Below are 72,089 nucleotides of genomic sequence, written 5' to 3'. Positions count from 1 at the left end.
TTTTTATTCTCTTTTAGAATTTAGCATTTTATAGTCTCTTATATATAGATAAGAAATTAAGCTGAATTCTTGAGATGTATTATGCTTTTTATTTTATAAGTATTTAATTGATTCAAATATCATCAATTTGTGAACCAAACTCAGATTTATCTCAGCCTGAAGCCTATGAAAGGAAAGGCAAGATTGCCTATGACACCACTTTAGGACAGAAGTTTCCAATTTGGGGGTGAAGACAAGTGTAGCCGCCTTGCCTTTCTTTGAATGAGCTTGCTGCTTATCACTGCTGATGGAACAGAGCTGCGGACGGGGATGAAGACGGTTGAGGGGAAAGGACTATGCGCAGGTTGCAGCATAGAGGAGACACTTCTCTGAATACGTTATTAATGTGCACACAGCACTCTACTCATGGAGATGCGAGTTAATATTTCTATTTAATAATCTAATCTAGCCAAATTTTGCTCATGTTCTCTCCTAAACTGTTTCCATCACCTACTGTCACACTGCTGGCTGGCATCCTGAGAAAATTATCATTTCCCAAGATTCTGAAATTTGCATGAATATCTGACTTTGCGTAAGTCCCCCAGTGACTAAGAAAGCCACAGCTACTGATAAGAAGAAAAGGGTTATGTGTGGATGAGGGGGTAGAATAATCTTTTATTTGTTGACTTTCTGCAAGAACTAATAGATTCTTTATTTAAACTTTTTGTTTTGTATTGGAGGATAGCCAATTAAAAATGTTGTGATGGCTTCAGGTGGACAGCAAAGATATACATGTATCCATTATCCCTCAGTGATATCCCTCAGGATAAGTGAATGTATCCATTCTCCTCAAGTCTTTGCTGATAGCTCAGCTGGTAAAGAATCCACCTGCAATGCAGGAGACCCCAGTTCAATTCCTGGGTTGGGAAGAGCAGCTGGAGAAGGGATAGGCTATCCACTCCAGTTTTTTGGCCTGGAGAAATCCATGGGGTTTCAAAGAGTCATACACAACTGACTTTCACTTTCATTCTCCCTCAAACTTTCCTCCCATCCAGGCTGCCAGATAACATCGAGCAGAGTGCCATGTGCTGTACAGTATTACAAGGACTTGCTGTACAGCACTGTCCATTTTAAATATAACAACGTATACATGTCTATCCCAAACTTCCTATCCATCCCTTCTCTTCATCCTTTCCCCTGGCAATCATAAGTTTGAAGTACAACTACTTGATTCTGTATCAACAGAGAATATAATTATTCAAAAGTATTTTATCAAAGGTAGTTAGTTTTTCCAGAATTGTTTAAGATCCTGGAGTTACAAAAGTATATATGTTAGAGAGGTTAGCCTCAAAGAGATCACAATCAGTGGAAGATAATGCAATAAATTTAGAATAGCAAAATGAAGATTTAGGAAAGCACAGAGGAGGGTGATGGAGAGGTGGTAGACAGGAAAAAAAAAATTCTTACTGGAGCTGATTTCTGTGCTAGATGTTAAAGTGTGAGTTGGATGATCCAGGAGATGATAATGAGAAGATAAAAGCTTTGTTGTTCAATCACTGAGTCATGTCTGACTCTTTGCAAACCCATGATGTGCAGCACGCCAGGTTTCTCTGTCCTTCACTATCTCCCTGAGCTTGCTCAAACTCATGTCCTTTGAGTTAGTGATGCCATCCAACCATCTCATCCTCTGTTGCCCCCTTCTCCTCTTGCCCTCACTCTTTTCCAGCATCAGGGTCTTTTCCAATGAGTCAGCTCTTCGCATCAGGTAGCCAGACCATTGGAGCCAAAGTTTGAAGATAAAAGCATTCTAGGCAGAAAATACTAGTACGGATGTACAAGTACAGAAATAGGAAAAAGCATGACACATTCCATGACACATTCCATGAGATAGAATGAGACAGTGGGTCCTGGGTCTCTTAGCCTGAGTGTTAACCGGCTGCCTCTCCTCTGAGCCCCCAGCCCTACTGAATCAGAATATCCATTTTGTCACAATCCCCAAGAGATTTGTATTCACATTAAATTTGTAAACAAATGAAACTTATTTAGCAAGATCACCTCATAGGCACTGTGTAATTTAGTCAGGAGGTGTGTCCTTTCTGTTTATTTTTAGAAACTACTGATTCCATGAATTTGTTAGATTTAAATACAGACAATAACTATTCCCATTTATTATGTTAAGAATAAGTTGGGTCTCTAGCATTCCCACCATATTTAGTATTATTACATATATATAACATCCCAGGTGGTGGTAGTGGAAGAGAACCCTGCATGCAGGAGACGTAAGAAATGCAAGTTGGATCCCTGGTCGGGAAGATCCTCTGGAGAAGGAAATGGCAACCCACTCCAGTGGGTCTGGAGAATCCCATGGATGGAGAAGCCTGGCAGGCTACAGTCTCTAGGGTTGTAAAGAGTCAGACACAACTGAAGCGACTTAACACACACACACACACACACACACACACACACACACACACATATATATATATATAGAGGTAAATATTTTATGTATTTTGATCCATTGCCCTTGTTTCTTTATTGATGCTCAATTTGAAATATGTTTGATAAAGGGAGCATCTTCAAGATGGTTTCTGAATCCTTCTGACATGAAGAGAGTGGTCTTTTTGAATATCCTTGCTTTCTCTTATGTCAAGATATGTTGTATATTTCATACTATATACTTCCTGCCTAGATATGCAATCAACCATTTCTCTAAAGGACTTTGGTCCTTTTTGAAAGCAAATTGGATCCTTTTATTTTTTTCCCTAACTCAGAGCAGGGTTCCAGACAAGTCTTATTTAAACATTTTATTTGTTAGGTTACTTCATTATACAAATTCTTTCCATGATTTTTTTCCTTAATCCATAGGACAGTCCAAACTCCTTAGCTTAACATCCACAGTATTATTGTTATCTGCATTTAATTTACATTTCCATTTTTTCCTGGTTAACATATTCAGAAAACATGCTCTAGCTAAACAAATCTATTAGTTATTCTTTGAATCTTCCTAGCTCATCACTATTTCAAAGCTTATATTTTAATAGTCATCTGGGATAAAAAGAACACATTCCTCTTTATTTATTTAAATTTTGTTGGATTAGTTAGGGGTTTAATGCAAATCCGATCAGCTCTTAAAAGTTTTTACTGTCCAACCGTATCACAATATTTTCTTCCTCCTCTTCTAACAATATTGCAAGCCTCCTTAAGGTGAGGGGCCTTCCTGTATTTTTTTTTTTTTTCTCTTTTATTGAATCCTTTGTCCAATGTATGTGTGTTAGTTGCTCAGCCATGTCTGACTCTGTGATCCCATGGACTGTAGCCCACCAGGCTACTCTGTCCTTGGAGTTTTCCAGACAAGAATGCTGGAGTGGGTTGCTATTTCCTTCTCCATTGACCCATACATAGAATGAACTTTACAACAGTTGCAAATTTACTATTTTATTCTCAAAATATTTTTTCCTAAAAAAATTGTAAACCCTATTTTTATTCTCTTTACACATTACTAATTATTATACATGTCAATCAATATTTGAGTGGTAAGAACAACCTGTTTTGAGTGGAAATTCTGAAATAATTTATTTTCAAGTTCTGGATGATGTAGAATTTTAAAGAAGAATAACAATAAAAATAATTAGACCAAATAGCATAAATGAATGGAATGTTGAGTCATGGATACCAGATTCTTAAAAGCACTCCATATAAGTACTATTTCTGAATTTTTCATTTTAAAACTATACTACCACATTTTAATCTTTGGTCCTGATCTGTTTGCAAACTTGAAAATGGTAGAAGATTGAAGTGAATTTCTGCAAATGCAAAGAAGATGATATTAATTATAAGAGGATGGTATGAAAGAAAAGAATGGGAAAATGAGAAATAAAGAGTGTAAACATAGAGGAAAAAGCTAAATTTAGAAAGATTTTGTAAACAAAATATTGAAGCAGTTAGTTTCCTCATTTGCAAAATGGGGAATAACAAACTCATAATGTTGTACACAGAATACTAAGAGAGAGTTTGTAAAATCCCAAGTTTAATGTCTGGAAATTGCTAGTATTCAATAAATGATAATTATTGTTGATATCACAGATGGATATAGAATTTTAATATACCACAGTATATTAATACATTGCAAATACTGCACATTCTTATAAATATGTGTATGAGTACGTGCACACAGATGTATTTACATACACACATCTATTGTTCAGATGCTAAGTCATGTCCCACTCTTTTTGACCCCATGGGCCTTTCTCCCTTGTCAATACATGCACACATATGTCCAGTCTGTATATCTCCATAAATGTGTGGCCATGTATGTGCATATATAATACACACACACACACACACACACACACATGATTTTCCCACCAAGGGAAAAGTTCCTAAACTTCTGGAACTATAGAAGTTAGATGTTATTATGCACTGATTTGCTAACTAGTATATTTATTAAGCTGAGATTCTTTGAGATAACTCTCAAATAGTTATTCCCAAAGAACTTTTATTTTCCTTAAGTGTGAAAGGAGCATAAATGTCCTTTTCTAAAACATTTGTGGTAGTGGTATCTGAAAATCACTGGTGCTCAATCGTGTCTGACTCCATGTGACCCCATGGATTGTAGCTCGCCAGGCTCCTCTGTCCATGAGATTTTCCAGGCAAGACTACTGGAGTGGTTGCCACTTCCTAATCCAGGTGATATTCCTGACTCTGGGATTGAACCCACATCTCTTGTGTCTCCTGCATTGGCAGGCAGATTCTTTACCACTAGCACCATCTGGGAAGCCCTGGAATCGAGCCTAAATCCAGCAGTTGAAGTGAAAGAACCTGATCAGGAAATCACAAGGCTATTCATTTTAGTTTAACAATCGCAAAGAAAGAGACCAAATAGCTCTCGGGTCTCCAGGACCCTAGCCATGTTAACTATGAGTTACCCTCGTGCCTATTACAAATCTAGATTACTCAGGACCAATCTGCCTTTATTGTTGTTGTTAGTGATGCTCTTTTTTGGCTTTGATGGCTCTCTTTAGGTAGACACCCATCCTTAGTGGCAAAGATAAAGGGAAGAAAGGAAATGAGAGATGAGGAGCTTTCTGGAATCAAACTCACAGTTAGAAAGCAAACTCATTGAAACCACCAGAGCAGATAAATACCATGAAGGTAATTAATAATGTTAACCCACTGAACTTGGTGAAAGCCTGTGTCACAAAACAGAGTACTACACAGAGGAGGTAATTAGTCAAACATACAATTGGCTGAGTGACATTGATGACATATATGATCTGGGTACCTCAATATATGGAAACTTAAATCAACCTGGAGACACTTGAGGATAGAAGATCATTTTTGATGTCATTTTAACTTTTCCTTCATAATTGTCTTTGTTGAGCACTTACTATATAACAATGGCCCTAGACACTATGTGGGATAAGTATATGGGTAAATCTTTTAGGCAGATGCCATATCTTTGTATCTTTTTATTGAAAACATCCAGCATATGGTATAGCTCATAATTCATTCTCAAAAACTGTTTGTTATATTCACATAAAATGTAAACTAGAGTTACTGCCTACTGAGCAGGCAATCAGATGGCAGAACGAAACATGTGTAAGAAGTAGTAAACAAAGTAATATTTATAAAAGGTGAAGACAATAAATGCTAGTGTTGGGATACTCATCTGAACTTGAAGGTAAGAGAGATTATAAAGGTAACCAGATTGAGGAGGGAGGAAGAACAGATGTTCAAAGGAAAGAGCGTGTGATTTGTGTTTAACAGATAGTTCAAGAGATTAGCTGGGGGCTTCCCTGGTGACTCAGTGGTAAAGAATCTGCCTGCCAATGAGGGAGACATGGGTTCAATTACTGGTCCAGGAAGATCCTACTTGCTGTGGAGCAGCTAAGTCTGTGCACCACAACTGTTGAACCTGTGTTTTAGAGCCCAGAAGCCACAACTGCTGAGTCCATATGATGCAACTACTGAAGCCTGAGATCCCTAGAATCCATGCTCTGCAACAAAAGAAGCTACCACAATGGAAAGCCTGTGCACTGCTATTAGAAATTAACCCCTCTTCTCCTTAACTAGAGAAAAATCCACACAGCAACAAAGACCCAGCATAGCCAAAAATAAATAAATAAATATATATGTATATATTTTAAGAGCGATCACGTGGGTGTGAGATGGTAGTAGCAAGACATGGAAGATAAAATTAATTAGCTGCATTGGGACTGATTTGGAATTTTGGATTTTATTTTTGGGAACCAGGAACATTTAAATTTGGAAAGAGAAAAAGGTTGAAATATAATATTAGTGGCAAATAGGTTCTTCAGCAATTTTGCAATCCGTAACAATTAGGGCTACTTGATGTGATATCTATGAAACAGGAGGGGAGTGGGCAGGTCATAACCACTAAAAGACTGACACAGCCATTGAGAATAGGATATATACTGGTTGACCAACAAGGCCCAAGATGGTGGAAGATTCCACATCCAGAAGACCTCAAACCTCATTACATGCGCATTGGAATACGTTAGCTAAATGACATACCCATAGGCACCATGACAGTTCTGAGGCCACCATAGAAGACAAAAATGTGGGTTGTAGCCCAATTCCTAGAAATCCCCACCTCTTCCCCAAAATAGTTGTAATACTCCCTCCACTTGTTAGCCAAAGAAATTACCTAAACCGTGAAAAGTAACAACCTCTTACCCTGGGGCCTCTCACCTCCTGATGGCCCACACTCTGTCTCTGGAGTGTGTATCTCCCTAAATAAATCTGCTTCCACTTTACTGTGGCTCTGTCTGGAATTCTTTTCTGTGTAAAACACTTCTGTTGAGTTTAATGATGAAGAAATCTGCTCATACAACAAAATACCTTCTTCCTTCAGCCCTGTAAAGCAGATAAAGTGGGTGATTTCTTCCGGCTGTTTAATGTTGCTGCTGCTAAGTCACTTCAGTCGTGTCTGACTCTGTGCAACCCCGTAGACGGCAGCCCACCAGGCTCCCCTGTCCCTGGGATTCTCCAGGCAAGAACACTGGAGTGGGTTGCCATTTCCTTCTCCAATGCATAAAAGTGAAAACTGAAAGTGAAGTCGCTCAGTCGTGTCCAACTCTTTGCAACCCCACGGACTGCAGCCTACCAGGCTCCTCCATCCATGGGATTTTCCAAGCAAGAGTACTAGAGTAGGTTATCATTGCCTTCTCCATCAGGCTACTTAATAGGCTTCTATAAATTCTCAGTGGAACTGAAGAGTCAAGTTCAAGGTGTACTTGACTATGATTCCAACAGGGTCATAACAAGGCTGAGATCCATACCACTCCAAGCCTGCTCCTATCTTAGGACTTTTTTCACTTTGTTCTCTTCTATTTTCCATGAATCTGTCTTCCAGGAATTTCCCATCATTTGGCTGCATGTTGGATTCATGACCAAACATGGGGGACAAGGTGCTATCAGAACATTTGCTCCAGCTTGAGTTCCACTGTACATCTAAATTTGGCTGAAAATTTGTCATATTGGCCTCAGCTGTGAGGTCCTCTCTAAGCTCAGGGATCTCAACAAATGCTTTGGAATCATCAACTTTGTTCACAGTTTAAAACTTATCTAAAACATGAATTTTCCATAAATTCTTGTTGCCTTTTCTAATGCTCCATTACCTCTCATCATAAAATTGTGAATTAGGACAATCAGAAGAATTTCTTTAGAAGAATCATCACTATGTTTCCTTCAAAACATATACAACTTAATAGAGTTAAAGTGAAACTTTGCTTTAAAATATTAACTGATTCATCATGTAATTCACTATTTAATAGGCAAAAGTAACAGACATAGAAATCTTTATTATAGGCATAATATTGCCAAGTTTTGTACTCAAGAAAATTGAGAAATTTCACGCCACATATTGGCAGTATTTCAAAATGTTCGAGAATGAAGTTTCTGGAATCAAATCTAGCACTGCCATTTATGAACTGTGTGGTCTTGGACAACTTTTCTAAAGTCTGTGAGTCCTCTCCCTTATCTATAAAATATGCATAATTGTAGAACCTACCTCATTGGATATTTGTGATTTTTAAGTGAATTAATGCGAGTAAAGACCTTAAAAGTGTCTGTTCTAAGGCAGTTATTGAGTATACCCTTAATAAATGCTAATTATTCTTGTTTCTGCACTGTTTCTTTCTATAGCTTTGTTTCTAGAATCTAGCTCTCTTATATTTTCTTATTTAACATCACCACTTGCCCTATCCAAATTTCCTGCCTCCTCCTATGGAATACCCTCTATCTGAGCTCCTATTTTTTTCATTTTTTAAAATTAATTTTTATTGGGGTATAATTGCTTTACAATATTATGTTAGTTTCTGCTGTACAGCAAAGTGAATCAGATTTATGTGTGTGTATATATATATATATATATATATATAGGCGAAGGCAATGGCAGCCCCCTCCAGTACTCTTGCCTGGAAAATCCCATGGATGAAGGAGCCTGGAAGGCTGCAGTCCATGGGGTCGCTGAGGGTTGGACACGACTCAGCGACTTCACTTTCAGTTTTCACTTTTATGCATTGGAAAAGGAAATGGCAACCCACTCCAGTGTTCTTGCCTGGAGAATCCCAGGGATGGAGGAGCCTGGTGGGCTGCTGTCTATGGGGTCGCATAGAGTTGGACATGACTGAAGCGACTTAGCATAGTGTATATGTGTGTATATATATATATATATTCATGTCACCACATGCATTAAGTAGAGTTCCTTGACCTATAGTATCTTCTCATTGTTTAACCTATTTTATATATAGTATCAATAGTGTATGTATGTCAATATCAATTCTATTTGCAAAGCAGAAATTGAGACACAGATATAGAGAACAAATGTATGGATACCAAGGGGGAAAGATAAGGTGAGGGGTTGGTGGGAGAAATTGGAAGATAGTTCTGAACTTACATGTCTTATCTATTGCTTATATTTCCAAGAAATTCTTTCCCCTGGAGACTAGCCTCAGGGTAGAATTTACCACATCTGTTTCTACCCAAATAGCAAGCTACATTAAAGAATTATTAATCAAAGAAGTTGCTGGCATCTGGGGTTCCTACCTGCAGTAATGGCTGACCCAACAGTTAGAAAGGATGTACTTGTGAGTATCTAAGATGAACATTCATCATTCTCAGCTGGAAGTCAATGGCAGGAAAGTCTGAAAACAGTAGGCAAGATGGCCTCAGGTAATGCACTGAGGCTCAGCATCAGGACTTCAGGTTCTGCCTGGGGAGAAATCCACAGGAATAAACCATTCTCTTCATTTGGAAAGATTAATGGGAACTGGAATGCAATCAGTTGTAGAACCAAGGAAGCTTGCCTTTCATAAAACTAGCTATGAGGCAGAAACAGAGAGAGGCTGAATTCTCATTTACTGAAAGGTGATTCATGAGGTTGTCCTGATTTAGTGAGAAATCTACCATCTACATAGGCGTCTAGGTTTGGTAGGAATAAGACAGAAGAATTGGATTGCTTGTAAAACCCAGAAGGAGAGGCTGAGTAAGGGAGGTATAGGCTGCCTGAGGATGGATCAATGTGCCTGGCTAAAAAGGCTTCAGTTCAATTCAGTTGGTCGCTGAGTCATGGCCGACTCTTTGCAATCCCATGAATCCCAGAACACAGGCCTCCCAGTCCATCACCAAATCCCTGAGTTCACACAAACTCATGTCCATTGAGCCTGTGATGCCATCCAGGCATTTTATGCTCTGTCATGCCCTTCTCCTCCTGCCCCCAATCCCTTCCAGCATCAGGGTCTTTTCCAGTGAGTCAACTCTTCACATCAGGTGGCCAAAGAATTGGAGTTTCCGCTTTAGCATCAGTCCTTCCAATGAACACCCAAAACTGATCTCCTTCAGAATGGACTGGTTGGATCTCCTTGCAGTCCAAGGGACTCTCAAGAATCTTCTCCAACACCACAGTTCAAAAGCATCAATTTTTTGGTACTCAGCCTTCTTCACAGTCCAACTCTCACATCCATACATGACCACAGGAAAAACCATAGCCTTGACTAGTTGGACCTTTGTTGACAAAGTAATGTCTCTGCTTTTGAATATGCTATCTAGGTTGGTCATAACTTTTATTCCAAGGAGTAAGCGTCTTTTAATTTCATGGCTGCAGTCACCATCTGCAGTGATTTTGGAGCCCCCCCCCCAAAATAAAGTCTGACACTGTTTTCACTGTTTCCCCATCTATTTCCCATGAAGTGATGGGACCAGATGCCATGATCTTCGTTTTCTAAATGTTGAGCTTTAAGCCAACGTTTTCACTCTCCTCTTTCACCTTCATCAAGAGGCTTTTTAGTTCCTCTTCACTTTCTGCCATAAGGGTGGTGTCATCTGCATATCTGAGGTTATTGATATTTCTCCTGAAAATCTTGATTCCAGCTTGTGCTTCTTCCAGTCCAGAGTTTCTCATGATGTACTCTGCGTATAAGTTAAATAAACAGGGTGACAATATGCAGCCTTGACATACTCCTTTTCCTATTTGGAACCAGTCTGTTGTTCCACATCCAGTTCTAACTGTTGCTTCCTGACCTGCATACAGATTCTCAAGAGGCCAGTCAGGTGGTCTGATATTCCCGTATCTTACAAAATTTTCCACAGTTTATTGCGATCCACACAGTCAAAGGCTTTGGTATAGTCAATAAAGCAGAAACAGATGTTTTTCTGGAACTCTCTTGCTTTTTTGATGATCCAGCAGATGTTGCCAATTTGATCTCTGGTTCCTCTGCCTTTTCTAAAACCAGCTTGAACATCTGGAAGTTCATGGTTCACGTATTGCTGAAGCCCGGCTTGGAGAATTTTGAGCACTACTTTACTAGCGTGTGAGATGAGTGGAATTATGTGGTAGTTTAAGAATTCTTTGGCATTGCATATCTTTGGGATTGGAATGAAAACTGACCTTTTCCAGTCCTGTGGCCACTGCTGAGTTTTCCAGGTTTGCTGGCGTATTGAGTGCAGCACTTTCACAGCATCATCTCTTAGGATTTTAAATAGCTCAACTGAAATTCCATCACCTCCACTAGCTTTGTTCATAGTGATGCTTTCTAGGGCCCACTGACTTCACATTCCAGGATGTCTGGTTCTAGGTGAGTGATCACATCATGGTGATTAGGCAATGATAAATTTAGCGTCTGAATTTGAAGAGCATTAAGGGGGCAGTTAAGGGCTTAATGTTTCCTTTATTGGGAGGAAGAAAGCCATTAAAAACTTGAGCAGAGGGCAGGCAAGAGTTTAGGAATGTTAACTGCTTGAGTATGTAACATATGTTAAAGGTACAAAGGACTGTGATATCAATTAAGAAATAATTATTTTAAAATGAGAAAAAATTCTGTTTTGGGTAGTTGATGTGAAAATGAACTGTGCTGAAGATGCACTTAGATTTTAGCTTATATTCAGGATTTATTTACATACAAACTTGCCTCTACTAGTTTTTATCAATAAAGAAGTCCTTGAAGTGAAGTGAAGTGAAGTTGCTCAGTCATGTCTGACTCTTTGCGACCTCATGGACTGTAGCCTACTATGCTCCTCCATCCATGGATTTTCCAGGCAAGAGTACTTCTCCAGAGGATCTTCCTGACCCAGGGACTGAACCCAGGTCTCCCGCACTATAGGCAGACACTTTACCATCTGAGCCACCAGAAGTCCTTTAGAAGTATATAAATTCCATTCTTCTGAGATTTTTTAAGTTCTCAAATAACTCATTGTAAAATATATAGCATGAATGGACCTGGAGATTATCATTATAAGTGAAGCAAGTCAGAGACAGATATCATATGATATCACTTATATGTGGAATCTAAAAATGATACAAATGAACTTATTTACAAAACAGAAACAGATTGACAGACTTAGAAAAGGAACTGTTGGTTATCAGCAGGAAAGGTCACGGGGGAGGGTAGTTAGGGAGTTCCGGATGGACATGAACACACACTATATTTAAAATAGATAACCAACAAGGACCTATTGTATAGCACAGAGAACTCTGCTGAATACTCCATAATAAATGGGAAAAGAATTTGAAAACAAATAGATACATATTTATAGGACTGTAGCACTCTGCTGTACACTTGAAACTATCACAATATTGTTAATCAACTATACTCCAGTATAAAATAAAAATTAAAAAAATAACAAAACATAAAACTTTGTGTAATGATTAAACAGGCAATAAGGGTAAACAGAAAATGGAAAAGTTAAGATATGCTAAATTACAATTACTATGATATACTATGAGGCATTAAAAAAACTAAGACAATGGGAGTGAGCTATCTTTTGCATCTGTTAGTGACCCACAAATGAATGGTTAATGGATAATGTGACTATCCATTCCTATAACTCCAGCCTGACAAATAAAGGAATCTTGATTTTTGTAACTGTTCTATTCTCTGTGCTCTAAACCCTCTAAAATGAGATTTTCCCCTTCATTTTGGTATTTGTCAAAAGTAAACCTGATAATCTCAAATACCTTGAAAAATATTTATTACTTTCAGCAGAAACTTTTAAAATACAGTATAATAATAAGACACTGGATCTTCCCTGGTGACTCAGATGGTAAAGTGTCTGCCTACAATGCGGGAGACCTGGGTTTAATCCCTGGGTCAGGAAGATCTCCTGGAGACGGGAATGGCAACCCACTCCAGTATTCTTGCCTGAAAATCCCGTGGACAGAGGAACCTGGTTAGGCTACAGTCCATGGGGTCGCAAAGAGTCGGACACGACTTCATTCACTCACTCATGTATTGGATGGGCTTCTCTAGCGGCTCAGTTGGTAAAGAATCCATGTGCAACGCAGGAGGCCTGGGTTCGATCCCTGGGTTGGGAAGATTTCCTGGAGGAGGGCAGTGCAACCCACTCCAGTATTCATGCCTGGAGAATGCCCATGGACAGAAGAGCCTGGCGGGCTACAGTGCATGGGGTTGTAGAGTCAGACAGGACAGAGCAACTAAGCACAACACGTGTGTTAGATAAGAGTGGGTCTCCATTTTATAGAATGTCAGGTTCTCTCTCAACATTCCCTTTGAGAAAACTATTCTTGGCCTTCAGGGAAAGCAAAATATTGAGAAATCAGGTACAGGCTTTAAGAAGTAAGTGATCCGTTTGCCTTTAGGCAGTTGGGCAAGTTTTAGATTGGCCACTGTCATTACCATGATAATGAGCTTCAGCAGCACACATGGAGGAAACCAGTATTTCCATTCTGAAATCATGCAATAATAGAAGAGGCCAGGACACTGTTTTACAAAATGGACATACTGATGACCTCAGAGAGTTTCTTAAAATGGATTAGACCCTCTGGGGTTGGCATCTGCATTTTAATAAGATCCCAAAATGATTTGAATCTGTGCTTAAATTTGGAAACTATTAGCATATTGTTTTCTTACATATATCTCCCTTTTCTCCTAGGACTCATTAACAGTGATGTTTTCTTCCCCAACTATAAATAATGAGTGGAAGCTCCATCTGAGACATTCATAATGATAGATGTCAAATTATTAATATATGTTTGTGTGCAGATGTGTGCACATTATGTGTATGGAACAGACCTTGCTAAATATTACACTGTGCCTTGCTAAAAACTGTTGAGCTGTATTGTGCCACTCTTTAGGTAATGTTTTAAGTGTTCATAAATGTATAAGACAAATAGGGACTACATTTCCCAGCCTGTCTTGCAGGAAACTGAGACCTTGCAAGTAGGTTCTGGGCCAGTGGAACAGAACGGGTGTTAATGTGCACCATGTCTAACACTGGTTCATGAAATAGCTTTAGAACTTTGCCTCTGGCTTTCAGAAACTATCAGTAGAGGGCGCCAATACAGAGGATCTTCACAATCTGTTTCTTTTTATTTTCTTAGGTTCGTGAAATTGACTTAAATTTAAAAAGAAATTTTATCATTATTTTTGTAGGAGTAGAGTTCATGTACAATATTACATAAATTATAGATGTATCATGTAATGATTCACCTTTTTCAAATGTTACACTGCTTTTATAATTATTATAAAATATTGGCTATATTTCCTGTTGTACGTTATATCCATGTAGCTTATTTTATATCTAACAGTTTGTACCTCTTAATGCCCTATCCTTGTCTTGTCCTTCCCTCTCTTCCCTCTCCTCTCTTGTAACCATTAGTTTGTTTTCTATATCTATGAATCTGCTTTTCTTTCTTTCAACATCACTTTTTTTTCAAGTCTTTGAAGTTCTTAGGTATTCCTAGAATACAAAGAAACTTAACTTTTCCATATAAAACATTATTCTCTGACTCTTTCTTTCCATCAATGCCACCTTCCTTGTTCAGAGTGTAATTAACATGGTTAAATTTGTCCCTGTCTTTCTTTATCAAGGTAAAGGCTAACTAGTCTGATAAGCCTAATGGGCAACGAGAGGTAATGGCTTAATTATCTCTCATTATTTAATTAATATGTCAATTAATTAAATAATAAGTGGATTTAAACTTAACTCTATAACCCGGTTCTCTTTGGTTTCCTCTTTAGCCCTATCTCCCATTAATGCTCTAGGCACACCTTTTATTCCAACCAAATGAATGAGTCTTCTCTGTCCATCTTACCCACATTGTCTGTTAACCTCACTAGGATTTCTTCTTGCTGGCTTGATTGCTCACTAAAACTGTTCCCCAAATATAATTACTTCTCAGACTTCATGGTCCACCTCCATTCTTTGAATATTCCTTGGTCATCCCTGATCAGTTATTTCTCTCTCTTGCTACATGGTGGCTCTAGTAATCTTTATTCAACAAATATAATCTGTATGTATAAAATGTGACAGATAACAGGGATACAAAAATAATTTAATTGAATCCCCATCTTCCAGAAATAAGGTGTCATGATATTGGTATAAATAAATGACTATAATGAAAAAGAAGATAGTAATTATGAGAGTTCAGTGAAGTACAATCTCTACTAATCAATGAACATGTAAGATATATATATGACTTTGTTATGCTAATATCTGTTATGCATGATTATTTTGTTTAGAGTGGCTATGTGTAAAGACTATAGGTTGCACATTATTAGATATGCCTAGAAATCTGTTATGAAGCTGATGAGAACCAGGAAAGAAAATAGGAAATGTCTCAAGACCAAAGAATATTAAGAGTAAGGATTAGGAAAGAAGGAGCTACTGTGGGGAAGAGATATTGTGCCAGCTATGAGCTTAGAATTCAAGGGACTTTGTCCATTTCCATCAACCCTTTAGGAAGTGCCTCCATCATGTGAACAAGCCCAAACTAGCCTGCTGGATAATGATATAGGGGGCTCAGTAATCACTGTCATCCCGCATGAGAGCCTGTCTTCAGATCCTCTGTCAGCTAATAGAGGATACAAGAGCAAACCCAGCTTAAATCAGGGAAGCCTGGCCATATAGCCACAGAACTACCCAGCTGACACATGGGCTTATAAATAATAGCAAATCATTTTTGATTTAAGCCATTAAGTATTGAAGTGTTATATTATTTAGCAAACAGCAAATACTAACATAGTATACACTTGATTAGTATTTAAAAGGGCTTAAAGTGGCAAGGGATAGTGTAACAATTATTAATATTATTTATTTATTCATGTATTTATTTTTGCCACACTGCACGACTTGTGAGATCTTAGTTCCTCAACCAGGGATTGAACCCAGGCCCTTGTCTGTAAGAGCACGGAATCTTAACCACTGGACAGCTGAGGATTTCACTGTAATAATTATTAACAATAGCTCATATCTGATAGCTCAGTTGGTAAATAATCCGTCTGCAATGCAGGAGACCTGGGTTCGATCCTTGGGTTGGGAAGATCCCCTGGAGAAGGGAAAGGCTACCCACTCCAGTATTCTGGCCTGGAGAATTCCATGGACTGGCTAGTCCATGGGATCACAAAGAGTTGGACATGACTTTCACTTTCACATTTCACTGAGAACTTACTATGTTTGAGTTACTGTAGATGTATGTACTGAATGGGCTTCCCAGGTGGCACTAGTGGTAAAGAAGAAGCCTGCCAGTGCAGGAGACATAAGAGACATGGGTTTGATCTCTGGGTCGAGAAGATCCCTTGGAGAAGGGCATGGAAACCCACTCTCGTATTCTTGCCTGGAGAATCCCATGGACAGAGTAGCCTGGCAGGCTACAGTCCTTAGAGTCAGACATGACTGAAGTAACTTATCAGGCAGGCATGTGCTGAATGCTACCATGTATGTGTGTGTGTCCTCTAAAAATCACCCTGAATTATAAATATTTTTATCCTTTTTACAGATGAGAAAATTGAGACCTGAAGCAGTTAAGGAATCTGACTAACATGGCAGAGCTCTAAGGGACAGGGTCAGCACTCCTTAATTATGTCTGTATCACTTCTAACTTATATTGCTTTTCAGTGAGAGGAACATATCAGAACCAGGACAGATATGTATTAGAATGTTCCTTTAATGTGCATCTTATGGAATGTCTCATTAATTCTTATGGCTTCCTAATGAGGCTTGTTAGCCATGATATCATTCATCAAAATTCCCATCCCAGTTTCTTGTTCTAGTATCTTAATCCAAAAGAGAGATACTGATAAAGGTCTCATGCCCAGTGCCCAACCATGGGAGAAGAGTTTGACCAGGTTGGACTTGATGCTCTTGAATACATGGTCATACAGGTGAACAATTTTGCCTCTGCCCAGGTAGCCCTTTGTGTCCATTACGGTAGTTCTGGACTTCTGAGACAGCCAAGTAATAAGTGACATTTCTCACAAGTAGAAACTAGTATATCATATGGGTCAGGCAGATCCCTTAGAGAAAGGAATGGCAACTCACTTCAGTATTCTTGCCTGGAGAATTCCATGGACAGAGGAGCCTGGCAGGCTACAGTCCATGGGGTTGCAAAGAGCTGGACACAACTGAGCAACTAACACACACACACACACACACACACACACACGGGTCATCCCAACTCTCAAAAATTAATGTTCCATTTACTTTTCAATGAGTAACCATTTTACTGGGCTGACAGTTGATATCTGTTCAAAGGAGTTTTCCATGGGCATCCTTTGATTATATTAGTCTGTTTTTTTTTTTTTTTTTCTGAAATGTGACCTTTCTGAGGCACAATTTTATATAGATGTATAGTTCCACATATTTGATACATGTTTATAGTTGTAAAACCACCAGCACAATATAAGATACAAAATATTTTTATCAGCTCTAAATTTCCTAAATGTGTTTTTGTAGCCTAGACCCTACCCTAATCCCAGCCACTGGCCACCATTGATCTGATTTCTGTCCCTATAGTCCCATAAACAGAATCATACAGTAGTTGCTTCCCTGTCTGCCTTTTTTTTTTTTCACTTAGCACAGTGATTCTGAAATACACTCACGTCATTAGATAAATCAATAGTATGCTGTTTTCATCGCTGATTTGTATTTTATTTTATGGTGGTATCACAAATAGTTCATCTCTTTCCCAGCTGGAAAAATTTTGGGTTGTTCTCATTATAAAACTGCTATAAACACTTGTGTAAATCTATGTAGGGACATAAATTTTCTTTTCTTTGCACATACGTTTTGTCATGAGATTGTTGTGTTGCGTAGTATTATGAATTGAATGTTTGTATTCTCTTAAAATTTATATTAAAACCCTAATCCCCAGTGTGATGGTATTATGAGTTGAGCCTTTTGGAGGTGAATTAAGTTTGAATGACGGTTAAATATGTATGATAAAATCACTGCTCTTATTGGAAGGAGAAAAGACATCAGAGCCTTTTCTCTCTTCCTTGTGAGGATACAACCAGAGGCTGGCCATTTGAAAGTTACGAAGAAGACCCTCACCAAGAATTGAATCTGTCAGCAGCTTGATCTAGAACTTTCCAGCCTCTAAAACTGTCAGAAATGGATGTCTGTTATTTAAGTCACCCAGTCTATGGTATTTTGTTATAGCATCCCAAGCTGACTAAGACATATATCAACATATATCAACACATATCAAATATGTATTTCATTTAGATTTTTGACATATTTACCTTTCAATGTATATTCATTGGAAGGAGTGATGGTGAAGCTGAAACTTCAATGCTTTGGACACCTCTTGCAAAGAGCCAATTAATTGGAAAAGACCCTGATGTTGGGAAAGATTGAAGGTAGGAGGAGAAGGGAGCAGTTGAGGGTGAGATGGTTATATAGCATTACCAACTCAATGGACATGAATTTGAGCAAACTCCAGGAGATAGTGGAGGACAGAGGAGCCTGGCATGCTGACATCCATAGGGTTGCAGAGTCAGATACGACTTAGCGACTCAATGACAACAACATTTCAGTGTTTCTGTGGAACTCTAATTCTTTTATTTTTGTCAGTTATGTTTTATTCGTACCTTAAATTTTAAATCTTTTGAAAATTAAGCTAACTGTACTTTTGATATATTTTAATTTCCTTCCTTGCTTTGTTAATGCTCAAAACAATTCCTTTAAACTTAAATATCTGTTCTTCCCCATAGAAATATGTGACAGATTCTGTTTTTCAAGAAACAATAATAAAATGCTTTATTTTCCCTCAAATATTTAATTTATAAATGGAAACACATGTTTTATGCCCTGAAACCAAAGTAAACATCTTATGAAAGAGAGTGGCAGACAGAATTAGTGGATGAAGAAACTTAAATAAATTGAAAATTCATTCAGCTCGTCCTCATGAGGGCCTAATTTGATCAATGCACCTGCACTTGATTGCTACCTTTTACTGTGTATATCATCCATCACATAGAGAGGGTCGAGGAGGCACTCACTGTTGCATTTTGAAATAGGAATAACGAGATAAAAATAAGAAAGAAAAAAAAAAGGAAGGGGTTAGAAGTTGGGTTACAGCATTTTGCAGGAAGCTTGCCAGACAGGCTTTAAATATATTTTAGATCTATTGAATTAAACCATGAATGAGTCATTGTCTGGGAAATAATTTATATTAAAGTATCAATCTGTACCTTGTTGGCATGAGAATCAACTATATAATGCATCTATGCACCAAGCTGGCTTTCCTGGTGGCTCAGCAGTAACAGTAAAGAATGAAAAAGTAATGGGAAAAAAAAAAAAAAAGTAAAGCAGACACAGTAAAGAATCCACCTGTCAATGCAGGAGATGCAGGAGACAAAGGTTCAATCCCTGGGTCACTAAGATGCCCTTAAGTAGGAAATGGCAACTTACTCTGGTATTCTTGCCTGGGAAATCCCATAGGACTGGCCAGCTTCAGTCCATGGGTCACAAAGAGTCAGACACAACTGAATGACTGAGCACACACACACACAGATAGCACTAAGAACAGAAAATTTTTGGAAGACATTTATATTCTGTAAAGGGATGTAGGGAGCATTTTTGAAGGGAAGAATAATGGATGGATATCATCGGAATACCTTTCGCAGATTTAAAACTGCTTTAAACAATACTAGTAAATGTATCAGCTAAGAGACAGTCGATAATTAATTTGCCCTGAAATAAGAGGAAACCCAAATTGATCAACTGAAATCATATTTAAAATACACATTATATGTGTGTGTGTGTGTGTGTGTGTGTGTGTTGGTGGTGCTGTGCTGTTAGCTCAGAAGAACTGCCTAAGAACATTGTCATATTGTGTTGTCTTGTTTAGCTTTGGGGACCACAGGAGATATTGAACCTCTGCATCCCTCCATCCCAGGCAGGACAGAGAGCCAGGATGATGGCTGGCATTGTTATAGCCAGGGCCCCGAGTCCCTGACTTATTTCTAAAGTGACGTCTGCTGACGCTAGATCTATATAGCTAACTTCTAAATGCTGGTCTCAGTAGATTCCCATGAACATCTTTACAAGATAATTAGGCATATTCTAGACAGTGACATTAGTTTTTCCTTGACATAAACTTGCTCTCCTAGCTGTGTGAATGCAATCAGAGACTCCATATTAAATTTTATGACACTAGTAACAAAAACCACTAGCGTCTTCTTCTCACTACCTTTTTTGAGCAAACGCTTTTGTTCCTCATGTGTGTCAGACTCTCTGTTGAACAGTACCCATATATTATCTTCCATTGTCACAACCATATCAAGAGGAAGGAATTGTAATTCCTTTCTTTTGCAGAGTTCTAGGAGTTTAAAATTTGCCATAGGTCAGTCAAATTATTAGTACATGGCTTGTTTGAATTGTGTATTCAGGTCTGTCTTGATTTCTGGTGGACTTTGTTGATTCTACAGTAGGGATAATTTTCCCCTTCTTTCTCAATAACAGATATTATTTAAGAGTTCATTTTTCCTCAACTGATAGTAATCCAGAAAGAGAGTCCTATAACTTTAAAGCATTTGGATAGTGATATTCCTCTGGCTATTTGTATTGGATAGGAAATTGACTAAGGTAGGCTCAATCAGATCAAAGAAAAATATTAATATCCAATAGTTATAGTTCAGTTGCTCAGTCATGTCCGACTCTGCAACCCCATGAACCACATCACACTAGGCCTCCCTGTCCATCTGCAACTCCTGGAGTCTACCCAAACCCATGTCCATTGAGTCAATGATGCCATCCAACCATCTCATCCTCTGTTGTCCCCTTCTCCTCCTGCCCTCAATCTTTCCCAGCATCAGGGTCTTTTCCGATGAATCAGCTCTTCGCATCAGTTGGCCAAAGTATTGGAGTTTCAGCTTCAACATCAGTCCTTCCAATGAACACCCAGGACTAATCTCCAATGCTGAGGTCTTTTTTAGTGATTATAAAAAAGGCAGTTTCACTTCAATTGCTCTGGGGCAGATATCTTGTGACAATAAAGAAAACTAGTTTGAGGACGGTGCCAACAAGTTCCAAGAATGATGGAGAAAAAAAAAATGGAAAGAAACATGATCCTGGATATCACCATTTGGCCACTACTTCAATGAGCCCTAGGATATGCCCTTCCCTGGGCTTTTTGTTATATGATATAATAGATTTATTAGTATTGAAAGTCTTTTTGTCTAGTTGCTTGAATTTAAAGTGTGCCAACTTATGTTCAGGGGTTTCCCAGGTGGCTTAGTGCTAAAGAATCTGCCTGCCAATGCCGGAGATACAGGAGAAGTGGGCTTGATCCCTGGGTTCGGAAGAGCCCCTGGAGAAAGAAATGGTAACTGGTATTCTTGCCTAGGAAATCCATGGACAGAGGAACCTGGTGTGCTACAGTCCATATAGTCGCAAAAGAGCTAGACACAATTAGCCACTAAACAACTTATGTACACCACAGCATCTTCCCCTTGATAACTAATTCATACCTGTCTCCATTTCCTGCATAGAAACATGTTAACTCTCAGTAATGTTTCTGTGTATCTCTATGAAAAAGAGCTAAAAATCTAGATGTAGCATGTGGCCTCTCTCAATAGCAAAGCAGCTCAAATAATGATTGCCTGCACAGGATTCTCATTTTATGACACAAGCTAAAGCTATATACACATGTTTAGGGCCATAGCCATACATTACACTTTATTCCTGCACAGAGATGTGTGTAATTTGAAAGCAGTAGCAGAGAAATGATGCAGATTGCTCTCCTGGAGCATAACTGCAAGGAAGATATCCAGTTTCTAAGCCTCAGTCACCAGTGGGCCACCTAAGGTGAAAACCTTATAAATTAATTCATTTTGTAGGAGAGGGTGCCATTCCTTGCCTCTAAATATATTCAGTTTATCTGTCATCATCTGTGGGAATGGATCACTGGGCAACAAGCTATCCTGAGAAACATTTTCAGATAAGATGATGATTTTTCTCTAAAAATTGTATTTTTATGTAAACCACAGCCCAAAGATAGTTGAATTGCAGTCAGAGAACACATTCATCTCCAAATTATGCATCAAGATGCATCTGATAACCTTGAAAGTATATCTCTCTGGAAGGGTTTAGTGCCTCTCCTAAATAGGTCTATATTTTTAAATATATTCTGTTTCTATGTAAAATATAACAAAATATGTGTGGCTATTAAAAACATAAAATCAATGCTTCAAGTTTAATACCATAAAAAATGAATTTCCATAAAATATGCATAATAGAGATATGGATGCTGAAGTTAGAAAAGCAGATAGTTTTTTTTTTTTGTAAAATCTAAAATGCTTATCATTCTGAGGTGTTTTTTTTTGGTATATTAAACCTTTTTTTCTCTTAAAGCTACTGAGGCAGCAGCATATTTTTGTTACTGTTTCTTACTTTTGAAAGGATTCACAATGTTGTAGACAGTCTTGGCAAATAAACTGAGCTCATCTTCTATTTATCATAAGTAGATGAATTAATTCTTTTTTTCCCAACTCAAAAAAGCTATGGGTTTTAACCCTCATCATAGCCATGTATATGCGGGTTGAAAATGTCATCAACAATTAAATTCACATAAACAGCAGGTAGTTTTAAAGTGGCATTAAATAGTACATTGACTGCTGCCATTTTCTTTGGAAAGGTTTTCGGAAGCAGCTTGAAAATCGAGTTAGTCTTATGAATTAAGCACTTGCTATAAACACTAGGGAAATTAAACTCTAATATATTTTTTCTTTCATTTGTTAGGAGAAGAAAATTAACTGGATTATATTTTTAAATCCCTGGATTGTGAAGATGTCTCTAAATCCTTTGAGAGTATGTTGAGTTCAGCCCTTCAAGAACATTTTTAAGGACCATTCAGTAAAAGCATTTTCTCTAGAGAACTAAAGGAGACATTTTTTCCAATTACTCTCACAGATGCGGACAAAAAAGCTTTGGAGACAGCTCAGAGTGGACCAACCCCATGAATTACCATTTATCGCCAAATGCCCATTAAAGAACTTATTCTGTAATTAGAAAACACAACTCCGTGTTTTTATGGGACTGGTGTACAAAGAACCTGAGAATAGATGTTGGCCATAACATTTTAGAAAAGTTTATTTATTTTACATTACCAATCAAACATTCCCAGGGTGGTGATATTAATAGTTTCATTTTTTTCTTTTTTTTTTGGAAATAGAAATATTCCACTGAGCAGACCAAACATCTGTTCTGTCTGATTCTGAACAATTTTAATGTGGAATTTATTTTTGTTCTTAGTGAGTGCTCTACATGTTTCAGTAGATCTTTTTCCACTTCAGAACTGTGAAATTTTATGATCTTTGCCCTGAACTCTTTATCCACATCAACCATTTATTCATGTCCACCCTTTATTCACATTCAATCTTAGCATGGTTTGTCTGCTATTAACAGGCAACTCACTGGAACCAAGCAAAGGAAAGAAAAGGAGACATTCTGTTTTAGAATTGGGAAAATTTCTCCTGAAGGAATCCTATGGCTTTAGGGATTTCTGTAACGCTTGAGAAGGGTTTGCTCTGTGCTGTACTCTGCTGTTAGCATTTTGAATATAGTAACTCAGTTAAGTGTTTGATGAGTTAGAGTTCATTGGTTTACTTCTACCATTTATTATAGCCCATGGTGCAGGTAAACACGGAGAAGGCAATGGCACCCCACTCCAGTACTCTTGCCTGAAAAATCCTGTGGATGGAGGAGCCTGGTAGGCTGCAGTCCGTGGGGTCGCGAAGAGTAGGACACGACTGAGCAACTTCACTTTCACTTTTCACTTTCCTGCATTGGAGAAAGAAATGGCAACCCACTCCAGTGTTCTTGCCTGGAGAATCCCAGGGATGGGGGAGCCTGGTGGCTGCCGTCTATGGGGTCACACAGAGTCGGACATGACTGAAGTGACTTAACAGCAGCAGCAGGTAAACAAATTGAGCATGGAGACCTCAAGCAAATTGCTAACCACAAAATCAGGATTCATATTTCAACAGGTCACTTCTCAAGTCTATGGATTTAATTAAAGGACAGAAATGGTATGGACCTAACAGAAGCAGAAGATATTAAGAAGAGGTGGCAGGAATACACAGAAGAACTGTACAAAAAAGATCTTCATGACCAAGATAATCACGATGGTATGGTCACTTACCTAGAGCCAGACATCCTGGAATGTGAAGTCAAGTGGGCCTTAGAAAGCATCACTACGAACAAAGCTAGTAGAAGTGATGGAATTCCAGTGGAGCTATTTCAAATCCTGAAAGATGATGCTGTGAAAGTGCTGCACTCAATATGCCAGCAAATTTGGAAAACTCAGCAGTGGCCACAGGACTGGAAAAGGTCAGTTTTCATTCCAATCCCAAAGAAAGGCAATGCCAAAGAATGTTCAAACTACCACACAATTGCACTCACCTCATATGCTAGTAAAGTAATGCTCAAAATTCTCCAAGCCAGGCTTCAGGAATATGTGAACTGTGAACTTCCTGATAGTCAAGCTCATTTTAGAAAAGGCAGAGGAACCAGAGATCAAATTGCCAACATCTGCTGGATCATGGAAAAAGCAAGAGAGTTCCAGAAAAACATCTATTTCTGCTTTATTGACTATGCCAAAGCCTTTCTGTGTGGATCACAATAAACTGTGGAAAATTCTTCAAGAGATGGGAATACCAGACCACCTGACTGGCCTCTTGAGAAATCTGTATGCAGGTCAGGAAGCAACAGTTAGAACTGGACATGGGACAACAGACTGGTTCCAAATAGGAAAAGGAGTACATCAAGGCTGTATATTGTCACCCTGCTTATTTAACTTCTATGCAGAGTACATCATGAGAAACGCTGGGCTGGAAGAAGCACAAGCTGGAATCAAGATTTCCGGGAGAAATATCAATAACTTCAGATATGCAGATGACACCACCCTTATGGCAGAAAGTGAAGAGGAACTAAAAAGCCTCTTGATGAAGGTGAAAGAGGAAAGTGAAAAAGTTGGCATAAAGCTCAACATTCAGAAAACGAAGATCATGGCATCTGGTCCCATCACTTCATGGGAAATAGATGGGGAAACAGTGGAAACAGTGTCAGACTTTATTTTTGGGGGCTCCAAAATCACTGCAGATGGTCACTGCAGCCATGAAAATAAAAGACGCTTACTCCTTGGAATAAAAGTTATGACCAACCTAGATAGCATCTTGAAAAGCAGAGACATTACTTTGCCAACAAAGGTCTGTCTAGTCAAGGCTATGGTTTTTCCAGTGGTCATGTATGGATATAAGAGTTGGACTGTGAAGAAAGCTGAGTGCCGAAGAATGGATGCTTTTGAAGTGTGGTGTTGGAGAAGACTCTTGAGAGTCCCTTGGACTGCAAGGAGATCCAACCAGTCCATTCTGAAGGAGATCAGCCCTGGGATTTCTTTGGCAAGAATGATGCCAAAGCTGAAACTCCAGTACTTTGGCCACCTCATGTGAAGAGTTGACTCATTGGAAAAGACTCTGATGCTGGGAGGGATTGGGGGCAGGCGGAGAAGGGGATGACAGGGGATGAGATGGCTGGATGGCATCACTGACTCAATGGACTTGAGTCTGAGGGAACTCCAGGATTTGGTGATGGACAGGGAGGCCTGGTGTGCTGTGATTCATGGGGTTGCAAAGAGTTGGACACGAATGAGCGACTGAACTGAATTGAACTGAATCTGATTACTCAAATTGCCCTCCACAAGTCTTCCTCTACAAGTAACACTTGGCTTATTATGTAAATAAAACTAGAAAAATTATATTTGTCCTTTTAATTCTTTCTCAGTCTGGGTTCATTTTTTTTTTTTTAACTTTGCTTGCTATAATTTTAGAGTTGTTAGATACATCCCATGAGTTGAAGATTCTATTGCCTCATTCTTGTTAGATGACATGGAAACACTCTTCTCAGAATTTCGTTTTGAGGTTAAAGAAAATGGATTAAATACACAAACTCTTCTACCAGGTCAATACACAGAACAATACACAGGAGGCAGAGGGACATTTAGTGAGGAGTTTAAATCATACTGACTACCAAATGCAATGTAAATCTTTGTCATAGGTATCATTTTTTGGCTACCATTTTAAATTTATGATTAAAAACCAAAGCTAATCCTATTATCACTTCAAAATTCTGATCCATTTAACTGAAAATTTGTTGTGAACAAATTATACGACATTACATTTATGGAAGCAAAGAATGCTGCCAATAAATGAGCCATGGCTGTTGCCCATGTGGATCTTATAGCTCAGTTAAAGATGGAAATATTCCACACCTGCAGAAATGAGAGCATATGTAGCATGAATTTATTCATCTCTAGATGTTAAAAGCTGGTCCAGGAAGAAAATGAATGTGAATTAAGGTTGGGAAGCGGAGAGTGGGCATCAGTAGGAGCATGTTGATATCAAAGGGGATAAAACTTCAAGAAGAGAGACTAAAGTCAGTAAATGTAGTTTTAGAAATAGCACATTTTTTGTTGGTGTTAAAAAGCATGAAGAAGGTTATGGAAATGAAAAAGAGAGCTATGGAAATAAGTATGCTTGGGGCATGTTTCTGGAAGTAGAGGATGTAAGACTAGGTAGAGAACTGTGCAGCTAGAGTGAAGCAAGTCAATGGATGATCTTTAGCTCAGGACTTTGGTGGGACTAACAATTTTATTACCAACAATTTAGCCTTCCCTGAACACACCAAATACACAAAAATACCTCTGCACCTTTGATCAAACTATTCATTCAGACTGCAATTATCTTTTCTCCATTCCTAGCTTATTAAAAGTTATATACCTTTCAAGTTCCCTCAAACTTTTCTCTATGAGTCATTTGCTAATAGTCTCCCAATTAAACTAATTATCCCATCACCTGCACTCTACAGTATGAGGAAGTTGCTATAGTTAGGATGCTCTGTTATGTTGAATGGGATTAGCAGTTTGCATGATGCCTCTCCTGGAAAGCAGAGTTGGGGGTTCTGCATCACCCCTTGGCAGAGGCACGTCCTTTGGGATAGATTTTTCTTCATAATGTATGCTGGACTGAGAGGAAACAGTTTCAAAAAGAGCCCTGGGGTAGGGTACAAAGCTCCTGAAGGTAAAATTTATCCAGAAAGAAAGTGAAAGGAAGATATTTCATCTAGGGTCAGCCCATTGGTACACATGTAAAGATAGAGACATCATGGGCCTGGGGCCACAGATTTGATCCTTGTGTGATCTGTTAGCTTGGCCCTGCTCCACAGTGACAGACAAGACCTTCTCCTTTGCAACCGATTCTTTCGTGTGTGTGTTTTCAATGGAGGAGTGGCTGTACATTTCCACAGATGAAAACAAAAACATAAAACTAAAAATGAGCGTCCATCTCCTGCACATAAATGCAGGAGAACATAAATGTCTGTTATATTTACAAAAGGCTATTAATCACTGGGGGCTTCCCAGGTGGCGCTACTGGTAAAGAACTGCCTGCCAATGCAGGAGATGTAAGAGACATGGGTTGGATCCCTAGGTTGGGAAGATCACCTGCTGGAGGGCATGGCAACCCACTCTAGTATTCTTGATGGAGAATCCCATGGACAGAGGAGCCTGGAGGGCTATAGTTTCCAGGGTCACAAAGAGTCCCACGTGACTGAAGCAACCTAGCACAGCATAGCACATCATTAAAATTTATTTTTGCTTTTAACTTTGAATTCCTTTAAATGTTACTTGATTTAAAATATTTATATATAAGAGAGAGACTATGAAAGAACTTTCATTAAATATACACTTATTTATTTAAGTATATATTAAGTCACATTTGCTGCTGCTGCTGCTAAGTCGCTTCAGTCGTGTCCAACTCTGTGCGACCCCATAGACGGCAGCCCACCAGGCTCCCCCAATCCCTGGGATTCTCCAGGCAAGAGTACTGTAATGGGGTGCCATTGCCTTCTCCTAAGTCACATTTAGCCTACTCTATAAACAGATCAGAAGGTGATTAAGGATAGATACTTTCTGTCTTTAGTTCAGGCACTGGAAAACTAACACTGAAAGATACCGAAGGGAGTCTTTAGTCCTAATAAACTACAAATTCTTCTTGAGCCCAACACAAGCCACAGTCCCCCTCATCTGTGACATATTTGATAGGAATGCAATGCAATATAAACTTATCCCCACTTTTTGTATATTTAATAAGATATACAGAAGAAATTATATTACTTAAAATCATTTCCTTTTTTCCCCACACAGCTACACTCCAAGTCTGATTCTCTTGCAATTAAATGAGGTCTTGTGATTGAGTTTCAACTAATGGGATGTGAGTGGATAATTTATGCTCCAGTTTCAGGTTAAGCTGGCTTCTCAGTGGCTCACTGGGTAAAGAATCCACTGCAATGCAGGGGCCACAGGAGACAAGGGTTCCATCCCTGGGTCAGGAAGATCCCTTGGAGGAGGAAATGACAACCCATCCCAGTATTCTTGCTTGGGCAATCCCAGAGGCAGAGGGGGCTGGGGACTACAAAGAGCCAGACAGGAGTGAGCACAGCTTCAGGCCAAGCTGGTGGAAATCTCCCGCACATGGTCCTTCTAAGTCTTTTTGCATCTGCTGGCTGTGTATCAAGTCAGGGTAACCTTATAGTTGGCAGAGGTACCAGAAACCTGGGTCACTGAGTGAGAGAAGCCCCACACCTCATTCCTTCCCAAGCCAGACTCACATGAAACTGTCTTAAAACAAGAAATAATCCACCCCACTGGAATTGTGGGTTTTGTTTGGTTTTAAAACAGTACTTAGCCTGCCTTAAATATCAGAACATCAAAAACACTTTGCTGTTATGACAGTGACTCTCAACCAGACAGTTTTATTCCCCGAGGCACATTTGGCAAGGTGAGGAGACATTTTTGATTGCATGTCTAAGTATACAGTGCACAGGGTATCCCCTCCCGCACCTTCCCAGCAAAGAATGATCTGGCCCAAAAATGCAAATGCAAATGGTGCCCAGGTTAAGAAGCTTTGCGTTATGGGGATAAGCAGTTAAAGAAATCATCAGTCTCATTATTAACTGTTCACTGTTGAAAAAAACAGTATCTTTAACATGACTTCTATTGCAAATATGCTATATTAGTAATTAAGGATCCTGACCTATAGAATTTGAAAATTTAGAGCATTCTTTATGGTATTAGTCCCTATTACACCATAATGATTGCTAAGTCAAACCAAATAATTTTGAATTTGTCATCAGAGCACTTCCCACCCCACCCCTGTTGTTTTTCTGCATTTCAGTCCTTCTTTTCATAGCATCATGCATGCCTGTGTGTAAGCACACAAGAAATGCTTGGGGTCTTACTGTCTTTATGTTGACTCCTGACAGTCTGTGGCATCTCCATGAGGAGTCATAATTGAGAAAATGTTCAGGTAATTTATCTACATTTTCTATCATCCAGTCTGTCACTCCTTATACCCCTGATTATCCATGCCTTATTCTCGCAAGGCCTTGTACTCTAATAAGTTGATAACAAAATAAACAAAATATAATACATATTAATGACTTCATATTGTTTTTCTGCTCTGAGAATACACTAACTTTTTAACAGTCTCTATTATTCCAGGGGGGCAATACTGAGTTATGAAAACAACCATGAATTGAGAAGCTCTGACCTGTATCTTAGCTAGACAATGAATTAACTACCAAGCTAAAAGTTAGTTACTGACTTTTCCATACATCATTTTTATGGCTTGTCATATGTGGAAATTGAACTGCATCATTTCTAAGCTTCCTTTTAATCCATTTCTTTGAGCATATATTCATTCCAGTAATACTTATTGGGTACTGTTTCCTATAGGAATTGAGCTGGTGCTGGAAGCTAGATGATGAGAAAGGGAAACGTGGCACTTTCCAGATGGAACTTGAGGTCCTCACTTCCTGTGTGCAGAGCCCAGTTCAAGGAACTCTGAAGGCTCACAGTGTGTTAGACAAGGTGCTTTTTCTCCAGGATTGGAAGTTCCCTGGGGAAGATGATAAGCACATGATTATAGTATGTGTTGCTGTGGTAGTTATTTCACTAGAGTTAGATATATTGCCATTGGTGGCCAGAAGAAGGACGATCTTTAAGTTTAGGAGTCTAGTATATCTTCCAGAAAAAAGAACATTTGAGCTAAGTATTAAAGATAACAAGTCTAGGGATAAGGCAAGATAATTTTTTTATTTACTTATTTATTTGACTGCACTGGATTTTAGTTGCATCATGCAGACCTTTCTGTGCAGTACACAGACTCTCTAGTAGTGGCGTGTGGGCTCTGAAGCATGCAGGCTCTGTGGTTGTTGTATGTGGGCTTAGTTGCCCCATGGCTTGTGGGATCTTAGCTCTCCGACCAGGAATCGAAACCAGGTCCCCTCCATTGCAAGGCAGATTCTTAGCCACTGGGCCACCAGGGAAGTCCTAAGGCAAGGCATTAAATATCAAAAAGAATGTGCAAAATGTTGAGTGATAAATGTTGGAATGATGGTTCTGTAAGTGGAGAATAGTATATTCTTTTGTTTGACTAATTTTAAAATGTGTGTCTTAGTTTGCTCAGGCTGCCATAAGAAAACACTGAAGACCGGGTGTCTCAAACAACAGAAATCTATTTTCTCTCAGTTCTAGAGGCCAAAAGGCCAAGATCAGGGTGTCAGCAAGTGCTGTTTCTCCTCAGGCTTCCTTGGCTTGCTAGATGCCTGCCTTCTTTCTGTGTCCTCACAGCCTTTCCTCTGTGGGAGCATGTGTTTGTGGTCAAATTTCCCCTTCGTATAAGGACGCAAGTCAATTGGGTTAGGACCCACTCTGTTGACCTAATTATAACATAATCACCTTTTCATAGGTTTTATCTTGAAATACGATCACATCCTGAGTACTAGGAATGTGAATTTGGAGAGGGGGCACCTTGATCCAGCCTATAATAGTATGTGAGGGCTATATTGATAGATAGGCTTGAAAATTGGTGAGATAGGAGTTTAATAACATTTCACAGTGGACTTTCTTTGTGGGTCCCATTCAAGGGATTTAGAGCAGATGATAGGAGAACTATCATTGAGTTCTACCTTAGAAAGCTAAATCAGATGAAGGGAAGAAGGATTAATCATCCCAAAATGTGCGTCTTTGGCATAAGGATTATTTTAGGCTGATAATTTTTAAAAAACAGCAGACACAGGAAAAGCTCTGAAAATTGAATAGAAGTAACTCTTCTATGACAGCAAAGAGATCAAACCAGTCAATCCTAAAAGAAATCAACTCTGAATATTCATTGGAAGGACTGGTTCTGAAGCTGAAACTCCAGTACTTTGGCCACCTGATGCAAACAGCCAACTCATTAGAGAAGACCCTAATGCTGGGAAATACCCTAGTGCAAGAGGAGAAGGGAGCGACCGAGAATGAATGGTTGGATGGCATTACTAACTCAATGGACAAGAGTCTGAGCCAACTCCAGGAGATCGTGAAGGACAGGGAAGCTGCAGTCCATGGGGTGGAAAAGAGTCAGACATGACTTAGCGATGGAACAACAACCCTTTTGTAAGAGACATACATGTATAAGAGAAATCTGCATTTTTTTAAGGGTATACCAGGAAGAGGGGGATGACCAAATCTCCAGAAACTCTTATAAGTGGAGAAGGTACCCACAAATCTGCAAACCAAACCCTTGTTTTCTGTACTTTTCTAGTAACCTTGCATAAGTGGCTCCCCATTGTACCACATGTCACCCCCTAACATCTTTCTTTTGTCTTTAGCTGATGACAGTATGTAAGGTGATGGCTCAGGCCATTTAAGGGAGTTACTTTTCCTGGGTATCTCCCATGTATGCAGGAGGTATTCATATCATTAAACTTCTATTCTTCTCCTATTGATCTGTTTATTACAGAAGCATCTCAGCCAAAAATCTAGAAGGGTAGGCGAAATTATTTTCCCTTTACCACACAGGCAATGGGAGAATAGTGGAGATAAGAATGGAATAATTTTCTTTAATGGTAAAACTGGAAGACTTTGAAAACTTAATAGATATGATTTATAGAAGAGAACGATATTGCACATTTTCCTGAGTCTGTCAACAGCAAATGGGAGGTCAGAAGGTGATTGATTTTGTGTAGCATGTGATACCTTGGGTTTTAGGTGCATTGAGATGGAGGTTGTCAAGAAAGGTGACCAGAGACACTTGGCACATGCATTGGAGCCATGGGTAGGAAAGGTGGACCATCAATTTAGAGGTGATAAAAACAACATCTGGATGAGTCACGTTGCCGATAGTTTCAGAGCATATGAAGAAAAATAAATCTGGATGGGGGCATAAAATGATGGTGTGAAAGTTCTGACACTATCATAGTGTCATAGTGTTTTACAGAAGAAGATGATGTTTTGAGTCCTTCAAACTCCCTATGTAGGCAACTGCCATCTCTGCTCATAAGGTAGAGAGTGGACTTGCTAAGACTCCATCTGCATTGCAGTGGAGCCCTGCAGTATGATAAGTCCCAAGAAATCTAACATTTGGCAGAAAAAAATGGCCCATCCCAGTGTCTATTTGGAGGTTTTGTTTTAATCAAGCATTTCATTTCGGATTCCTATCTGGTAGCCTTGAAGGCAAGCAGTCACCCTTCTGAACTCTGTTTCCTGACTTCCATCAGGGTAGGTCACATTTTCAAGGAAAGTTCTTCTACCTGACCCCATTAACGTTATCCTAGTAGGTCTGGCATCAATAAATCATTGTTTTAGTCTGCTAAAGGATACATAATGTAGTCCATTTAAATTCTGAAAGGTTTAGACTTTGGCCTTAGTCCCTGAAACTCTATTATATTAATTGTCTCACTCACTCTGCCCTACTTGTTACCGTGTACACAATGGAAAGCCAATGTTGTAATTCAAAGGAATGTGACATTATCTCTCCATCTTCTCACTAAGCATCCAGTGTCTCTTTCCCCTTTCCCTTTCCTGCTTTGGAATGCAATTTATTCTAAGTACCCTGAAGAGAGGCTTCAACATTTGTTGATACTAACTAGTTCTGATCTTCTCTGTCCCTCTCCACATGCTCAGTGGAAAAATTCCAATCGCAAAATAGCAAATAAAAACATTACCAAATCTCTCAGGGAGGCTAAATAAAGGATCAGATGCTCAGGCAGCAAACTAAAATACCAGAATCCTCTCAGGCATATGTCTGACTTTGACAACCTTCCTATTTCTCTGATTCTCCTATTGAACTGACCTTTGAACACCAAGTCAAATTTGTGTCTTTTCATGTAAATCAGTATACGTCATTATCACCGGATGTCCCAGACTTGGATTACCAGAAAACCCGAAAAACAGTGTTCAACACTCAACTACAGTGTAAGTGCCATGCAGACACCCTCAGGATTTAAGATCATCAACTGTGCCGAAATAAGCATGACAATGGCTTCATTGCTGTATTTGCATTTATTGCTTTGGAGTACTGAGTTATATGATAAAATCATCCAGCAGGTAAATAGATGGGAACTACTGAAATGGAACAAAGGGAAAGGATTATGTATAGAAGGATGTGACTCTCTTTGCAAACACGCAAAAAGCCGTGTTTACTGACAGAACTGAGGTGAACATTTCACAGGTTGATGAAGATTTGGAGGGCATCAGGAAACAGTTCATTCATGACAATTCAAGTTAAAATTTTAAAACCCAGCAAATAGAAGAAAAGCATCCTAACAGGACCAAGGCATATAAGTAGCCAACATGTTTTCCCTTAATAGAAATAAATTGACAAGCCAGGACAGAGCATTTCTGCTCTTTTTTTAAATGGGACCGTATGTTCCTAAACACTTTACAAAAATAATATTCCCTACCCCTCAACACTAGAGCAGAGAAAACCGTGTTGGCTTGCTATCTAAATGAACTGACCTCAGGAAATGGAAAAGCTATTCAAATCTAACAAATTTGAATTTGCAGAAACAAATTCCTGCATGGGAAAACTTTGGAAGCAGGATGAATGGAAATGTTTCCATGATCTTTTACCTCACTGGGGTTGAATCTTTTCCATCTTTTACTTTTAATTGGCTATAAGAATCTGGACTATTGGTCAGCCACAGTAAATTGCTTGGTTAAAAGCAAACAAACAGAACACTAAACAGAAACTTGGAGCAAATCCAAGTTCTCTGTAGGGAGGAAAAAGGGTTGTGGAACATGAAATTCTAAATAAAAATCCCTTTAATTTGTCTTGGATGTTGAAGTGGGGGGAGCTCATCAAGTGGAGTTCATGTGCTTTGCAAGCGGTTTCTGAAAATGACAATGCCTAGCCTATTTAACTAATAATTACCTGTCACCATGTGCTTCCAGGGACTGGCAGGGGAAAAGGGAGTGGCATGCCTCACAGTGCAGTGCTGACGGAGAGATAAAAATTGGGGATGTGCCTGCAGCTTGCTCATCCTGACTGTACTGAGTGGGGAGTTATACCTGCTAACATAGTCCCCCGATAGATAAAGCAGTTAAGTGGCCCCAAGCAATAGCACCTATGCTCCAAGGTCAAAAGAAAGTGTCAGGCAAGCTAGACTGAACTGCCAAGACCAGAAATCAGAGCCACTTCTATTTTTAGGTTCATTCAATTCTTTTTTAATATATGAATCTCATACATTGACTCAGTTGATTTATTAATTTGTGTTGATTGTCTTTTTATTGTAATGGTCAGTTCTACTTTAGATTTTGGGACTCTCATGCCATCCTACCTTTACTCCTTGATTGCCAGCCCAGTTTTCTCATGCAAACAAATATGAATGATTTCTTGGATGCCATATCTCACTCCTTAGATATATTGGGCCATTTTCATGGCTTAATGTTAGGTTCAATTTTTGGTCTTGAGCACATCTGCTTTTATTTATTTATAATTTTTTAAACATTTTATTTTATGTTAGAGTGTAGTCAACTAACAATATTGTGATAGTTCAGGTGAATAGCGAAGGGACTCAACCATACATATGCATGTATTCATTCTCCCCCAAACTCCCCTCCCATCCAGGCTGCACATACCATTGAGCAGAGGTCCCAGTGATATACAGTATGTCTTTGTAGTTATCCATACTAAATATAGCAGTGTGTATACATCTACTGTTAACGATATCATTCTTTCAAATGGAAGGGGATCTAGGGCAATCCAGGGCTGTCCAAGCCCAGCAAATTTGTCCTTTAGCTCTTTGACAATAGTATAAATTAGGTGAAAGGCAGTAAGAATCAGAAGAATTGATTTTTGTATATATTTTACATGTTAATAGGATGAGTTTAGAAAAAAAAAAAGTTCTCTCAGTTTATTTGTAAAACATGAAGGGTAATATAATGCCTCTCTGTTTCTGAAATTGGCTGTCAAGCATAAATGAGATACCATAAGTGAAATCATATTTTGATCTCTAAAGAGCTATGCAAGATATATTGTAACAATAATGGCAGGGATACACAAACCGATTCACAGCAAACAGAAAGAACCAGGATAACAGGAAGGTTTGCATCGTTTTTATTGTTTGCTGGCTTGTCTTTGTCTATGTTCTTTCATTCAAAATTAAAAGTTATGTGTATGTGTTTAGTCACTAAGTCATGTCCAGATCTTTACGACCCCATGGACTATAGCCCACCAGGCTCCTCTGTCCATAGGATTTCCCTGGCAAGAACACTAATCCAGGGATTGAACCCATGTCTCCTGTGGCTCCTGCGCTGGCAGGCAGATTCTTTACCAGTGAGCTACCTGGGAAGCCAAAAATTAAAAGTTAAGGTGGATTATTTCTGTGTTTGGGAAATAGTTAATGTAGTATATAACTGGCTAAGATTATTCATGTGTGTTCATTCATGCACGTATTTGTTCATTTATTTATTTGTTCTCTAATGGATTTTTAGTCTTCCAGGAACCTCAAATCCCTCACTCAAGTCTCTTTCACACCACCAGGGCTTTGTTGAAGATTAAATGAAAATTTAGCTTCTGAACAAAGACACTAGCTACATTTACAGGAGGATAGATAAGACATCTGTTTGTTGTACTGAATGATAGCCACTTTGAAGAAGGGATTTACACTAAGGTACAAGGAAATGGGATTTACAGAGGATAGCTTTGGATTTGTATATTTAAAAAAGAACAAATAAGAGAAGGCATGTCAACACATAGGTTAAGTGTGACCTTAGTACAGAGAAGAAAAGCCCAAGTCTCATGTTCCTGCCACAAGTATTGACTGGTAAAACTGTAAACTAATGGGTTCACAAGAACAGAATATTTTCAGCAGGACGAATATAGATAGGGCTGCCAATGCAAATGAAACTGTGAGCCAAATTAATTACTGTCTATGAAGTATTGATGTGGCTGAAACTTGACAAGTATATACAACTTGATCAGAATTCATATTGGTTTCTTGAAGAGTTGTATGCATTTTTATTGTACAGTAGAGATACAATAAAACCATAACCCAGAAATTACTAAATATAACCAGTTAAGTGGCCTGAAAAGAATATAATGACCACAGCAGGCATCTATTCTGTAAGATGGAAGGAAAAAAGAAACATTCCTTTATTCTACACTAGATTTTTATGTCAGTGACCTGCCTCTTGAGAAACCTATATGCAGGTCAGGAAGCGACAGTTAGAACTGGACATGGAACAACAGACTGGTTCCAAATAGGAAAAGGAGTACGTCAAGGCTGTATATTGTCACCCGGCTTATTTAACTTATATGCAGAGTATATCATGAAAAACGCTGGGCTGGAAGAAGTACAGCTGGAATCAAGATTGCTGGGAGAAATATCAATAACCTCAGATATGCAGATGACACCACGCTTATGGCAGAAAGTGAAGAGCAACTAAAAAGCCTCTTGATGAAAGTGAAAGAGGAGAGTGAAAAAGTGGGCTTAAAGCTCAACATTCAGAAAACTAAGATCATGTCATCTGGTCCCATCACTTCATGGGAAATAGATGGGGAAACAGTGGAAACAGTGACTGATTTTGTTTTTCTGGGCTCCAAAATTACTGCAGATGGTGATTGCAGCCATGGAATTAAAAGACACTTACTCCTTGGTGGGAAAGTTATGGCCACCCTAGACAGCATATTCAAAAGCAGAGACATTACTATGCCAACAAAGGTCCATTTGGCCAAGGCTATGGTTTTTCCAGTGGTCATGTATGGATATGAGAGTTGGACTGTGAAGAAAGCTGAGCACCGAAGAATTGATGCTTTTGAAGTGTGGTGTTGGAGAAGACTCTTGAGAGTCCCTTGGACTGCAAGGAGATCCAACCAGTCCATCCTAAAGGAGATCAGTCTTGGTGTTCATTGGAAGGACTGATGCTGAAGCTGAAACTCCAATACTTTGGCCACCTCATGTGAAGAGCTGACTCATTTGAAAAGACCCTGATACTGGGAAAGATTGAGGGCAGGAGGAGAAGGGGACGACAGAGGATGAGATGGCTGGATGGCATCACTGACTCAATGGGCATGGGTTTGGAGTTGGTGATGGACAGGGAGGCCTGGTGTGCTGCAATTCATGAGGTCGCAAAGAGTTGGACATGACTGAGCAACTGAACTGAACTGAAGATGAAATGATTAACAACTGGAATTAGAAGGACCAGGTTAAATCCAAATGATGCTCCTCTTGAAATGGGATGTATGCATCAACACGGTGTGTGGTAGCATTCTACAGAAATCACAGCCAAACTCTAATTCTTCAGATTTTGACATTAATGATGATGCCATAGTTCAGTTTCATTTAAGAGGATTTGTTGAGGCTGTGATGCTTAGACAGAGATGGAGGGAATTGGGAGGAGCCATTCTGGATAAAGAGCTTCCCTAGTGGCTCAGACAGTAAAAGTGTCTGCCTGCAATGCAGAGACCTGGGTACAATCCCTGGGTTGGGAAGATCCCCTGGAGAAGGAAATGGCAATCCACTCCAGTACTCTTGCCTGGAAAATCCTATGGACAGAGGAGCCTGGCAGGCTACAGTCCGTGGGGTTGCAAAGAGTCAGACATGACTGAGCGACTTCACTTTCACTTTCATTCTGGATAAAAGATACCACAAGGTTATGAATAATAAGAATTATTTTTAATCTGCCATGTTAATAATAATCATAGATTTTTTAATGCCAGAAAATATTTTCTTTTTATAGAGAAATTAGCTTAAGCATAATTCTTTCTCTGTCTCTATCTCTCTCTTTCCCTCTCTGTAAGAAAATGTGGATGTGACTACACCATGTCTGACATTAAGGACCAAACCTGCCACACTGTAGTATTAGTAAACTCTGTCTTTGTTCTCATTCACATTCCAGTTTGTATTCTGTAATCTGCAGTATCTATTAGTATTGACCAGAATTTGTAGCCAAGTGATATGGATTACTAAATCTACCCAACTCTCCAAGTACTGATCGCAGTCCTACTGAACATATATTGACTTTCTAGCAATTGGTATGGTAGTAGTCATTCAGTATGTATTCCAAAAATCAATATTTCACCTTGATCTACCTTTGTACATTAGATTTTAAATTTTATTTCTTTGCATTAGAAGACTAATGATAAAACTTTTTTTTTTTTTTGTCCACTACTGCATGGATGCATTCAAAATTCAGGATTTCAAATACAGGAGTTTTATGGTCCCAAGTCATATTCTTGAATTGCTTCTAATGCCCCAACTGGGTATTTTCACTTCTTTTTCGCTATATCAGATTCTAGGCAGCACAGAACATATCGGCCATTTCACTTTGCTTCAGAGTGATAATAATGTGTAAAAGGCCCTCTGCCTATAAACACCTGTAAATGATGGATGCAATTGTAGAAGAAAAATTGATTGTTGTCATTTTCTAGGCTGAGAGTTAACTGGACCATGTCTCTATTGCCCCCCATTAAATGATCTCTCAGCTGCTGCCGCTGGGGTTAAAACCTGTTCCTTTGCAAACAAACTCCTTTCTCAGGGTATTGCTGTTTATCTATTTTGTATGCTTTACATGTTGATGATAATAGAAAAATTTCAGTGTCAAATGATCCTGGGCATGAGAAACAGACCTTCTTTTCTTTATACAGCATCTCTCTCTCTCTACTTTATATCAGCACCTCTTGTTCATTTTGCAAAAGATTTCTATTCTCCTGCCAAGTTATATTCTTCTGTGATTCTTCTGTTTATTGGTGTTGCTTATTTTCAGTTTGTCACAAATGCAAAGTCATCATGCTGATGAGTAGGTATTATTTGATCATGAATAGGGTTACTGTGTGAGAATGACAGAGTAAAAGAGAATGAGGCAACAGGAAGGAAAAATACTGTCTGTGGGTGTTTACGTTTTCCTCTGCTGATTACTTTCAAAGCTTTGGAGTTCACATTATGACCTTTGATATAGGCATGTTTTTGTGGCTCTGCATTGACTGAGACACTGCCTGATAGGGTTGACTTTTCTTCTAGCTGAGAAGGTAAGGTACAGCCAGACAATAGAATAGAATTGGAATTAGGCAGCATGCAAATTGTGTAAGTCAGGTCCATGGCCAGACAATAGCCCTTCACTCTGGCTATAGTTGATAACCTCCTGAAGGAAAGCTGTCCCTTGATTGGATTAAACCTGCTATTGCACATGCACAAAAGGCCAAAATTAAACAGAATTGTCTATGAAACAAAAGGAGAGTCTTTGAAAATAGCTAGAGAAAAAGCACATTTTCCTCCAAAACCTTCTGCAAGGAAGAACATGGCTCTTAAAAGAGCTTGCAGGGTCACTGGAATGTATAATTGACAATGGGTTTGTTCTTTGACCAGCAATAAATTGATGAGGTGAACTTTGATCAAACAATGGGGAAAAATATCCCATAAGGAAAACAAAACACTATTCTATAAGGGAAAGGAGCTTGATGGCTTAGTAACATGACAAACTGAAATAGCATAAGAAGCTCTGCAGAGCCACTTTTCCCCAAAGATATTTCAAAATTCACCTTGGTAGAGCCTTTCCTGGTGGCTTAGACAGTAAAGAATCCACCTGCAATGCAGGAGACCCCAGGTTCGATCCTCCCTGGGCTGGGAAGGTCCCCTGGAGAAGGGAATGGCTACCCACTCCAGTATTCTTGCCTGGAGAATTCCATTCCATGGACTGAGGAGCCTGGCAGGCTACAGCCCATGGCGTCACAAAGGGCCATTCATGAATGAGTGACTGACACTTTTACTTTCACAGAGCCCTTTGACTTGAGCTTGATTCATATATACTCTTGTAACTTAGATACTTTCTGAGGCCCTTTAAAACAGGGCTAGACTTATGGGAAAAGAAATAGATTACCATAGAAGGGTAAATTGAAGAATGGTTGAGTAGAAAAGAAAGTTAATAGCCAGCAATAAATAATACTAAGATGATCTATAACCCAAATCAATTCAATTTTGTTTTAATTAGTAATGCTTTAAATATTTGGCATTATGACAAATATTTCGCATATGTTATTATATCTGGCCCTTAAAATATAATCATGTAGTTATTTTTCTTTCCATTTTACAAATTAGGAATCTGATTAGAGCTATATTAAAGCTTGGTTCAGTGATGTCTACTTATTCATATATATGTGTGTGTGTGTGTGTGTACACATGTGTGCTAAGTCGCTTCAGTCATGTTGGACTCTTTGTGACACTATGGATTGTAGCCCACCAGGCTCTTCTATACATGGGATTCTTCAGGCAAGAATACTGCAGTGGGTTGCTGTGCCCTCCTACAGGGGATCTTCCCTACTGAGGGAAGGAACCTGCATCTTGTATGTGGGTTCTTTGCCACCAGTGCCACCTGGGAAACCCATTCATGTGTGTGTGTGTGTATGTGTGTGTAGGATTCCACAGCCAGTAAATGGCAGAGATGAAAGTCTAAAACAGCCCATACTTGAAAGTCCATACTCTTGACAATTGCACTGGCATTTCCCAAAATGAAGTCTGCAATACTAGGTCTTTAGAAGCAGTCTGCAGAAATATCTCTAATAAATTAGAGAAAAACTATAAGCTATAATCCATACTCTCCCTTACACTCCACCTCTGTGAGCCTCATAAGATATTCATCTTATTAAGGCACTGAAAGTTCGGAAGTTTAAGCACCTAATATATCTTTTAAATATAACACTTCACCAATATAATTGATAATAACACACGGTTCTCTATAATACCAAACTGAAGCACCCTCATCTTGCTGTGCTGTTCGTCAATGACTCCCAGTTTAAAGAAATAAGAATCAAGACCTACTGAGTTAAAGTCACTATGTTAGGCTTTGCTCACAAATACAGCCTCTGCCCTTAAAGAGTGTACAATCAAGTGAAGGGTTAAGAGTGCATAGTGTGAGTGCATGGAAACATGTAAAGATGACTGTAATTGGTAGAGAGAGACTAATAGCAATGGGGGAAATGATGAAAAGGTATTTCAGTGATTTTGAGTTGTTTTCAACTGATAGTGGGTGACAATTTATGCATACATGTCAATGCAGTATCTATGCCATAAGTGTATTTTAATCACCAATGGCTTTGATATCTTCTAATAAAGAGGAAAATTTTTAATTTTGTTCAATCGAATGGTTTATGACTGGTAATGGAGCATGATAATTATATGGTATCCAATCAGAGATTAATGTTAGGAACATGATTTGCTGCTATTAATACGTTAGATTCAGATCATGAGATGTACACTGACTATGTCAGTGCTTTCTTCTGAGTTTAATAAAGAAAATCATACCCAGGCCAGACATTATGTGCACTCTGTCTCTACACACACACACACACACACACACACACACGCATGAGCGCGCACACACACACACACAGATTTTTAAGTGGAATGCAGTTTCCATGGGATTGGTAGAATAAAATTGCTCAGAATCATTATTTGCCATATGTAGGTATGTGTGTGTGTGTGTGTGTGTGGGTGTGTGTGTTGATCTAAAGGGGTACTTGAATACATGCTTGAATTACACTAGACAATGTGATAATTATAAAGCTCTCTTATTAAAATATTTTTTAAAATGTGATTAAAATAGATGGCTTTCTCAAGAATTAGGGCAAATAGATTTGAGAATTGAAAACCAAAGCTCTAAATGAGTGAACTAAGTCAGATGTCATATAAAGTGTAACTCCAAAAGGAAAACTTAAGTTGTGAATGGAGGAGAGAATTGAGTGGGTCAGACGTTATGTCACAGAGCAGAATTTGTCATCCAAACTTAAACATTCACATCCTAATAATCAGTTTTTGGCAAAATCTGTGAATAATTTGCAGTGTCAGTCACAGTGAGCTCCAGGATTCTGCAGTGTTCTCCACACACATAGTATGGATTCATGGCAACAGAAGTGCTGGGGCTTTTATTAATTTTTTTTTTTTGGACACTAGATTTCCTGTCACTAAGAACACACTTTTTCCAGTCTTTAGAGCTGTATATCTTTCTGCTAAAGGTAATTGCTGAGAATTCAGGTTTCACCTGAGGAAATTCTGCGATGCTCAATGAATGGCATACATCCTGTTGACCTTTGAACCGCTAGCCAATAGAACAACTACCTGATAATTTTGGGCTTCAATTTAGCATATACAAAAAGATCAAGTAAACCTTACTGTGTTCTTTCTAGAACTCAGGCTTGTTAAAGAACTTTCAGTATTTGGCTCCTAAACAGGAAGTCAGTATTTATACTTGTCTTTTACTATAGGTTCCTTGTGGAAGGAAGTCAATTCCAAGTAGGGTTGGAATTATTTTAATATCTTCCCATTCCTTATCCAAATTGGACTTTCTAATCACACGTCCATTGCCAACAGAAATGACCACAGTAAACAAGTTGGGGACTCTTTGAAAAGGATTTACAAAGATCAGTCTGAAACTATCAAGGAAACTCTATTGCTCCAACCAGCACAACCTATTCTAAAATAGATACTATAATGAGGATCTGAAGAGATCTTACAGCAATATCTCCCTAAGAGTGGTCCGAACTTTTGACCATTCAATAGAAATTGAAGAAAAGATATACGTGTTCTTATTCAGTGCCATTCCATTCCATATGGAAATGAGGACTTGGAGCTAGCATATTTGTATTGGGATGGACTGACTTAGACTTAGGAAGGAATGGTACATTTACCACAGTCCTTCTCAAGCCATCTGCTTAGATGGATGAAATTAAAGTCTCTTAACACTGAGGCTTAGAAGTAGGGGTTTACTTATTAGGGCTAAAATTCAAAAATAGAAAGTAGTGGCACTGTAAAATTGAGAAGTTTTATGATTAGAAATCCTAGAAACATAACTCAAACTGACTTCAGATTAAGAATGATATTTACTTGCCAACATATTCAGAAAATCTAAGGGATGGTCATATTCTCTATTAGAATTCAGGGCTGAAATAAAGATGTTTGGATCCTGTCTATCCAATTTTTCTGTTTCTGTCTTTGTTAGCTTTGCTTATATCCATTTCTTTTTGTTGTTAATCTCATTTTAGCCCTGCCACAATCAGGCTTGTGTCACAGATTAAGAATAATAGCCATGAAGTATTTCCAAACCAAGTTTAGCATCAGATAACCCCAAGAGAGGAAAATATTTTCTTTTCCAGAAACAATGATCAAATTATGTCCAAGGACCCTAATTATCTCCCCTTGGGGTTCTATTTAACTTTAGGACCAATCACTTTAGCAGAGGGTTAAGAAGTATCATGATTAGTAGGGTTAGGTCCTGTGCCTGTCCATCTGGCCAGGGGATTTGTGTAAACTTAAGAATTCTGTTTTTCAAGAAATAATAGGAAAGGAACAGGTATAAAAAGTGTATAAGAAAGGAATTGGGGAGAAAAACACAACAGATGCTTACTTTTGGTGCCAGTTTATGATTTTTCCCATTTCTGTGACCATTGGATGTAAGGTAATATATTCTCACAATAATGAATTTAGCTGCTAAAGTATATATTGATAAATATAACTTTTGAATCTTGCTCTGGCTATTGCTAAGATGCCTTCCAACTTGGCTGCTTGTTTAAGAGAAAGCTGAGAAGTCAAACAGGGTCTCAAGCATCACTGAAAAAAACAAAGACATATATAGCATCAGCCCCAGCCTGTGATCAAGTTTCAGTCCTGCCGAGAAGTTTTCCTTCAGATCCATTCTTCAGGGGTGGCTCCTTGTTCCTTTATCTCCCCTAAAACTGCTGCATTGAATCAAAGTTTTATTTCACATTGATCTGATTCTTCTGTCTTTCTTAGGATAGTTAAATTTAGCAGCTAGGGAAACTAACACATTTTTTTTTCCTGGTAGGCAGCAAAGATTACAAGATAGTTACAGCTGCTTTCTGATTATGAAACTTGCAGTTCTAGAAACTACCCAATGCTCATGCTCCTTTATCTGCCAAGGTAAGATGGAGAAACAGTGGAAACAGTGTCAGACTTTATTTTTCTGGGCTCCAAAATCACTGCAGATGGTGACTGCAGCCATGAAATTCAAAGACGCTTACTCCTTGGAAGGAAAGTTATGACCAACCTAGATAGCATATTCAAAAGCAGAGACATTACTTTGCCAACAAAGGTTTGTCTAGTCAAGGCTATGGTTTTTCCTGTGGTCATGTATGGATGTAAGTGTTGGACTGTGAAGAAGGCTGAGCACCAAAGAATTGATGCTTTTGAACTGTGGTGTTGGAGAAGACTCTTGAGAGTCCCTTGGACTGCAAGGAGATCCAGCCAGTCCATTCTGATGGAGATCAGCCCTGGGATTTCTTTGGAAGGAATGATGCTAAAGCCGAAACTCCAGTACTTTGGCCACCTCATGCAAAGAGTTGACTCATTGGAAAAGACTCTGATGCTGGGAGGGATTGGGGGCAAGAGGAGAAGGGGACGACAGAGGATGAGCTGGCTGGATGGCATCACTAACTCGATGGACATGAGTCTGAGTGAACTCCAGGAGCTGGTGATGGACAGGGAGGCCTGGCGTGCTGAGATTCATGGGGTCGCAAAGAGTCGGACACGACTGAGTGACTGATCTGATCTGATCTGAAGATATCACAGGTAGAATACTGACCAATTTTGAACACACATGCTCTTTGCCAATAGATTTCATATCTTCTTCCTCTACTGTCTATGATACAGAAATTGTGTGATGTATTTTGATTTTATGTAAAGTTAACCCAAATAGTTAAAAAATAAGCTTGAATTTATACTGAAATATCAAGACTACTTTGATTGTTGATGTGCATTTACAGATCTGTTAATTAACTGTGGATATCTCCAACTTTTTGACTTGATGTACAAAATATCCCTCAGTTCTCTGTATGCTCTTTGAGTGTTTATTCTTTGATATTTTCCTTGTCAATTCTACATGAATTTCATTGGAAAGTAAACTAGAGCTAAAGCACAAGAAGCAGGACAATTGGAATAAATGTCCCCCTTGTCCCCTAATGTCTGTTACAGCATTTTTAAAAGTGTCCTTGACTACAATGAGAGACATAACTAATTGTTTTCTTTTTACTTCTACAATTAAATTTGTAAAGGGTTGGGAGAAAGTATGTAATGCAGTTAGATGAGAAGGCAGTCTTATTTAACTGAATGCTATTTGCAAACAATTCTAAATACAATGACTTTCCCACAGCCTTAATTCTTCTTCACTGGACCAGAACTTTAGAACTTCTTTGCATCAGAATAAGAAACAAGAACATTCTAGGATAACATATCTGGGAAGAAGCTCAGAGGATTTGTTTAATAACAAATAAATATCCAAGACATCTTAGATGATATCTTTGATATTCTTTTTTTTCCTTTAATCAGCAATAAGAACATTTTGGAGATTTATGATAAATTTTTTAAATATAAATTTATTTATTTTAATTGGAGGCTAATTACTTTACAATATTGTATTGGTTTTGCCATACATCAACATGAATCCGTGTATACATGTGTTCCCCATCCTGAACCCCCCCCCCACCTCTCTCCCTGTACCATCCCTCTGGGTCATCTCAGCGCACCAGCCCTAAGCATCCAGCGATTCATTTCATATATGATATTATACATGTTTCAATGCCATTCTCCCAAATCATCCCACCCTCGCCCTCTCCCACAGAGTCCAAAAGACTGTTCTATACATCTGTGTCTCTTTTGCTGTCTCACATACAGAGTTATCGTTACCATTTTTCTTAATTCCATATATATGCGTTAGTATACTGTATTGGTGTTTTTCTTTCTGGCTTACTTCACTCTGTATAATAGGGTCCAGTTTCATCCACCTCAATAGAACTGATTCAAATGTATTCTTTTTAATAACTGAGTAATACTCCATCGTGTGTATCTACCACAGCTTTCTTATCCATTCATCCGCTGATGGACATCTAGGTTGCTTCCATGTCCTGGCTATTATAAACAGTGCTGCTATGAACAATGGGGTACATGTGTCTCTTTCAATTCTGGTTTCCTCGATGTGTATGCCCAGAAGTGGGATTACTGGGTCATAAGGCAGTTCTATTTCCAGTTTTTTAAGGAATCTCCACACTGTTATCCATAGTGGCTGCACTAGTTTGCATTCCCACCAACAGTGTAAGAGTGTTCCCTTTTCTCCACACCCTCTCCAGCATTTATTGCTTGTAGACTTTTGGATCACAGCCATTTTGACAGACATGAAATGGTAACTTATTGTGGTTTTGATTTGCATTTCTCTGATAATGAGTGATGTTGAGCATCTTTTCATGTGTTTGTTAGCCATCTGTATGTCTTCTTTGGACAAATGTCTGTTTAGTTCTTTGGCCCACTTTTTGATTGGGTTGTTTATTTTTCTGGAATTGAGTTGCAGGAGTTGCTTGTATATTTTTGAGATTAGTTGTTTGGAAGTTTTTGCCACAGCAATCAGAGCAGAAAAAGAAATAAAAGGAATCCAAATTGGAAAAGAAGAAGTAAAACTCTGTGTTTGCAGATGACATGATCCTCTACATAGAAAATCCTAAAGACTCTACCAGCAAATTATTAGAGCTAATCAATAAATATGGTAAAGTTGCAGGATATAAAATCAACACACAGAAATCCCTTGCATTCCTATACACTAATAATGAGAAAATAGAAAGAGAAATTAAGCAAACAATTCCATTCACCATTGCAATGAAAAGAATAAAATACTTAGGAATATATCTACCTAAAGAAATTAAAGACCTATATATAGAAAACTATAAAACACTGATGAAAGTAATCAAAGAAGACACTAATAGATGGAGAAATATACCATGTTCATGGATCAGAAGAATCAACATAGTGAAAATGAGTATACTACCCAAAGCAATCTATAGATTCAATGCAATCCCTATCAAGCTACCAATGGTATTTTTCATAGAGCTAGAACAAATAATTTCATAATTTTTATGGAAATACAAAAAAACCTCAAATAGCCAAAGCAATCTTGAGAAAGAAGAATGGAACTGGAGGAATCAACCTGCCTGACTTCAGGCTCTATTACAAAGCCACAGTCATCAAGACAGTATAGTACTGGCACAAAGACAGAAATATAGATCAATGGAATAAAATAGAAAGCCCAGAGATAAATCCACGCACATATGGACACCTTATCTTTGACAAAGGAGGCAAGAGTATGCAATGGATTAAAGACAGTCTCTTTAACAAGTGGTGCTGGGAAAACTGGTCAACCACTTGTAAAAGAATGAAACTAGAACACTTTCTAACACCATACACAAAAATAAACTCAAAATGGATTAAAGATCTAAATGTAAGACCAGAAACTATAAAACTCCTAGAGGAGAACATAGGCAAAACACTCTCCGACATAAATCAGAGCAGGATCCTCAATGACCCACCTCCCAGAATATTGGAAATAAAAGCAAAAATAAACAAATGGGACCTAATTAAACTTAAAAGCTTCTGCACAACAAAGGAAACTATAAGTAAGGTGAAAAGACAGCCTTCAGAATGGGAGAAAATAATAGCAAATGAAGCAACTGACAAACAACAAATCTCAAAAAATTTTTTTAAAGACCGAAGTTAAACACACAGTACTCTGTACTTGGCATTTTGAAAACCGCAGTTTGCATAGCCAGCTGAGTTGTATGATGAGTAATTAGTACTGGGCAGTCTGTGTGCACTAAATTTAAAATTTTGTCTCTTTTTACCATGGGCATTATCAGAATGACTCTTTTCTCTTCTACTTCTGGGTGACATCTGTGTCATAGATCTGTAATGAACTTCACTTGTCTCCTACTCCAAATACCAGATCTCAGGGTTTCCTAAACAGTTATCACAATAGATTCTATTTCATTTTGTTATATATTGTATAACAGTCAGCATATATCAGGATCTCAGTAAATATTATTGACAAAATATGTTGACTGTATAAACCACAATTTTCAAAATACCAGCTACCTGTAGTCTTGTATTGGAGCATTTTGGGGTCTGATTCCAGGGTCCAGTATTTACTTTCTTCTCGTAAATCCCTCAAAGTTAGCTTGCTATCCAATTTTGTAATGATGTCTCCCTCAGTGGTACCACTTTACAGTTAATATTAATTCTTACCCTTCTGATAATGGGACCTAGAACTACCTAGTGTGAAATGAAGGAATGAACATTTTCTTTGGAAAACTGTGAAACTTGTTTGTGAATCCAACATAGCACCTCTCAATGGAAGTTCCTGGTGTGGTTTAAGATCATGATTTTAAATTAGTTTCTCTCCAAGAGGCAGTGTTGTGACAGTTGCAAGCCAGTGTTCACACATTATGCTTACTATAATGTTACAATAAATAGTTTTCTTTTTTTAATATTGCTATTCACTGCATCTTTGTTGTTATTGTTCATGCACCTGGAGGCTACTTGGCAATGGGTGCACACATACAAAACAAGAAACCAGCAAACTCCAGTGCATAATCACCATCTAGGAAAGGCAGGCACTGTGACATAAATGGCCCTGCTGTATGACTTGACTTTCCTCTGAAATGTATATGCTCACATTCACAAATCAAGCTGTTAGGACAAACGCAGCCCTCTGCTGTCTCAAAGGGAAAACAGTAAAAAAAACCTAAGACTGTGTCCGACTCTGCGATTCCATGGACTGTGTGGCCCACCAGGCTCCTCTGTCCATGGAATTCTCCAGGCAACAATACTGGTGTGAGTTGCCTTGCCCTCCTCCAGAGGATCTTCTTGACTTACGAATCGAACCCACATCTCCTGTGGCTCCTGAATTGCAGGCGGATTCTTTACTGCTGAGCCACCAGGGAAGCATGTGCATGCAATAAATATGCTCAAGTCATTCTGCTGCAATCAAGGGGAATTTTAACTGTACTCCAGCCGTGTAGCATACTAACTCACTTCTTCAACCTATGGCAGAGTGTGTTTGTATGTGTGTGCAGGCTTGTGCCTATGTGTGCATCTACAACTGCTGGAAAATACATAAAATCACACTTTAAAGGCAGACCTGAAATTCTCCTAGCTCACCTTAGAAGAGTTACTGGAAAAAACTAATGATTAATCATTGCACTTTCTTTTCTTCCCAGTTCCATGATCAACTAAGCACTTCATTTCTTTTATATTCTCATTTTGCTCATTGATTGATAGTATCTGGCTCCATATTCAAACTCTATAATACAATGCACAGACTGGGTTTTTGTTGGTGTTTTTTCAGACAGTTTTGGCATCTTCCTGACCTGAAGAGGAAAATGAAGCCAATGTATGCCACGGTTTTCTTAAGAGATGTTAGAGATAAGCAAAGCGTAAAATTTTGTACTCTGTATGATGAAATCAAAGCTTGAAACATAATTATTAATAGTATGCAAAGAGTTTATCAAGAAGAACAAAACAAACCAATTTCTGGGAGAATTTATCATTGATATTTTTGTTTACTTTTTCTGATTATATGAATTGAACTTAACTTCTACCATGAATTCTCATAGGATAAACACTAAAAGGAGTATGTCAAGGCTGTATATTGTCACCCTGTTTATTTAACTTATATGCAGAGTACATCATGAGAAACGCTGGACTGGAAGAAACACAAGCTGGAATCAAGATTGCTGGGAGAAATATCAATAACCTCAGATATGCAGATGACACCACCCTTATAGCAGAAAGTGAAGAGGAACTAAAAAGCCTCTTGATGAAAGTGAAGGTGGAGAGTGAAAAAGTGGGCTTAAAGCTCAACATTCAAAAAACGAAGATCATGGCATCCGGTCCTTTCACTTCATGGGAAATAGATGGGGAAACAGTGGAAACAGTGTCAGACTTTATTTTTCTGGGCTCCAAAATCACTGCAAATGGTGACTGCAGCCATGAAATTAAAAGACGCTTACTCCTTGGAAGGAAAGTTATGACCAACCTAGATAGCGTATTCAAAAGCAGAGACATTACTTTGCCAACAAAGGTCCGTCTAGTCAAGGCTATGGTTTTTCCAGTGGTCATGTATGGATGTGAGAGTTGGACTGTGAAGAAGGCTGAGTGCCAAAGAATACATTTGAATCAGTTCTAATGAGGTGGATGAAACTGGAGCCTATTATACAGAGTGAAGTAAGCCAGAAGGAAAAACATAAATACAGTATACTAGCGCATATATATGGAATTTAGAAAGATGGTAACAATTACCCAGTGTACGAGACAGCAAAAGAGACACTGATGTATAGAACAGTCTTATGGACTCTGTGGGAGAGGGAGAGGGTGGGAAGATTTGGGAGAATGACATTGAAACATGTAAAATATCATGTAAGAAATGAGTTGCCAGTCCAGGTTCGATGCACGATACTGGATGCTTGGGGCTAGTGCACTGGGATGACCCAGAGGGATGGTATGGGGAGGGAGGAGGGAGGAGGGTTCAGGATGGGGAACACATGTATACCTGTGGCGGATTCATTTTGATATTTGGCAAAACTAATACAATTATGTAAAGTTTAAAAATAAAATAAAATTTAAAAAAAAAAGAAAAAGAGAATTGATGTTTTTGAACTGTGGTGATGGAGAAGACTCTTGAGAGTCCCTTGGACTGCAAGGAGATCCAACCAGTCCATTCTGAAGGAGATCAGCCCTGGGATTTCTTTGGAGGGAATGATGCTAAAGCTGAAACTCCCGTACTTTGGCTATCTCATGAGAAGAGTTGACTCATTGGAAAAGACTCTGATGCTGAGAGGGATTGGGGACAGGAGGACAAGGGATGACAGAGGATGAGATGGCTAGATGGCATCACCGACTCCATGGACGTGAGTCTGAGTGAACTCCGGGAGTTGGTGATGGACAGAGAGGCCTGGCGTGCTGCGATTCATGGAGTTGCAAAGGGTCGGACACGACTGAGCGACTGGACTGAACTGAACTGAACTTAATCTATGCCAGACACAGTGCCCAAGATTACAAATATAATATTGGTTTAGGTGCTAATTTCAAAGAACACGAAGTTCAGTCTGAGTGATAAACAAGGTAACAGATTACAACAATAACATGGTTTAGGTGCAATGATGTAAGAAAATAAAGGGCATAATGGATCCTGGTGAATGGGGAAACTGGATGGATGGTGGATTAAAATTTAAGGGTAGATTAGGGAAGGATTTCTGAAGAGCATGTGTTGGGTCCTAAGGAATTAATAGGAAACATTTGATAACACAAATAATAAAATCTAGTGGAACAAATGAAAGTCCATGTATTTTTGGCAATATTCTGTGAATATTGTTCCACATAACTAACTTTCAAACACAATTTGGCATTAGAGAGTTTGATATTTTATTTTCTGATAAAAAATGGGGTCAAAATAATTGTTTTACCTAGATGCCCTTCTCTTGCATAAAAAACTGAATAGGCCAAGAGTTCTTTCATGTCTAGGGAATAGGCTATGGAAAATATACTCATTCAATCATTCAGGTACTTATTGTACAGATATTTGCTTTACACCACAGGGTGGTACAACTGTTTTTTATTTGTATACATAAAACCAAATGCATAAATTAGAAGTAAAAATAGAAAAATGTGTGATTTATACATGAAAATAACAGCCATAATTGAAAAATTCTAGACTGTAAGCACCAAAATTTTAACTATATTTTGTATTCATCTAGTCACTGAATTATAATTCATTTGAAAAAAAAATAAAATAGAAAAATAGAAAAAAAATAAAAATAGAACATATTCAAAAGCAACCAGCATCATTACAGGATAGAAAAAGAATGTCTCTTCCATTTAATATGCTCAAAAATAAAGTTTTAATTTAAAATATACCTAAGCTATTCTTTCTCTGACTACCTCACTAGGTGGATAGTGGATTCTACCCATTTGATCAGGCTAAAAACCTTGTGATCATTAAATTGAAAGGTTGTTGTTGAATCACGCGAATACACCGGGATTCTTGGCCCCCCGAGGAGAAGAATTCAATCCGGGGCCAGAGACGAGGCTTGATCGCTCAGAGCTTTTGTGTAGTAAAGTTTTATTAAAGTATAAAGGAGATAGAGAAAGCTTCTGACATAGGCATCAGAAGGGGGCAGAAAGAGTACCCGCTTGCTAGTGTTAACAATGAAGTTATATACTCTCCAGTGAATCTAAAGAATGTCTGGAGGTTGTAAAGACCTCATCAGACCTACTCCCATAATTTACATTTTAAGATAACAGAATTAGCCAGAAGGTTTAATCCAAAGACTGTCCTTAATCCAGAGACTGTCCTCAGGCAGGATACATTATTGTTATATAATCCTAAAGAATGTGGAGAAAGAAAATAAGTTTGTCCTTTCTTCCTCCTTGAGAATTCCAGACCCCTCTCTCCTTGGGGACCCCTAGACTCCCTATCAACCTGCCTAGGAACTGACTCTCTCAAAATGGCTACTCGCTCTCACACTAGAGGCTGATCTGTCATTAAATATGCCTTTGAATTGTACACAAATGTGACTTCCATTCATCTTTATGTTTCACATTGTTCTTTGCAGTAGTCTCTCAAATAGTTTCCGTATTCCACCCCTAAATCTTCCTATTATCTCTTCTGTCCTCCTCAGCTAAAGTAATGCTAACACAATACACATGAGACCTTACCATTTCCCTCTCAAACTTTCAATTCACTCTATTCTTGTCCCTCTATGTTTCAGCTTCCAGCCCATTTTCTGACCCCCTTTCTTAGCACATCTTTCCTTGATCGCTGGCTTTCAGACACATCATTCTCCTTCTTTGCCCTTAAACACACTCACCTCAAGCCCTTTGAGCACTCTGGCTAGCAAACTCTCCCCAAGGCTTACTCATTGCTTCTTCCTCAGTTTCTGTAGATCTCTGTACAATTATTCCCTTAACCAAGAAGCCTTTCCTGACCACACCATATAAAATAGCATACTTTGTGTTTACTCTCTGTCTGTCCAATTATTATCATCAAGGATTTTTATGAATTTATTTATCTGTCTCCTCCCCACCCCCACCACCAGCTACCTCCACCCCACCACAGAAGGTAAGGTCCATGTAAGTAAGTAACTGGATTTTATTTTTTATTGTTGTTCCAACACCCAGAAGAGTCCATTAAGAAAAAACAAGGAAAGAAAAAAACCCAAGTAAGCACTAAAAACAAAACAAAACTTACTTGTTGAATAAATGAATTAATAAAGTGTATTCAAACTTAGGACAGTCATTATCTGACCCATTTCATTGCCTTTTAGTCAGATTAGTCTCATATGAAAGTATTTTTGATTTGTAACATATAGTTCGGAAGGGAGGGATAAAGGTATCTTCATTTCTGATCTGAAGGAAGTGATGTGATGCAGAGTTAGCATATTATGGCTTACTGTTTGGGGTAGAAACTTCATGGGGTGAAATCCCACATTGACAAAACCCCAGCAATGATTAATGTGGCTCACCTGTAACTCATAACCAGCAATTTCTCATAGTTCTCATGAGCAACTCTGCTGACTCTCAGAAATTATCCTAGTAAACAATAAATCACAAAAGTAATTAAAATGCCCCCTTAGAGTTCAGTAGACTTCTTATATTCAATTCCACACCCAGTTATCTGAGAGACATTATTGATTCAGATTTAGGACCAGAAAATAATACAAAGTCATTTACATAAAATATTGTTAAGATTTGTTATTTGCCATTTTTCTCTGCCTTTGTTTGGTTCCTATATTCAAGAGTACGCCCTTGACATAGAATGACTTAGATGAGTGTTGGGTATAGAATGGCCAAGAAATAATCTACTCCTTGAAGGTATAAATCTGTCTTCATAGAACTGGAAAATAAAACTTGATCTGAATATCAGACTTATAATTGAGCCCAATGTCACCTTAGCCACAAATAAGACATTGGAAAGGAAGCACATTAACAGAGTTGATGTGTTTCATAATGTTGGCTGCAACAAAGTCTGTGAGGCCAGGTAGTTCACCAGAATTCCAAAAGAGGAGGAATGCCTTTTAAGTTCCTTCCCCCTTCTCCCTCTGCCTCTCTTTTTTTCCCTGTCCAGTTTTCTCCACACAAGCATTGCAAAATTCCAGGAGTTATGCATCTCCCCTTCCATCATCAGGCCAGACCAACTGCCTTTTTAGGATACACACTTGCCTTGAAAAGTCTTCTTTTCCTTTGCTGTGGGGGATTGTGAGGGTTTTTCTTTTTTTTTTTCTGTGTCTATTTCACATATGTCCTCTAAGATGCATCCTTTCTTTTGTGCCAGGACCAAGAATTGCTTGAGAGTAGGGCAGGGAATGAGAAGAAGAAAGCCAAAGGAAGTGACCATTACAAGGACACTGGACTCCTGAATGTTGTATGAGAGGGGAGGCTTTCTTCTGGAAACCTGGGAGTTAGGACTCTTATTGGAACCTCACTGGTTGAAGCCCTTGTTTATTGCACCTCTCATTGTTCTCAGTTTTTCAAGATGTCAATATGCCTGGAATTATAGTACATTCTCCTCTGCCCCAGAGGAAGTTACTGGGCACTGAACTGTTGATCAATTGCCTTTTCTTTCTCCCATCCATATTCATCCTCCCCACCCTTCTACACAGGAGTGAGGGGAAAATTAGGGAAAATCTTTTATCATATCAGATTCTCATTATAAAAATTGTGAAAGGATCAACTGAATAATAAATGAAACACGACTCTTTGAGATAACAAACAAAAGTGCTATATCTATAAAAAGTACCCTGTCATGATTTCCCTTATAAAACACTCCATGCTGTCATAAAACACCCCAAGACTTTAGTAAATGTGTTTATTATTTCTGCACACCTCCCCAGGAATATTTTTAGCTGCTTCAAACCTCCTCTTCTTATCTTTTCTTCTTCCTTCTTCTTTCTAGCTTGCTTATTTTAATTTCCTCCTTTAGAAGTCTTGTTATAAGATTTTTCCCCCAGTTTGCAGTTTAACAACTAGGTCAATCAGATAATGTAAGGGTTAGAAAAGACTTTAGAGGTCACCAAATGCAGAGAAGAGGGAAAGCAATAGATGAATCATGGAAGGCAAAACTTATTGTGCAGTTACTTATTATTCATACTACAAAAAAAAAAAATGTTAAAAAGGCTAGAAGCAAATCCTAGGAACCTCATTGTTTCTGTGCACACACTTTAAACAAAACAGCTGGAAACAGCCACACTGAAACAGCTACAGAGTTTCTAAGTGTATTATTTTCCTTCCCTAAAGAAAGTGTTTCAAGAATTTTCTGCCTATTTTGGGTCTGATCATTTTCTGGTTCTACAGGGAAGTTCATGGCCTGAGTGGGCAGGCAGGAAATGACCTGTGGGACAGAGTCGCTCATCTAATTGATGTGAGCATTGAGCATTAGTGGGTACCATGGTGCCAGTATAGGCAGAGAAGATGTGATTTATTAGATAGATCTTGGTGTTGTGTTTTTGTCTCACACCAGGAGCTTTTGATTTCAAAATTTATCATAACATATTCTCCTGGTTCACAAGAACTGGGTGTGGGGGAGGTAGCAAAACTTGGTGAATCAGGCTGCTCAGGGCATGATATGGAAGAGGAGAAGCAAAAAGAAAATCACGAGGAGGTTTCTATTTAGTGTTCATTACTCTTGACATTTCCTGTGAGCCAACATATTGTAGCTGATGTTCAGTTGCTAAAGTCATGTCTAACTCTTTTTGAACTCATGTACTGTAGCACACAAGGCTCCACTGTCCTTCACTATCTCCTGGAGTTTGCTCAAACTTATGTCCATTGAGTGAGTGATGCCATCCAACCATCTTATCCTCTGTTATACCCTTCTCCCTCTGCCCTCATTCTTTCCCAGAATCAGGGTCTTTTCCAATGAGTTGGCTCTTTGCATCAGATGACCAAAGTATTGGAACTTCAGCTGAAGCATCAGTCCTTCCAATGAACATTCAGGGTTGATTTCCTTTAGGATTGACTGGTTTGATCTCCTTGCTATGCAACAGACTCTCAAGAATCTTCTTCAGCGTCAGAGTTCAAAAGTATCAATTCTTCAGCTCTCAGGCTTCTTTATTGTCCAACTCTCACCATACACGACTATTGGAAAACCATATCTTTGACTATATGGATCTTTGTTGGCAAAGTGATGTCTCTGCTTTCTAATATGCTACCTAGGTTTGTCATAGCTTTTTTCCCAAGTAGCAAGTGTCTTTTAATTTCATGGCTGAAGTCACCACAGCAGTGATTTTAGAGCCCAAGAAAATAAAATCTGCCACAATTTCCACTAATTCCTCATTTATTTGTTGTGAAGTCATCAGACTTGATGCCATTATCTTCACTTTTTGAATGTTGAGTTTCAAGCCAGTTTTCCACTCTCTTCTTTCACCCTCATCAAGAGGCTCTTTAATTCCTCTTCACTTTCTGCCATGAGTGGTGTCATCTGCATATCTGAGGTTGTTGATGTTTTTCTCCTGGCAATCTTCATTCCCGCCAATATATACCCATATCCTAACCTCAAAATCACTGCAGATGGTGATTGCAGCCATGAAATTAAAAGATGCTTGCTTCTTGGAAGGAAAGGTATGAACAACCTAGACAGCATATATAAAAGCAGAGACATTACTTTACCAACAAAGGTCTGTCTAGTCAAGGCTATGGTTTTTCCAGTGGTCATATATAGATGTCAGAGTTGGACTGTAAAGAAAGCTGAGTGCCAAAGAATTAATACTTTTGAACTGTGGTGTTGGAGAAAACTCTTGAGAGTCCTTTGGACTGCAAGGAGATCCAACCAGTCCATCCTAAAAGAGATCAGTCCTGGGTGCTCATTGGAAGGACTGATGTTGAAGCTGAAACTCCAATACTTTGGCCACCTGATGCAAAGAGATGACTCATTTGAAAAGACCCTGACACTGGGAAAGATTGAGGGCAGGAGGAGAAGGGGATGACAGAGGATGAGATGTTTGGATGGCATCACTGACTCGATGGACATGGGTTTGGGTGGAATCCGAGAGTTGGTGATGGACAGGGAGGCCTGGCGTGCTGTAGTTCATGGGGTCGCAAAGAGTTGGACATGACTGAGCCAGTGAACTGAATTGAACCTATACTTAAAACTCTAGCAGTGATCTCTTTATGTTTATAAGTCTAACAGGCCTTTTTTTTTAATTTGGACTCTGAAAAACAAATTAAAAACTTATTAATTTTCATTGTACCTAATATGTTTATATGTTATGTATGATAATTAGCATTATACATTATATTAATCATTCTCTTAGTGGGGGACCATGTATGTAATATTATCTCATGATATTATATAATAAATATTAATTTCTGATTAGTAGAGTACTTTTGAGCACTTCAGTGCTCACATAGTTGAACATCTAAGATCACATGTGAAAAAATGTTTTTAGACTGTTCCTAACTATTGCCAGAATTTTTATCTTTATTCTGTAGCTGGAGAAGCTGAGATTCACATAGCTAATCAGGGACAAATCTGTAAACTGGTATTTTGACTCCAAATCCAGTGCTATTTCTGCCATATATTTCTATATTTTGAAGTGAAAAACTAACACAGAATGATGATAGTTAGCAATAATTACTGAGTTGCTGGAGGGTGATTGTAGCAGTTGTTTGTGTTTAAAATACTACTGTGCAGTGGAATGGATGTACAGCAAAATTAATACTGACTCATTTCCTTCTGACGCCTTGCTCTTTTGTTAACAGGCTGTGTGTCAATGAAGGAAAAATTACTTCTTCTTCCTTGGATTTCTTTTTATACTTTAGTAAAAGCTGTAAAGGTAATGGTTTATACCATTGAATGTCAGTGCTTGTTAGGTACTTGCTGTGGGCTGGGCACTGCTCTAGGCACTGAGACTAAAATGAGAAACAAGGCATGAAGCCCCATAAGGGCTTAAAATCCTGTTGAAGGAATTAGAGTAGATTAACTCTTAAGTCCCTCCAAGCTTTACATTTCTAGAGTCTAACAGTGTCCAAGGTAATCACAATGTGTGCTGTTCATTATTGGTGATCCAGACAGACTTTGGGGAATTTAGAGAAAGTCTGACCAGAGGCATGGTCACCACTGCCATGTACAGAAACATCCAACTTGCACTGGGATATTTTCTCATAGACAAATCAAAGCTACTTTAGCAAAGCAGTTAATATAAGAAAGCAAGGTCTAAAAGTGTCGAAAATGAGCTGCGGGGTAGAACTGGAATAAATGCAGAGAGAGGAACACTGGCAGAAGCAACAAGATGACTCAGACCAGTATTCCTTTAGGTCTGTCTTCATTATGAATTGCTCTGTCACTGTTCTCCTCTTGCAGTCTAGTAGTGTTTAGAGTTGGGAGTGAATCTTTCCCTGAAATCTCAAAATTGGGCCTAGGCGTTCCAGGCACTAGTGGTAAAGAACCACCTGCTACTGCAGGAGACATAAGAGACATGGGTTCAAGCCCTGGGTTGGGGAGATCCCCTGGAGGAGGGCCTAGCCCCTCACTCCAGTATTCTTGCCTGGAGAATCACATGGACAGAGGAGCCTGGTGGGCTACATTCCACAGTGTTACAAAGAGATGGACATAAATGAAACTACTTAGCAGTAGTTATTTTATTTCCCTCCAGAAATTTCTACCCAAAGTTTTCACAGTGCCCCATGGGGACTGCACAGAATGCAACACCTTTACTGCTGGGAAGATAAAGTCAGATCTGAAGTTCAAGGAAGCTTTTTTCCCCAAAAACTAGTTAAGAAGGAAAAAGCTATATTTATATATACTACTTGAAACATGTGTGTGTTTTTGTTGCTGCAACTTAAGAAAACCTTTTTTGAGACAGAGTGCTTTAGAAACTAGAACTGTGAGAATGTGTGGCTGTTCTCTCTGCCAAGGGAAGCCCTCCTTTGCCAGATATGAGCTCACTGACTCCTTCCCAGGTACAGAATCGACTTCCTGGATCACAGAATGTCCAACACTGAAATGCATGCTTAGACTTTGGCGGTGTCAAGATCACAAAATTTCAAACGCAGATGGTAATTACGAAAGGCAAGATGCATAGGCAGTGAGAACTTAGGCAATTTTTTTTAAAGTACTGCTGATATGTCATAGATAGATATATCTAGGACATATATTTAATTCCATTTAATTTATGAGTGTATTTAACAGTATGAGTATAGTTAACAATATACCCTAAACTGTGGGTACAGACACAATTTTCAACCTAATTATAGTTAAGCACATAGGTCTGAGTTAACTTATTTCCTCTGAACATGCACTTAGCAGAAGAGTGTATGCACTAACCTACTGGTGGAGAGTATAAGCACAGCTTCTGCAACGGGAGGCTTTGTGTTGTGAATAAGGGTGGCTGACTTACGTACCACAGTATGAAAGCAGAGTAAGTGAAGTCGCTCAGTCATGTATGACTGTTTGTGACCCCATGGACTGTAGCCCCCCAGGCTCCTCTGTCCATGGGATTTTCCAGGTAAGAGTACTGGAGTGGGTTGCCATTTCCTTCTCCAGGGGATCTTCCCAATCCAGGGATCAAACCTGGGTCTCCTGCATTGCAGGCAGACGCTTTACCATTTGAGCCACTAGGGAAGTCCATGAAAGCAGAATATTAGAGCTTAAATCAATCTAAATATTATATTTAATATATATGTTAGAGAAATAAAACCAATGTCTGGTTAAATATATATGAATATGAAATGAAGACACACTGCATGATAATTCCCAAGTGGTAGGACATTTCATTTTTACATTTCCTGTTGCAATCTTTAGTTTTCCACTGTCAACATCAATGCAACAAGGTTTTAAACCACAGCAAGACTAAGAAAAAAGGAGATTTAGAAATTTACAGTTCTTTTAATTAGAGGATGAAATCAGTTAATTTAATTTCTAAATATCCATAGTCTTCTTTTAATGGAATTAAAGGGCTTATATGTATGGTGACCTTGGAGGTGATTATTATTATTATTTTTTAATATTGAATATGCTAATGACAAGCATGGCTAAACATTTGCTTAGCCTGAGGATTGCTTCTGAAATAAGAGAAGTATAATTATGAGATTTAGGAAAACTGGTAAATGCTCTGCTTGCAATGTGGGGATACCCAGGTTCCATTCCTGGGTTGGGAAGAAGAAAATGGCAACTCACTGTAGTACTCTTGCCTGGAGAATTCCATGGACGGAGGAACCTGGTAGGCTACAGTCCATGAGGTCACAAAGATTCAGACACGACTGAGCAACTTCATTTCACTTTATATAATCAAGACTTATATGGAAAAAGTAGCATTGCATTAAGACTTTCAAAGGGTGTCTTCATTTTGCCCCATAGGGAATTTATAGAATTTATTGTGTAAGGATAAGTGCTAGAATAGTAAATATTATGTTTCAAGATTCGTATTTGCAGATTTTGATAGTTTTACTGTGATTAAATAGGATAATGTCACAAACTGAAGTATTTAGAGCTGAAGGAGTATGATTTATGCAACTTATCTTCAAAGGGAAAAAATACATGGAGAAAGAAGGATGAAGGGAAGGAAGAAAGAAAGAGAGAGGAGGCGTAGAGAGGAAGAGAATGAGGAAGAAAAAGAATATACACTATCACGTGTAAAATAGATAGTTAATGGGAAGCTTCTGTATGTTACACAGGGAGCTCAGCCTGTTGCTCTGTGACAACCTAGAGGGGTTTATTGTATTAACGGGGTATCTCAGCTAACGTTGTTGGACTCACGAACAAATTGGACTTACAAATTGCCTCTTGTACAGGACTTTGTATGTACAGGACTTACTGTATTCCTGATTCACTATCATGAGAACAGTCTGACATTCCTCTCGAATCTGTAGTTTGCACACTGGATGTGAACTTCACGTTGCACAAAAGAAAAGGAAGACCTAATGTTTTCAGGGGTGTGTATGTGTGTGTGTGTCTTTGTGTGTGCGCGCATGTGCATAAGCTGCTTTAGAAAATGGCCTGGATTTGGGTACACCAGAAATAACTTTAATTCAGGCTTCAAAGACATGGAATTTATGTCTGGTTCTCAGTCAATCTAGCTGAACTACTTGAGCAAATCATTTAAATTGTCTTGGTTTCCCTAATTATAAAGTGGTTATGGTTATATAAAGTGGTTATCTAAGTTAGAACTGAGCAAGAGAAGTTTCTGTGATGAAGCAAATATTTTATATATGCCCTGCTCAAAATTATAGCAACTAGGCATGTGGTTATTGAATACTTAGGGACTGATTAATGTAACTAAGGAAAATAATTTTAAATTTAATTTTTATTCAATTTAGTTGCACATAGCTAGTGGCTGACATACTGGTAAATACAGAATGATATCAGTTTTACAATTATGTGATGCTGTTTTTTAGCATGGTATTGAAAATTGTATGAAGGACTCGATTTTACTTCCAAATTTTGTTAAAATTTTTGGATGCCAAGATTACTCAAGTTGAGGAAGTAGGGTGAGGGGTATTCACAGAGAGTAAGATCTTAAAAGAATCTCATGGAATTGAAATCTTACGGAAATTCAAAATGACACAATATAGAGAACAAATTCTGGCCACCTGTGCTCTTAGCCATACAGTGAGGAAAGCTGTTCATTTATTGTCATCGTCCATGTGGTCACAAAGAGTTGGACCTGACTTAGTGACTGAACAATAAGTTATATTAGTTGCTTTGATAAAGACATGGTGTTTATATTTGAACTTGAATTTGAATTCCTAATTGTTTCTTAAGAGGCCATGAAATACATTATTCCTTAATACAATATTAAAAGTCAAAGAGTTATTGTGCTTTAAGAAGATATTCAATTTAAGCCAAACAGTAACAATGTATATAGGGAGAGATTTCAAGTCACAAGAATAAGTCAAGATAAAACAACCAATCTGTGTGTCATGAAGTCCTGACACATGGTCACTAGGTACATATTTTTGGGTGTTCTAAATAGCTTTCTAGAGAAGCGTTTTGAGTTTCAGGGAAGAAAATGAAACTATATTTAGTGCATCCCACAGTTCTTTCCTTGTGGCACATGGATTCTCTAGTTGTGGTGCATAGGCTGGGCAGCACACGGCTTGATTGCTCTGGGGATCTTAGTTCCCCAACCAGGGATTGAACCTGTGTCGTCTTCACGGCAAGGTGGATTCTTAACCAGTGGATCAGCAGGGAAGTTCCAAAAAGGAAACTATAACGAAACAGTAAAATCTTCAAATCTGTACTGTCACCTTAAGAATGAAAAAAGAGACAAAAACCATAAGCTTGTGCTATAGCAATCAGTGTCACCATGTTACTATCTATAGATACATGTGACCAAGAGTGACTCAGAGGAAACTGAGCTCAGACAGTGAGTACACAGACTTTGACTACAATATTAAAAAAATGGAAGTTATGTATAATTGTGAACCAAAATATACTCTCTTCTCTGCATTTAATATTCACATATAGTTTGGATTAAAATTTGGTATTTGTTGCTTACTGACTTTTCTCGATATTTTCCTTCTCAAATGTCCCATAAAAAGATGTTTTAGCTCATGGTGAGCTTGGTACCAGGCCACTAGGTTTCTCACTAAAAGTCCAAAGCTAAACCCGCTCTAATCCTCAAATGTCTCATAAACTTTTTGAATGAATGAATGATGTTATATATAGGGAATAAAAGAAGATGAAATGGTTGGATAACATCACAGATTCTATGGACATGAATTTGAGCAAACTCCACGAGACAGTGGAGGACAGGGGAGCCTGGTGTGCTACAGTCCATTGGGTCTCAAAGAGTCAGACATGACTTGGTGGCTGAACAGCAACAAGAGGATCTGACTTGTCTAATAAAATTTGTTAAGAGAAGAAAATGGTTATCTTGCATTGCTGTATGATGACTTTCACAATCAACTAGCATTTGAATTTAATTTTAGAAGAAAATTAGAGACAATGTTAAGTGATTTTCTAAACTATTTCTGAGAAATCTAGATGGCTAGGATTAATTTTAGAATAACTAAAGAGAAAGAGACTAGAAGAAATATTATAATATGCTGTTTTATCTTTTAAGGTAGTAGTTGTCCAAGTGGAGATTAGCGTATATTACTTGTGCCTCAGTGTCTCATATAATTTTCTTAATATTTGTTTGTTTATTAGGCTACAGTGGGCTTTAGTTGTGGCACAAGTGTTCTGTTTTTCCTTGCAACATATGGGATCTAAAGATCTAAAACTAAAGATCTAAATCTAAAACTAAAACCTGTGTGCAGGCATGCCCAGTCGTGTCTGACTCTTTGTGACTCCATGGACTCTAGCCCACTAGGCTCCTTTGTCTGGGATTTTTTAAGCATGAATACTGGAGTGAGTTGCCATTTCCTACTCCAGGGGATCTTCTTGACATAGGGATCAAACCCACATCTCTTGGCTCTCCTGCATTGGCAGGTAGATTCTTTACCACTGTGTCACCTGGGAAGACCCCTTGTAAATAATTGTATTCTGTGAAACAGCTACCCAGTAAGAAAATAGCTAATAACCAGTTGTAACCAAAGTTGGGTATCCACTAAGAGTTCAGTGTAGTAATCTTTACTGGAGGAAGCTGACCCTAGTGAGAAATACATTGTTAACATGCCAGCACCTAGGACTTACCTGGTGGTCCAGTGGTTAAGAATCTACCTGCCAATGCAGGGGACACAGGTTCAATCCTTGGTCCAAGAAGATTCTATATGTCATAGGGCAGCTAAGCCCATGCGCCACAGCTGAAGCCCTGCACCTAGAGCCTCTGCTCTGGAACAGCAGAAGCCATGAAAATGAGAAAAGCCTGTGCACCACAGCTAGAGAGTAGCCCCAGCTCATCACAACTAGAGAAAGCTTGAAAGCTCATGTGTAACAATAAAGATCCAACACAGCCATAAATAAATAAATAAAAACATACCAGCACCTTGATGACTTATAATAAATGGATAAGGCAGAGAAGTGAGTGATACGTGTCCTGTAAACTCAGAGATTGGGAAAATATTTGGAACATGGAATAATTTATCTAGGAAAAAAATACAGAGTTTTGAACCTAGGAAGACAACTAGGCTTTGGGATGCAAAAAGACAGTGTGTGTGTGTTCAGTTGTGTCCAACTCTTTGTGACCTATGAACTGTAGCCCGCCAGTCTCCTCAGTCCATGGTATTCTCCAGGCAAGAATAGTGGAGTGGGTTGCCATTTCTCTCTCCAGGGGAATCTTCCTGACCCAGGGACTGAACCCATGTCTCCTGTGCCTCCTGTGTTTCAGGTGGATTCTTTACTGCTGAGACAACAGGGAAACCCAAAAGAGACAGTATCATTGAGAAAGTCAGTCAATTAAATTCATACGTTTTAAAGCTCCTTTTGTAAAATGCATTTTTATCCTTTAAGTTAACATTGATTGATTATTGAAAATAATTGGGTAACAGTACCTTAAAACAAATCTTCATTAGGCTGTGAATGTATTATTTCTATAAAAATGTTATCCATGAAACAATAAATCATTGTTTTGAAGAATTTATAAATAAATAATCATCAGTTGAAAATCTCCTTGAAATTTCTCCTAGAAATGTCTTATTTCAAAGGAATAGTGTGAGGATACTTGTTAAAATGCAGTTTTTTTTCTTAAGGAGAGGGAAAAAATATGTTTAATATAGTGCTGTATATATAGTAATTGCACTGCTAATTCAGTAATAAATTAATAAATTATTCAATTTTTCAACAAATTAGTTAAACAAATGCTTATTAAACTCCTGCTGCTTGACCAGAGATGTGTTAGATTCTGCAGGGGAATATAATTGAATTAAGTGAAACTCTTTGTCCTTAGGAAATTTTAAATGTTTGATGGGGTCATCATACACAGAGAAAAGCAAGTTTACCAAAAAAGAAAGAAAAAGAATAGTCATAGGAGTGAACACTAAAGCACTAAATTGAACTTTATTGGTACCAAAATATAGAATATATTACATGATTACTGGGAGTCACCGCAAATGGAGAGATCAACATTGAACCTAAATATCAACTCTGTTGTTAAAAAAGGGTCACATTCTATTTTAACATTTTCCTCTGTTTCTACTGTTGCAATTGTCGAAATGTGATACCTTGGGATTCCTGCCTGGAATATTAAAAGATTATGAAATATTTTTAAAAGTTTCTAGTCTATCAAGTTTTGATCATTCCCTAGGAAAAAAAAGTAAAACTTTAAAATATTCAAACTGTTTAGTTGCTGATCTGAGTTGATCTTTTACTTCTGTCATGGCTAACCTGATGTTTAAAGTAGAAGAAAGCACTGTAGTAATAAAATTATAATGCATGTTTTGGAAATCAACTAATACAGAGATGATGAAGGTTATATTTTTTTCTGATGCTGCATGTATTGAGACCACTTTACTTTGTATTCCAACATGAATCTTAATGGTCTGGTAGTGGTTTATGTTTGCATTTTCCAAATGAACATCACCCCGTTCACGCTCACAACTGAATCTCACCAAAATTATTGCAAATAGCATCTTTTTAACATGGTTGCTTTTATGTTACAAATGCTGATATAGTATGTGCATATTTTTGCATAATACAAATATGCTGTAGAAAGAAAAGTAGCTTGAAAAATAGATTAGTCAGTTTATAATCTTAAATATGTTATGCTTTGGTTTCCCAATTCTCTTTAATCACAATATTTAGTAAATCATGAAGTAAAGAAGAAAAAACATGAATTTGATTTCAGTTTCACTATTACCATTTAATGTGAGTAAAAACATTCATTGGCCAAAAATGCATAAACATTAGTATTTATTTATTCAAGAAACATTTGGTGAGCATCTTTGCAGTCAAGAGCACATCTCTGATTCCCTGGATGAGTATTCTTAGACAAGTGGCTTTGGCTACCACAGGTGGGTTGGTTGAGAGAAGTTGTTTGGAAAAGTTGGCATTGCAATGCAAAGTTATCATTGCAATGTCTTTATGGATTGACTAGCACTGGTCTCTCCAGTCCTTTAACCTTAGCTACCATCCTCACAGACTTTTGGTAGAAAGAGATCAAAGAAACACATTCTGAATGCCTCAAAAAGATCCTATGATCTCTCCAATAAACTATGTCAGAGTGCAGATTGTTCTGAGATTTACAGTTATTCCAAATACTTTTAAAAGGTTAAAACTAGTAATTGAGGAGAAAAATGAGGAGATTGAAAAGATAGTGTTACTGGAGTTGCAATTTTTGCAGTACAGCCTTGGGTGAAAACTGGAGTTAAGAATAAAATACTGAGCCTTAAAAAATATATATATCTGTGCTGTGAAGGGTGGTTGGCAGGGAAGGGTGAGGGTGAGTTCAGAGAGTGAATGGAACTGAGACTGTGTTAGAAGAAATATTTCAACAGTCAGAACATTTTTATTTTAGGTCATGGTCCACAGTCACCTTTAGGTGCACCTAGTATATCTGATCCCATATGAGGAAAGGATGGCATTGTTGAAAGGTTGAAATCAAGGGAGATTGATCAAGGCAGGATGGAAAGATAAAGATGCCTCCCACGTCTACCCTGACTGTCTAACTTTACTTTGTGTTTTATGGTTAAACAACAAAATTGGCTTATATAAACCCCATTCTCTCTTTATGTTTCAGTTAGCATCCTAAGGTCATGAGCAAAAAATTACTGATAACATTAGCTCTCATGTTCAGGAGGGTAAGCACATGGTGTGGAAAATAAGGCTCAAAAAGAAAATGAGAGTTTTTCGATTTCACAGTGTGAAAGAATCAAATGTTTTTAAATAATCAAAGTAGGCCAAAGCATGAAATGGCATAGAAGAAACATGCTTATGGCAATGAAATTAGCAAAATTGCTCATTTGTGCTACAGTGAATGGATTATGAATCAACTGACAAATGAGCTCAGTCAGATAGTCTATTTGATTAATCTTTCACTTACAAACATTTATCATAATGAATTACATAAAGTAATAATGAAATAATTGTACATTTGTTGAAAAATCAATTCTTTGAATAAATCCAAAGAATAACTGGTGACTTTGAGCTTATAAAAATAGATTCCAAGTAAAAGGATTTTTTTTTTTCCCAAAAGTTATTTGGTGTCCTCTTTTTAAAATGCAAGTAATTTTTCATTTCCTAATTGAATGGTTATCTCTTCATAGTTTATACCCTTAAAGGGAATTCCAAACGCAGATTGCTTCAGGGATGTCAGGTGCCATCTGTATGTAATCATTTTCATGACTATTTTGTCTATTGGCAGCCCATGTATATGTGTGTGTAGGGGAGGGAGGGATGCAAGGAGTTGGTTATGAGGAAGTGTTTGATGAAAAGAGATTCTTGGTTTAAACCATATGTTAGAGAATCTGGCTACTCAAAGCAATTAGGCTTTCCCACTGTATAAAACAAAACAAAAACAATGAAAAATGAAAAGTATTGCTGACATCTGAAGTCAGGAGACTTCATCTCCATGGCTGGCCAGGGCTTAGTTGCTGCTGTTAACCTTTGAAAGGCATGCGATCGCTTGCCCTTTTATTTCTGTCATCTTCTTGGTCTCTGGACATTTGAGTTTGCAACTCTTGATATTAGTTTTGGAAAAGATCTTAGCAAATATTATTAGAGGGGTGATTTATGTGCAGTTAGAAATGAAATCAGTGATCTCTATTAAGTGTAAGTCATGCCAGACTAAACTAATTTCATCTTATGATGGAGAAGCTAGTCTGAGGGATCAGAAATAATCATTCAGCAAACAGCATTTACTTATTTTATTCTGTTTTCCATCAATATGTTTTGGTAGCATGCATAGATAGTCACATTTTTAATAAGAATATATTCTCTTACTTTTGGTTCAAGAAATGGATTTGTGGAGGTTTATTATATTTTTATTATATTTGTTATTATTTTTCTTTGTCAGTCACATAAGAAGTAGTTGTATTGCTCAGTTATATATAATACTCATTGTGACAAATAGATTATTGAATGGTTTTTCTCCATTTTATAAATTTCCAGAGATTGAATTTTAGTAGTTTCTCATCATTTCCCATGTCATTTTCTGAAAGGAAAGTGGACTTACACAACCCGCATTTATTTTTATATTCAGAGGTATTGCATATTTTCTTAATAGCTGCATTTTCCTATCGCTGATTTGCTATTAATGACATATTACCAAAGACACTAACCTAAGATCTGAGCATTCAGTATTTTTTTTGCTTCATTAATGAAACTAGTAAGTATGATGTAGATGTTTCTATGCTTAGTCTAATTAGCATACATTTATTTATTAGTAAAGCTTATAATAATCCATAGACTTGGCTGTTAATGGGCAATTTCTATATTAGGTTTTACTACAAGTATGATTTATTCACTTTTTCAAATGTCATGCTTCAGTAACATCAGTACAATAGTTATTAAACCTTGATGTTCTTGAGAGTATACTAGTAGTTATGAAATCATATTATCTTTTTACTATAATTTAATGCCATAATTTTGGTCATTTAAGAAAGAGACACAAATTATCTCAATAACGTATGTTTAGAATTTTAGCAGCTTTTCCTGGTAAATTGAATTTCAAGGAAATGCAGAAATTTTTTGCTGCTCTACCATGCTATTTCATTGTCGTTTTTACAATACAGGTGTGTGACTTTGTAATTTACATAAAAATATATTTCCATACCATGCGGGAAAAAGTGAAGGCAGAAATATTTTCTAATGGTATTTGGGAAAGAGAAAGGAAACCTTGGATCAGAGTATTTTGATTAATGGAAGTAAACAGACCTGAGTGAATTTTTAAATTATGAAATATAAGACCTATATGAATGTGGAGAGAAAATGAGAAAGGGGTTAAAGATGAATCCACAGATTTGCACGTGGACAGTTAACAGAGGTCTATACTATGGACATGATTGGATATACATGATCAACAGCAAATGGAGGAAATAAATGGAGGATCTTTATGTTAGTTAGTTATGTTTATGTTAGTTAGTGAGCTATATAGCAGGGGAATTCACATACAGTCACTCATAGACACTTAGAGAGCCTCAGATAGGTTGTAAGGTCCTGGAAGGCAGTGTTCATGAATGTTTTATTTACCATTTATTTAATGAGAGCTTAATATATGTGGCTTCAGTAAATATTTGTTTGATGAATGAAGGTCACAAATGCACACACACTCCAAACTACAGGTAAAAGTAGGTTGGTATCCTGATTAGCAATTAAGGAACTTCAGGTTATAAATTAGTAGGAGATGATTTGAGAAAATTGTTCCAGGGGATGGTTTGGTGTAAGGATGATATTATCTAGTACAGTCATCGCTGTCTGATTGTGGCTACTGAGTATTTGGATGTGAGTTGGACTATAAGGAAAGCTGAACACCGAAGAATTGATGCTTTTGAACTGTGGTGTCGGAGAAGACTCTTTAGAATCCCTTGGACTGCAAGGAGATAAAACCAGCCCATCCTGAAGGAAATCAATCCTGAATATTCATTGGAGGGACTGATGCTGAAGCTGAAACTAATACTTTAGCCTCCTGATGAAAAGAACTGACTCGTTTGAAAAGACCCTGATGCTGGGAAAGATTGAAGCCAGGAGGAGAAGGGGACGACAGAGGATGAGGTGGTTGGATGGCATCACCGACTCGAAGGACAGGAGTTTAAGCAAGCTCCAGAAGTTGGTGATGGACAGGGTAACCTGGCATGCTACAGTCCATGGTACTGCAAAGAGTCGGACACAACCGAGCAACTGAATGTAACTGAACTGAGCATTTGAACTCAAGCTCATCAGAATTGAAATGTGCTGTTAATAACTATAAAATACACCTGGAAATCCAAAGATCTGGTAAAAAAAATGTATAATCTCTTATTTTTGATGTTTAGACTGCATATTTTATATTAACTAACAAACATTTTAAAATTAGCTTCACCTATTTTTGCTTTTTTAATATGGTTGTTAGAAAATGTCAAATGTACCTTGCATCTGTGGCTGGCATATTTCTAGTGGAAAGGCCAGGCTAAGAAAAGAAGCATCTTGAAGCGTCTCTTTTGATATCCAAAACTTCTGTAAATACAAGAATAATTAGAAAAAAATTTAGACTAATACGAAGATTTATATTCCCTATTGAGTACTTTTTTCTATGCAAAGGTGTTTTATTTTTCACTTAAACATTAAAATTAAAATTCTTTTAACTTAAATTTTCTTCTGTCAGGAAAATATTTCTATTATGCCATAAAAGTCTAAAGTGCAATATGACAAAATATTTGCTAGTTTTTCACTGAAATGATTTAACTTAAGAAAAGATCAAAGTAGTCTTTTATTAATAATAATTTAAGGTTGTCTGGTAAACAAAACTGTTTTTAAGGGAAGCAATTAATTTAAAGAAACTCATTGCTAATTAAAATCAATTGAATATTGAAAACCCTTAAGATTTTTTTGACAGCTATCACATTGAAGGGTTTAATGAATGGATTTAAATTAATTTGCCCGGAAGAACATCTGAGAACATTCAAGTGATAAAATAATAATATAAAATATTGTTTCATTATCATGAACATTAATAAACTGGGGGTTATGTAATCTAATAACTATTCATGGCTTAATTTGCTATGACTCATAGTTTCCTCTTACCACATTTACATTTCTAACCCCAGTAACCAGCTCTGATTCTTAAATTGTATCCATTGGGTCATCCAGGAGTCTAGTTGGATCCATTGAAATACCCACACTTTGTATTCTTTGTACTAGTCACTCCGTTGACCCTTTGCATATTTTCTGCATAGAATACTCTTCCTTCCCCTTGTCTTCCAGTTAACTGCAGTGAATGCTTCAGAACTCACATGAGTATCCCTCATTTCTGCTCTCCTGTCAGATCTTCCATTGAAAATTTTGTTTGTGGGACTTATTGGAATTGCAATGTTTCATACTTCTGTGTGGTATTTTATTACCGTTTGCCTTTTCCACTAGAGTGGTTCCAAGGTCAGGAGGAGGTCTTTGTAGTGCTCAGTGTTGTATCTACAGCATCTAGCATGGTGCCTAACATGTAGATTCAATAAATACTGTGAACGAGGAGAGCATCTGTATTCATAAGCTCTAAAAAAAAGTACCTGAATATCTTTATTAAGTTTCTTGCCTAATGGCCACGTTTTGGTAATACATTTTGTTCAGGCAATTAAGAATTTAATTGATGCAGATTGATCAGTGCTGTATTTCTTTATTCCCAAGTATTATTTTATTTTTGCATGTAAACATGTTTATTTTGAAGGCTAATGAAAGTAATTTACCCCTTCCCTTCCTAATGGCTAAAGGGAGAAGGCAATGGCACCCCACTCTAGTACTCTTGCCTGGAAAATCCCATGGACAGAGGAGCCTGGAAGGCTGCAGTCCATGGGGTTGCTAAGAGTCAGGCATGACAGAGCGACTTCACTTTCACTTTTCACTTTCATGCATTGGAGAAAGAAATGGCAACCCACTCCAGTGTTCTTGCCTGGAGAATCCCAGGGACGGGGGAGCCTGGTGGGCTGCCATCTATGGGGTCGCACAGAGTCGGACACGACTAAAGCGACTTAGCAGCAGCAGCAATGGCTAAAAAAGTGAGTGAAAGTCACTCAGTCGTGTCCGACTCTTTGTGATCCCATGGACTATACAGTCCATGGAATTCTCCAGGCCAGTATACTTGAGTGGGTAGCCTTTCCCTTCTCCAAGAGATCTTCCCAGCCCAGGGATTGAACCCAGGTCTCCGCATTGCAGGCAAATTCTTTACCAGCTGAGCCACAAGGGAAGCCGTCCTAATGGCTACTATAAAAATGAATTAATTCTCAAAAAATGTTGCAACCATACTAAATGCTATGAAAGCTACAAAGGTAATCTAAATAGATGTATTTCTTTCAAGGAGAATACAGAAATAGGGAAAGGAAGATATGATACAGATGCTGTTTAGACAGTGATATTGTCATAAAAGAGGTACAGAATTTTTCAAATCCAGACCATGGAAACTAACTCCAACTAAGATAAAAATCAAAAAATACTTCATGAAGGAGGAGGTGTTGAAATTAAGTTTTGAAATTTTGCAGGTGTGTAGGCTGGAAGAGGAGAAAGCAATGGCATCCCACTCCAGTACTCTTGCCTGGAAAATCCCATGGATGGAGGAGCCTGGTAGGCTTCAGTCCAAGGGGTCGCTAGGAGTCGGACACGACTGAGCAACTTCACTTTCAGTTTTCACTTTTCACTTTCATGTATTGGAGAA

This window comes from Bos taurus, chromosome 2, assembly GCF_002263795.3.
Source record: "Bos taurus isolate L1 Dominette 01449 registration number 42190680 breed Hereford chromosome 2, ARS-UCD2.0, whole genome shotgun sequence".
Taxonomy (NCBI): domain Eukaryota; kingdom Metazoa; phylum Chordata; class Mammalia; order Artiodactyla; family Bovidae; genus Bos; species Bos taurus.
Note: the sequence above shows the minus strand (reverse complement) of the source record.